Consider the following 69,229-nt stretch of genomic DNA (forward strand, 5'->3'; position numbering starts at 1 on the left):
TTGGATAATATGTGTTTGTTCAGCAGAACAGTGTCCAGTATGTTGGCTGATATACTTTATTTACATGATATACTTTGTTTATATCCAACTCATGTCAGCTGTGGTTTGTGAGCCAAGATGGCGCCGGTGTGCATGGCAAGCCGTCCACGGCTGTCAGATCCACTTTATCTTTTTTTTTTTTACTGGAAAGCACTTTCGTCAACCATGTTGCTTTTAAAGTGCTTTATAAATAAAGTTGGATTGGATTTTAAAATAAAAGTTGGGCTGATTTTAATGTATTACAAGGAGTGTTTTTCATTATTATTTTTTAAATAAACATACAGTGTTTATATTAAATGCTGTACTAGAAATAAGCTCAAGGACGATAAAAGGTCATGTGATTTAGTTACATTCAACTTGTATGCAGCAAAATTAAACATAAGTTACCACAAGTTGTTTTTTAATTTGGTAAATAATTGATAAAATGTTAAAAGTACTGGTTGTGTTTGAACTCATCACCAGGATGAGTTGGAAATACTTTAAATTCCCTCAGATGGCCTTTTGCTGGTTGGATTGCCACTACAGTCTGTAAACTGTAGAGGTAATTTTGTGAGCTCATTGGATGAACAGTTTCTGAAATACTCAGACCAGCCCATCTGGCACCAGCAACCACGCAATCTCTTTCCCCCATTCTGATACTTGGTTTGACCTTCAGCAGGTCATCATGAACATGTCTGTATGCTTAAATACTTTAATTTGCTGACGTCTGATTGGTTCACTAGATATTTGTGTTTAACGAGCAGGTGAACAGGTGTACCTGGCAAAGTGTGTGTAACCCTCAGTGTTACTGACATGTTCCACACTGATGCACAACAATACTCTGTGCCCCACACTGTTTTATTAAGTATGTCTAATCACTGTGGACATTACATGTACCTTCTTAGAGGAGAGGTCAAAGGTCAGTTACCTTTATAGGTTCCTGCTATATGTTATGACATATACACAGCACAGTTGTAGGAATGATAGTTTCTAAGTTATAAAGCTTTTTGTCAATTTTCAACCAATAAATCATAAAGTTGACCTTGAAGACCACAAGTTTTAATGGATTGTTAACATGACCCCACTCTACAGCCCTACAACATTTTAACACGAGTTACTTAAGACTTTTCAGCTATCCTGTTTACAGAAAAAGATTAATGAGCAGAAAAAAAAGAAACAAACTTTAATTGTTTCTGATTAAAAGCTGTACAATCCGGATTGACTTTAACAAATGTGCTATAGGCTCACCTGGAAAATAGTGAGCTTTACAAGACTGATTTTGTTCCAAAGGCTTGCACAGACCTCAACCAATCCTAAGGCTAATTAGCACGCTAGAATTTTAAAAACATTTGTTAAATGTTGTCATTGCTAACAAATACCTGTTTTAGAGCATGGTGAGTAGTGAGAATGCAAAGTTATTTTGACCTCTAAAAGAAAATGTGAAGATGTGATATTAGCATGTACGGAGCCCCTCTGATGACATGGTCCAAAAAATAAATAAATTGTGGCCACAAAATGGGTATAACGTGCGCACAAAATGCTAATTTGTGGGCACGAAACACTTGACCGATAACCGTGATCCTTCCCAGGACCTTGCAGTTGGTTGACAATAAAATCTATCCCAACGTCCGGGTCGTACTTACGTCTGCGAAGCAACTGGGCTCTCAATATCCTGTTTAAATGTCTCTCCATAATGATGGTTCCTTTCAGTGCCAGGCTTTTCAAAATGCATCTGTAGCTCATTCCCAGCCTAAAATTGTCAGGGATCTGGGTCTGAGGGACCTAGACCTATTATTGTATATTGTTTACTTCACTGTAAATAAACGCACTGCATTAATCGCACAGAGTTCCGCATTTTGGGTCCTCCTTCCCCACACACCCACGGTCTGCCACGCAGACCATGACAAAGATAAAACTCAATCATACTGTCTCTGGCCATGTTGTATAGGTTTAGCCTACTCTTATGCTTATGTCTCTACACAGCTGTCCAATGTATCAATATGATGTGCGCACGTCATCTATTTCGTTGCCACAAATGCGTAATTTGTTGCCACGTTATACCCAATTCGTGCCCACAAATTAGCATTTTCTGCGCACGTTATACCTATTTCGTGCCCTCGAAATAGTATTTCGTGTCACAAATAAGTATTTCGTGGGCACGTTATACTATTTCGAGGGCAGGAAGTAGTATTTTGTCGCCACAATTTATTTATTTTTTGGAGGATGTCATCAGAGGGGCCCGTAAGCATGAGCTATATAGTATATAGTATAGGTAAAAAATGACCCCATGTGTGCATCTAAGGGTTAAATAAATTCTAATAACAGCTGATCAAGCTCTAACTTGCTGCTGTTGTTTACCGTGACAACCGCTGGTTTCCTCTTTCTGGCTCGAAATGCCTGATAAACAAACAAGAGAGAAAAGCCGATCAGCTGATCTTTGATCAGTTTCATGATTTAGGTAGCAACAGGAGAGAGAGGGAGAGAGAATGGGAGAAGAAGAGGCAGCTGGCCGCGTAAAGACACAGAATAACTCCAGCTTTGTGTATTTTATTTTTTCATTCAAGCTGAAGTCCGGGACAAATCGGGTTCCTTTTCAACCCAATACGAAACGCGGCCGGTCCGGCGGCCACCACGGGTCTCTCCTCCTCCTTCCTCCCCTTTCCCTCATCCACCTGCTGGCCTCTGTGGAAGCTCCGCCACAGCCACCACGAAACATCAGAGTTATTTTACACAAATACCAGCGTCTGTCCACCACCTTTCATTTTTTATACAGCTACAAAATAACAACGACAACAACAACAAAAAAAAACCATCGGCCCATAAAAACGAAAAATCACCATCGGCCGACCAGGCAAATGCCCGGTATGCCTGATGGCCAGTCCAGCTATGACTGTAAATGACCATAAATTAACTGTAAATTACACTGCGGTGAGCTCCGTTATAGTTCTATCACGTGCACGTGTAGGGGAGACCGGGGATAGTTGTAACATTTTTGACATTTCTGTCTGTAGATTGGAGCTCTTTTAAGGTAGTGGATTCAAAATGTAATGCAAAGTATTTACATGTCTCGGCTATTAAATAGTGCAGCTATTTTCTCTGCAGCACAATTACCCATTGCATGGTATGGCCTCAAACACAAAGAGTGAAATGTTACAATTAACCCCATAGTCTGGGTTAGTTGTAACATATCCTGGGGTAAAATGTAACACAATGAAATAAGGGTACTGACAAAACATTAACATGTAATCTTTGTTTATTCAACACATGAATGCACTTAGAGCCATTTATGTAGCTATGTGTGTGTGTGACAGAATGCAGAAATCTAGCTTTTGAACATATGTCAACCCCCCAAAAAAGACAAATTATGGAATTTTCTGCAACTGAATATTTCATTAATTTTGGTTGGTCTTCCTTGAGTTTGGCCTCATTGGCTCAGTGGGCATTATAACCTACAACTCTTGCACCAATTTTGAACATAACAACGAAACTGAAAAAATGTAGTTGTTCACCAGCATTGCAATTCCATTACTTTTTATCATGGCTTACCTTGGTGTGGTTTGCAAAGTGCTTCAGAAAGATGAGGAAATCTGTTTCTTGCACCCATCCTGATTTATTTCCACTACCAATACTTCCTACTGGTCCATCTCTGACACAGTGGTCTGCATAATGTATGTGTGGGAACACAAACAGTGGAGGAATTGTGTTGCCAATGGCATTAATTGCATATACAAAAGCGACCAGTGAACCTCTCTCTGCTGATGTCGTTGCCCCAACTTGTTTAATATAAGTTAAAGTAATAGTGTGGTAAGTTTAACATCTGCATTATTGTTACAACTAACCCAGACTGTTGCTGTTACAACTGACCCAGACTCCTATAGCCATGAACTAGCTAACATTACAGCCAACGGCTAAAACATTAGCACTAAAGACCTACACAGAATATATCCCCATAGACATACAAATAACATAATTTAAGTTTGATGAGTTTAACTGCAAAGCAAATAATGCTATTAGAATTTGAAATAAAGTAGAAAAACTTACTTTTTGGCATACAAATTACTTTTTTTCGTGTTAAATTGTCTGTGTTTGACAAAATGTGCTGATTTTTCAGATGTGATAGCAGAACTGAGTTGGGCATGCACAGAATGAGTCACATCATTTGAAACTTAGCCCTAATTGGAGAAATTGGAAGTGTTACAACTGACCCACGTTACAACTATCCCCGGTCTCCCCTACTTCATCTGCGGATCGTTTGTACTTGTTTTTGTTTTTCAAGTTTGAAGATGGCTCGCCGTGGACCCCGACTCATTGACTGTCACCTGGACTTCGCTGCAGGTACCTTTGAAAATTTCTTTAAATTTAAATGACTGTAACAAGTTCCAGTGTGAATATCAAGTTTTAACGTGATCAAATATGTGTATTCCAAGATTGTTTCCCGTAAATTGTTTGTATGCTTTAAATTTTCCGGGAGAGGTGTAGAAATTATTAACGACTGGTGTACGAATATGAAAAAAAGGTCTTACTTTGATTTGAAGGCTTCAAATTTGACACTTTTCTTTAAAATGAAATGGTTAAAAATATCTTAATGGACTAAAATTTGTAAAATGCCCAAAAATCAGTTTCTGTGGTAACGGCATCTTCAAGATGTCATGGCGTCAGAACACGCAGGTGTAAACACACAGATCCAGGTCCCCTCCTAAGACCTATCTTCTGTTACGGTAATGCTTTTAACCTTATTAGATAGCAGAGAGAGAAATTGTACACAGGGATATTTACACAGGGATAGCATGTTTACCACAGATTAGATGTATCTGTCCTTATGGCAGATACAGTCCTTGTACACATTTCTAAAAATGTGGATTCTGAGTTAAGAGTTTCTGTTTGTTTGTTTGTTTGTTTTTCACTTGACCATCATTTTCAGACATACCTGCAGAGCTTTGTGTGTGTGCAATTTTTACTCTTGCCAAGGAGGTTGTGTTTTTATTTTAAATATATATATATATATATTTTTATATTTAGGACATGAGATTGGTACATGTGGTCTAAATGTTACATTATGGTTTGCTTCCACATATTTAACCTATGAGCTTTTTTAAAAATGTGTGACATCGTGAATTGTAAATAAAACAGGAGAATGAGCTGCATGGTTAGTTATAAATTTACTGTAGTATATTTATATAATAAGTTACTCATGTCCGGCTATTTACAAATCAATACCTATTATCCATTACCTATTCCAACATAGTGTTTGCATAAAGGCTTACAAGGAACAAATAAAACAAATCGAATGTACAAAAAATACAGTGTCATATATAGTGTCAATATAGTGTCACCTTAAAAGTACACAGAGTGAGCTGCCTTGGTGGAGGTTTGGTGGTCTTCTATTAAAAAACTTCACTTAAAGATTGAACAAGTAGAAGTGACTGACATAAAATGCTTTTCTCTCATCCTCTGCTCAAACTAGCAGATGTAGGTCTGTTGCTTTAACACTGGGTGTCTATTACATTCCTAATGTTATTTTAAAAATTGTTTCCTCACAGGGCGTCTTGACTATGTGGTTGAACGCCCTGCAGAAGAAGGCCTTCCTGAAGTCATCAGGATCCTGGACGACAGTCTCCAGAGCACCACCTCTTCTGATGAAGAACAGGACACTGATACCCAGCGTATCAGCGAAGGTGAGTATGGTGAGTATGCTCCCTCTGCTGCTCCTTCCTCACAAAAGAGAAGCAGAGAAGACACCTGCACCGAAGAGGTAAGTGCAAAGAGGTGCAAGGTAAGTGACCAGTTTGATGCCCCTTCAACATCCTCAGGTTGTTTTGGAGTCAGATGTTTCTGGGAGAGGCCTTTTGACCTTTCACTTGATGACAGTGACTCTGATTAGTTTATGTTAGAACGTGTTTTTAAACTTTGTAACACTTAAGTTATCCTTTGTGTTTTGCAGTGTTTGTAAATATCTTTTACTTTTTAATTAACTTTGTAATGTTTAAGTTAAGCCTGTTTGTAACACAGATATAAGAACATCTGACTCGCACATGTGAAATGTATTGTTTTTTTCTTGATATGTGACACTAATATTAATATTACATTGTGACTGAAAGCTAGTTTTTTAGTTGTTATTACTTCCATCTTTCTTAATATCACAGGTAACTTTTTAAATGAATAATATATGTTTTTCCCAAGCCCTAATTCACCATGCAGGACAAAGGTAAGTCTGTACTTAATGTCAACACAAATAAGTTGAAAAGGTTTAAAAATGATGCAGTGAACTGACTGTAGTCTCTTGTTTTTACATAAGGTATAGCCTGTGGCTAAGAATTCAACACTTCAGGCACTCAACGTCCAAGATGGAGCTAACACCCCACCCAGAAGACAGCCTTACCCCGACCAACCCGATGAGAAGGATGGATGACCAAGTGAAAAACTGGAGAGTGGTGCTGTGTTCCAACTATGTAAGTTATCACCTCACATTGACAACAAACTGTCTTGAAGACGAAATTCTTCCAATAGTTGGTATAAATCATCATCCTATGTCAGCAGCACTGTAGGTTTAAGTTTATTTATATTTTTCATGTGTATATGTTGAGTTTAAAATTGCTTTTTAACAACATGCTGCAGCTGCCAACAATGAAAATGCTGTTTTGTGTTAACATGACGTCTTTCTTGTGTTATTGCTTTGCAGGGAAGCTAAGAGTGGACAGAGCTGCACAGAGGACCAAAGAGCCACTCTCAGCACTTCATACCTGACTGGCCACAGCACCACCCCTCTTCACCCAGGGTGAGGAGGGTCCTGACCCCGCCTGCACAGAGGGAGTTGTGAACATGCACTTCTGTATCGGTGGGTTTAGGAGCCTCCTCACACACACACGGATGAAGACTGTCACTGGAAGATGTCTCCATTGCATCAGCAGGACGTAACCATTTGTAAAATATTACAGTTTGTGATGTTTTATACATATTTTTATTGCGTCATTTAAAACTATGAGATATAAAATAAACCAATTTTCATAACATTTTCTCTGTATTTAGTTGTTTTCTTAATAAGTTATTTGGAACATCATTGCAACCTGTCAGCTTTTTATTGAGGATTTAGAAAGTTGCTGGTGGCCCGAGTGTGTACAGTGGGGTGTTGTTTTTGTCACATGGTGAAAGTGACCTCATGGGGAGCAAAAAGAACAACTGAACAATTTGGGGATTCACAGACTTTGGTAATCGCTAAAAAAAATGAATAAAAATTGTTCTGTGTGAACTAAAAGCTCAAATATAAACCATCCTGACACACTGACACAAATGATCTGCTATCTATAAGCAGGAGATTGTTTTCATGAGCCTGGGTGAAGGTCATTTGGTCAGTTTAACCTCCTGGTCAAAAACTTGCATGACTCTGTTATCACTCTAACTTTCTTCTGTTTATTTATTCATTTTTGCTAATTGTAGTAGATTAATACGTTCACCAACTGATTCTTGGCCTGAATGTTTGAATGTTTGCAGTTTCAGGTCCTACTGATCAGTTTTAAGTATTGTAGAAAGTGAGCAGCAATTTAATCAAGTCCTGGGATGAAATGGGACAAAAGGGTAAAGTGACAGCCACATTAGTTCCCTTCCCTCGTTTAACAATGTGTAAGCAGACTGCTTTAACCTGCAATTTACTGCATGTTGTTAGGCTACATGGTTCAACCACAGTCTGCTAACCACCCGTGGTGATCGAAGGTTTTGAGGTCTTGCTTGAGCTACTGATGAAGTTTTATCAGTGCTTGTTAAGTTTCCCAACCGCATTTCATCCCGATGGTCCAAGGCTTACATCTTTATGCTCACAAACGTGCTTCTGTAATTAATGAGTGACCGATTTATTACTTTAAGTTACAGTGTGAGGGACATTAATGAACATAAATCAGATTTAACTGGATTATGTGTTTAGGTCAAGAGACACAGACCTTCATCTTTAAGAGGCTCTTCTTGAATGTCTAATCATGATGTTTGTGTTTGTCTGCAGCATCACTGCAGCAGTGAGGGTATAACACAAGGCCACAGTCATGTGGTATTCTTATTCTTATATATAAAAAGGGTTCACAACTGAAAGTAAAAAGTAATACAGTTAATGCACTGTTGCATCAATGGTTGTCATTTTAGTCACGAGAACTGCGATCTGTACAATACTAATCGGCTAGTTTCTGGGATCGATTGGTAGGCTTTTGCACAGTCTCCTCATTGCATTAAACTACTCTGTGAGATCACAACACAAAATCACTCTTGTGATTCTTTCCTTCCTGTTTTCAGGGCTGTAATAATGGCTGCATTCATTGAGGAACGTAGAGGAACAGTTAATATATGACAGCCTATATTTAGTAACATAGGGTCTAGGGCTGGGCGATATGACCCAAAATTCATATCTCGATATTTTTTACCTGGACGGCGATATAAGATATATATCTCGATATATATTTTTTAAAGCCATAAAGTAAGAACAAAAAGAGAGTTCTTAGTCAAAGCTGTGTCCCAGATGTCACACAGGCACTTTTATTAACATAGAGCATAGATGTACATAAAATTTACTCAAAAATAAATTGAGCATTTATTAAATAATAATGCTCCATAAATAAAAGAAAACAATGTTGTTTTTGTGCATAACAAAAAGCTCACAATTGTGCAGTCAGAATGTAAACTAAAAGACGCTGAGCATAGTAACAAAGACAGATTTCACAGCTGCTCTGTTCCCAACTTCTACTGTGTGACTGACAGCATTGAGTTTGAAATCCTCTTCGTAACCACGTCTCTTAACAGGTGCCATTTATGGTCCTTATACACAGTAGGGTAATATTACGTTGAAGCACAGTACGTATCACTCCCAGTGTTGCCAACTTAGCGACTTTGTCGCTATATTTAGCGAGTTTTCAGACCCCCTTAGCGACTTTTTTTCTAAAAAGCGACTAGCGACAAATCTGGCGACTTTTTCTGGTGTTATTGGAGACTTATTTATGACGACTTTTTGACGTGAAAGGGCGTGTTGCTCTTACTCTCAACAAGCAGCGGTGCTGCCGTGGGCACCTCACCCGTGCTAAAGCGCTCACGGGCGGAGGATAGTCCTCCCCCAGCTGCAGGAGACGTTCACACCTATGCTTCCAAACTGCAAATGAACCGCGCATGAGCGAAGCCGCTGCTCCTGCACTGACTGTAACACAGTCAGTTCTTCTTTTACTGTTATGTTGTTTTGTGGATCACAAGGTTTAAAACTACTTATAAACACACACACACACAAAGTAACTCCACCAGAGTGCCTATTTCGGGTCACTTTTGCCGGTCGAATAAAGGATCAGGGTTGGAATTGTGACATTAAAAAACAATAATTGCTAAAAGAAATTTAATTTGTAGTTCTAAATAAATTCTAAATGCATTTAGGACGTTTTTTGCTCACTTTATGTCTCTTCCATGATGTTATTTCTCTCTCCAACAGCGTAGGTTACAATTATATTAGCATGACCAATTATGCAAATTAGGTGATGACGTCATTTAGCGACTTCTAGCGACTTTTAGGACAGCCAATAGCGATTTTCCTTACTGAGGAGTTAGCAACACTGATCACTCCGCGAGGCTCCTCGGTAGCCGTAATGCTCTGACAATCCATCAAGCGGTGCAGCACCGTAGCTTACCAAAGTCGTACTAAAACATTTTTTGACAGATTGCTGAGCGCTGTGTACCACATAAAATCGGTTCGTGGCCATCAAGCACAACCAGAATTCATACATAAGGCGCGCTGTCAACTTTTGAGAAAATCAAAGGATTTCAGGCTGTGCAGCACCTCTGGGCTGCATGGCGTTAGCGTGGTTAGCTCGTTAGCTAGCTAACATGTTGACGCCGTCCAGCCCCACGCACGGGACAATGCGCAGTAACTCGTTAACGGAGATTTGCCGTGTCCATCTTGTCGCTTCCTGCAGGTGAAGCGATGGGGGAGGAGGGCAAGTTGTGTTCAGTGAAGGAGGGGCGAGGCCGAGTAATGTTGCGTAAAGACAAAAGTGAACGAAAGAGAGGCAAACTTGCGGCTCCACAAGTATAGTTATAACGTAACATAGACTATATCGATATAAAGGATATTGTCACATCTTATATCTGGTATAAAAATATATCGATATTTTTTAAAAACTCGATATATCTCCCAACTCTAATAGGGTCAGTGCAAAACAACCAGGCACTTTTACATCAATAGCTCAATTATGTCCAGCAATATTGTCAGAAACTTTTTGATACACAGACTTTGCTCATCTCATATAAATGATTGATATTAAATGCAGTCAAGGGGGAGCAGTTGGGCTTCAGAGGTGCAAACATAGTATGAAATTGATACATATAAAGTCTAAATGTGTTCAATGAAAAAGGGATCAATAAGGCGTAGAGATTCAGTATCTTCAGTGGACACTCCATTTCTGGCACAAAACACCTGTAAAAGATGGTTGATTTAGGAGGTGACCCAACAACTTCAGCCTGTTAAACATAGCAATGGAGTAGTATGTTTAAAAAAAACCTAATTAAGCATGCACTCAGTACCCTAAGAATTATTATGGTAGTTAAACACAGTGATAGTTGTATATCATATTATATCACTTCAAACTGAGGCGATCCAGTAATGCTGCACTAATGAATTAGACTAACTATTCACTTTAGCTAAAGTTATTAAGTTAGCTAAAGAGTTGGGATGCTGTGTAAGACATAAATAAAGCTAAAATACAAAGGTTTGGACACTGTTTTGCATGTTTCCCTACTGCAAGCATACAGGGCTCTGAGAGGGTACAAGATGACAACTTTGGAATTCTACTAGAAACAGTCGATCATATTTGTTTGTCAAAGCTGAATTCAGGGCAAACTACGCTAAATTAGCGTTTTTAGCTAACAGCTACAATAAGCATAAAAGTTACTGTACGGCTATCATTTGTTAACATGACGCTTGTTCTTATACATGTAAAACATTTATTACCAACCTGAGAGTTTATCCGCTGGTCATTCGACATGATGAATGACTTCTGAAGTCTTAATTCAGCTCAAGACGATGTAGATTCCCGTCAGTAACACTTTCGGTCTGCTAGTAAACGTAGTTCTATTAATCTGCGCTTGATTACTCTTGAACCGGAACCGGATGTAAGTCCCAAAAAACTGAATTTTGGAACTGAAATTGAATTGTAGAACTGAAACGGTGAGAAGTGAATCTGAAATTATTCGAGAGCTAAATTTTTAAAGGATAAAATACGGTTTCAAAGCAAATGAATTCATTTTCAAAATATAAAATTCAATTTCAATTTAGTGATGATCATTTTCAAACCAATAAATTGAATTTCAACTTAGGCTAATTCATATTCAGTTTGTAAAAGCATTTATTCAAGTTACAATTCAGATTCAATCCGAGCAATTCAAATTCGAATTTAACCTATTCAAATTCAGCTTCTGATGGCACAGATTTCTGCCTATAACAGACCTCGATCACTGAAGACAGACTGCATCAAGAGTGTGACCTCCAAAGTGCTTTATTTATTCACTTCAGCCAACCTCTTTTATGTCCCCATTTATTTAAAATCTGCTCTAAGAAATATTTCCTGTGATCAACTTATACAATTTGGAACATTTGTGTTTTTTAATATTTATTTAACCTTTATTTAACCAGGAATATTCCACTGAGATTAAAAACCTCTTTTTCAAAGGAGACCTGGCCAAGATAGGCAGCAGCAAGTGTCTTGAGAAATTACTCAATCAAACACAGGCAGCAACAACACACATGCAAAAATAAATGAAAAAAAAACAAAACATAAGATTCAGTAAAATTCAATAAAATTTAAATAAAAATAAAAAATCAGTTGAAATGACAATAATCTAATTGAAACAGTTGCATGTTATGGACTTGGCCTCAAGGATTCGTAGTTTAGATTTAAAAGCACTTAATGAAATGAATTCAGTCATTTCCCATTCATTCTGCAGTTTGTTCCAAGCCAAGGGTGCTAAATGGACAAAAGCTATTTTACCAAATTCAGTTCAGGCAAATGGAACAGAAAGCAAAAAGTAACCATACGGACGAAGAGAATACCGACCAGCATGTTTCATTGCAAGCAGGGAACATAATAAGAAGGCAACAACCGAAGTATTGCCTTATATATAAAACAGTATAAATGAGAGTTCCTCTGACTTACCAAAGCAGGCCATCCTACCTGAGAGTATAACTCACAGTGGTGAGTCTGAAATTTACGGTTAGTGATGAACCTCAGAGACACAGTATCAACCATTCAAAGACATTGAGCAGAAGCAGAATTTCTCCTTAATCCAGCACAGTCAAAAATGTTGCTTTGTATTAAAAGAGAAACACAACTTATTTTGAAAATAAAATCTGAGTTTTAACTTCAGATTTTTCACAAGATACTCTACATGTGGTTTGAAGGTGAGCAAGTCAGCAATTAAGATTCTCAGATATTTATAGGTGTGAACCAACTCTATTTTATTACTTTCAAGAGTGGTTACTGATGGGATTGTTTGGGCCCATTTCCTTGATTTAGAAAACAACATGAGCTTTGTTTTGTCTGCGTCGAGAACAAGTTTAAGCTGAAGTAATGAGTGCTGGACAGTAAAAAAGGCTTTCTGCAAGGAGTCAATGGCTTGGACGAGAGTTGAACCACAGCTGTAAATACCTGTATCATCAGCATTGTGTCTGATAACAACAGCAGCTAATTTGCAGTACAGCTGATTCTTTTGAGGGTTTTTTTTTTTTTAAATTACATAATTAACTTTTTAAATGTTTTGTATTGGAGTCCCCTTCAGGCGCAGTCTTGCTTTGAAACACCAATGCATAAATGAATGTGTATTTAAAATAAAATACTTATACAAGACATTTTTAATTGTTAATAGCTTAATTATTGTGCTTTGTATATGTTATATATATAAAGTAAATGCAGCATGACAGAAGTTTAGTGCCAGGCTTTACATAAATAGTCAAATATGTTATGATCCATGTTTATCATGTGTGATGTGTGTTTACATTTGACGGTGTGTGTGGGGGTGTGCAGATCTCTCACCTCTCTTCAAGGTGTGGTTGTGTTTTTGATGTTGAAACAGATGGAGACTGCTGATTGGCTTAAGTAGGGTACCTTAAATATTGTTGGTTGATGGTTTGGGCAGTGTTCACCTCCACATTAAAGAAACTGCTGCTCATGTGTGTTTGTAGGTTCTCAGTCATCCAGGTCATGGTTGTCTAAAGAGCCTGGAAAGTGACTTCACTTCTTTATGGTTCTGGGTGATGTTTCACTTCTGATTCAAGAAGCTTCTTCACTTCATGAGCTTCCTTTGCTCATGTTCCACCTCTGCGCAGTTTCATGTCATGACAATGCAGTGCAGATCTCCCAAACATACAACAGAGGGCGCTATGCACATTCACTGAAGTCAAGAAAAATACAAGTGGAGGAGAAAACAAACAGCAGCATCAAGAGAGAAAACGGAAGAGTTCAAAAAAAGTTAGTCTCTTATTGTAATTATAAACAACATTTAAATTTCATGTTGATGCTTCATGCTAGAAGTCTTTGAGCTCGGTGTGCTTTTACTGCTCAGTAAGATAATATTTGATTCAATTTAAAAGAAATTGTTTACTTTAGGATTTAGTGATATCTACTTTGAAATGTCGCCGTACTATTTCAAATTAAATTTGAAAGCACAGCCTCATATGAAAACTGAATCATGATGAAATCCTGAAACCTATTTTCAAATGATGAAAGTCAGCTCTTCTTCATATTAATTTTCTTCAGTTCTAAAAATAAAAATCTCCACAAGTGATAACAATAAATATATTTAAAAAACTAAATGTTTCAGAGCTTTGATGATGAGTAGTTAAAACAGCATTTACAAAAGAGAAACAGTAGAGTGAAATTGTTTTGTGTAGCAGCGACATCTGGTGCAGCAATAGTGTTTCTGAGCTTTGTGAGTATGAAACGTCTATTTTTCACTTTTTTCTTAGAAGTATAAAAATGCAGGACTGAAGATAAGATGGAAATGAATTTAGACGTTTTATGAGATATGAAATACATATGTCTCCATGTACTACAATTTAATTTAAATTATTTTAGTTTTTTTTTGTTTTGGGGTATTTTTTTAAACTGCTTTTAGTTTGAAAACTGGATTCAGTTTTTAGAGTTGGGACAAAACAATGGACAATTTCAAGAAATGTATTTTATCAACAAAACTTATTTTGATGTTTACTGTGTTTATTTTAATGCCCTCTATAGCTCAGTGATTAAAATATATGTTTATCTTCCACCAAAGAGCAAACAGCCTCCACGTAAACATTTTCAGCCTCAACAATCAGCTCAGATTTATGAAGTTTATCATGTTCAGGCCCTGCAGCTGATTGGTGGATCGTCTGATCAGAAAGCCTTTCTGCATCTTCACAGTGTGAGTCTGACAGTTTCTCAACAAAAGGATGAGCTGCTACACACCTGACACCACATTCAAACACAGACAAGGTGCAGGTCTAACACAATAATTTAGACCAAAGAAAAAGGTTCACAATTTGCAGTTAACATGAAGATGTTCTAGAGTAGAAACAACACACAGCACACAAGTTTCATGTAGAGATGATTGTTTATTCTGAATGTTATTTTCATTCAGTTATTTCCCATTATTTTGAGCAATTTTCTGGTTTATCCAGTTCATGTAAGGACAGACATTCACAGTAACAGCTGGTCTGGTACAGGCATGTACACCACCGCCCTTGATTACCCCATAAATCTTGTTGTTGTATATCAATCCACCACCAGAATCACCCTGAGAGAGAAAAATATAGTTTGTATTTAAGTTTCTTCCAAAAGATCTAAAACATACACAGATGATATACAGTAATGTTAGCAGTCAACTTACCCCACGTGTATCTACATTAGGTTCTTCCAGACACAGCCTGTTGTCATACGGCACATTTGAATAACATGGAGAGTATCTGGTAGGCTCACAGTCAACAACATGCATGTTTGCACACTGGAGATGAGGTGGTTGGCCAGGGACTAGAGAAAAAAAGAAAAGAACAAAAGTCATTCATAACCTTTCAAAAACTAAAATCTTAAGGAAAATTATATTTTCCTTTATTTCTACAAACAATTCAAATATTTTTCAAGCAAAATGTTTTCTTAAAAAAAACTGCATCTAAAAAGGTGGGAACCTGCCATATAATATATACACTGTAAAAAAAAACAACAACTTTTTTTTTAATACAAATTAAAAATAACTATAATAACACACAAACCAAAATGAGATTTTAAAATAAACTGAACTAATCAAGAAAAATTATTCTTACTGTCATTGTTGTTCTCATCTACCTGGTACTTCCCAAAGCCTGCCACCTGAACGACGTCATTTCTAGAAACAGAAAAAAAGGTCATAAATTAATTCCACATCCACCCGTGTCTTGTGAACACAGAATAAAATAATAAATCATAATGATGTACACTGCATGCTGGGTATTTCCAGTCCAGCTACAGCTACTAACTCTGAGTAACTGAGGGTTCAGATTTCACACATCACTGTTTGCCACACGTGTTTCATTGTCATTCACTGTGTGTCATGGATGTAACTCCTAAAATCAAAACAAGGAATCTTAACTCTTGAGGCTCAGTTATATTATCATTGATGTCAGTCAGGTGGAGATGCAGGTATAATGTCAGTCATGGGTTTGAAACTTCACAAGTATGATGTCATCTGTTGATGGACTACTGCCCTGACCTGCATGATAACCATCTTCTCCTGCTGCATTAACTTGTTTGAACCTTTCTAAGTCCCGTTCTGAAAACCGTCCCATGGTTGGATACATTTTTTGTTTCACTGAGCCTTGTGTTATCAGTTAGAGCAACAAACACTGTGAGTGGCTTTCATGGTTTCATTTATAATATTATATCAAATGATATTTTCTTATTACCCTGCTTATTAGTTGTGGGTAATGGATTCCATGACCTCCCTACAAGATGATCTTATATACAATCTCAAAGCTTATTCACTTTTTTTAAATTCATATTTGTTAAAGGACACCTCTATGAAGACAGATTAGAAGTTCAATATGTTGTATGATTTTCACTTTAGTCAAGCAGCCTTAACAGGAATCACATTTCTTTCAGTAATGACTTATTTACCCGTTACTCTCATAATACACTGTGTGACAGGCAGATCCAATATCCAGGACTAAACTCAAAAGCAGCTTTAAATATAGAGTACTTGGCGATACTAGCTCGGCTATTGCAACAGACAAACAGGACACAGCCAGAAAGAGATCCAGACAAACAAAAGTATGAAACAAAGGACTTAAATGCACACAAAGTAATCAGGCAGATGGGACACATGAGGTAACACAGGTGAACTAAATCAGGCAAACAACAGGGGGAGCAAAACTGAACACAACACACACTGAGACTACCAAAATAAGAAGAAATAAGAAGAGCCAGAGGTTAAACTCCAGACATACAAACTTGGGAAGGACAAAAACCTGCTGCCTGTTACAAACAGACTACAGAGTACAGAGTTATTCTTTAGAGGGAATGAATGAAAATGATAATCATTTATTTTAAACTGGTATTAGTATGTTTATTATTACTATATTATATTATTTTTGTTAAATGGTCCTACTTCATATTCATTCATGTTTCATATTACACTTGCTGAATGAAATTCACTGTCTAAGAGACACAGAAATACTATTTTTAATGTTGTTAATGATGTTAATGTGTACAGTAGAAAGTGTCACGGTTCTGGGTCATTTTGACCCAGCATTTCCAGTTTCTTATATTTTTATGTATTATGGTTTTTATGTATTCTGATTGTCTTGTTTTAATTCCATGTTTCAGTTTATTCTGGTTTAGGGTTTTGTTCTTAGGTTTTATGTCTTGTGCCCTCGTACTTTGTGTAGGTTTAGTTCAGTGTCAAATCTGCACCTTTGTGGATTGTTTCCTGTTTTACTTTGGAGGTCCATGTCTTATGTCAGTGTATTCAGTTTTGCTTCCCCCTGTCTTGTTACTAGGGATGGGTATCGAAAACCGGTTCTTGTTGAAAATCGGTTCCCACTGTTTCAATTCCTTGGAATTGTTTGCCATTTTTGCAAACGATTCCCTTATCGATTCCAGTCGCCCCGAATGACGTCACCACGCTGCGGAGCGTCATTTACCTGGCAGGAAACATGGCGGCTAGTTTGGTTATACTTTACGAGAACGGATGACAACAGGGCAACTTGCAATACTTGCAAAGTAGATATTTCATTTAAGGGAGGAAACACTACGAATATGGAAAAGCATTTGCTCACAAAACACACGATGACCTTAAATGAATGTCGTGTTTTTAATTCCGCTCCGGACTCGTGAATCTCAACCCAGCAGCAGCGGTGACGTTTGCACGTCCTCTCCCGTTAGTGCAGCAGGTAAATAATCAACTAACAGTGCATATTATGTTAGCGCGATCTGCCTTATTACAAAACCTGCCATTACTGTGCATTTAGGTGACCATGATGAGAGAGACAGACAGAGTCTGGCTCAGATGCTGGCAGTTCTCGCTGCAGTCTACCGTAGCGTCTCCTTTCAGGCCAGGATAGACGAATGTCACCGAGCAGTGACTAAGTTTGTGGTCAAAGGCTTGCACCCATTTGCCACAGCAGATGCCCCTGATTTTAGGTAAGTGAATGTGTTTAATTGTAGGCAGGGACATTACTGGATATTCTTGTGTAATTGCTACTGAATAATTTATGTTATACTTTGTTATTGCTACAGAAGAATATTTATTTTATTATTTTACATTTACAATTTTTTTTTCCTGGGGACCCTGTGACACCCCATTGAAGAGCCGTAGGCTGTGGATCTCTTAAGATCTCACTGTTGGGTTTGTAAGGCCATGTTACTCCTAAATTTCTATCTTGTTCAAAGAGAAGATATAAAACAAAGTTCTAAGCTATTCGACTTTAGTGTTCTCCTTTTTTAAAAAGAATCGATAAGAGAATCGATAAAGAATCGAATCGTTAAACAGAATCGAAAATGGAATCGGAATCGTGAAAATCTTATCAATACCCATCCCTACTCATTACCCCTAATTTCTCCCAGCTGCGTCTCCCTCCTGTTTCCCATTCCCTGATTACGCCTCTGTGTATATAAGCCCTGTGTTTTCCTTTGCTCGCTGTCGCGTTGTATCCTCAGAATTGCCTATGTGTTCTTGTCATAACATTCTCAGTTTGGTTTATGTTTTGTTTCATGCCAGCAATAAAGCTGAGATTCTTTGAGTTTGCCCTTCATTCTCTATGAGTCCTGTATTTTGGGTCCTCATCCCTGCCTGAGGCACCTCAGGCCTGCCACAGAGCCCTGACATAAAGAAAAGTTGGAAGGATTGTACTTGTTATTGAATAATGGTGCAATCCCTCAAAAACATTATACTTGCTGAGGGAGTTTGTCATTGCTGTTGTTTATGTTTAAACTCCTTCTTTAGTGTAATGTAAGTTTTACTGTGATATTGTGTTGATTGAGCTGCCCCATATGGAAAAGAAATAGAGAAAACTGGCAGATTTGGCCTACTTCATATAATGAATCATATAAGGCTTATATGATTTACTCATGAAAGTGGCCACTTTCATATATTGTTTTATTAAGTATCCAAAACATACAAGTTTTATTTATATGATTTTCAAGGGATCTTATATCTCTTGTTTTCACTCTTGTATGCTTTTCATACAAGTTTTACACAAGACAGATACAAACTTTATAAGATTTATATATATCTTTTCCATATGGGGTGGTTTGTTTATTTGTGTGTTCTTGGTTGCAGTAATTTCCAAAATAAAGCATTATTTTGGAAATTACTTATTTATCTATTTTATTTTTTATCTATTTTATTTACCATCAAAGTTTTGTTTTGATGATAAAGTCGTAATTTTATCATAAAGTATTAAATATCTCTTTATATGCTGCAGATATTGCAAGTGGTGAGGTATTTTGGGGATTTATTATATGATACTACCACTTGTGCTTTGAGAGGCGTACTATAGACAGAGCACATTATTATTTTATGGTTCTTTCTACTTTGATTTTTTTCTTTATGTTTGTCTTATATTCTGAACCATACAGCTCTATAAAAAGTGTGCGCCCCTGTTTTTCCCTTCATTGTTTTTATGAATGGAGTCACTGTGAGTATAATATGGCTTCTTGACAAAAACTTAAGGAAAATGCATAATGTAATGTTAATTAAATAATTTAATATATTTTGTAAATTAACATCATGACATACAAACATCCAAATATATGGTCAGGGTTCAGTAAGCAGGTGACTAATATTCAACATTGTGAATAAATAAATATCATAATGTAAATAAATGTCAATACAAATAAATAAAAATAAAAAAGTGGAACAGTCAGAAATGATTCAGACTTATTAGGTAAGCGCACAACTTACATTTTGGGAGGATTTGCACAGTCCGGTAAGGCAATGGTGGTCCTGCCCGGTTGTGAAGGAATTTCCAGTAGCATGATGTCCTCAATTGTATTTAAGTCCACAAAAAACTCTTCATTTGTGATTTCCACCTTTTTTTTTTTATCTTTAGATCTTGAGAATAATAATTTTATCCATGATTGATGTGGATGAACTCCTAAAAGTGCATACATATTCCTGCACAAGGGGAAATGGGTGTAAGCGACTCTAATTACAGAACACGAGCATTTGAAATACTGTCCTAACATTTAAATTCTATTAAAAACATTTATAAGTGAAACTGTTGTTTTCTCACCATCCAGGGTCATTTTTCCAGCAGTGGGCTGCAGTCAGAATCCACCGTTCATGGATCAGTGAGCCACCACAGAGACTTTCATGTGTTGCACTGGTTGCCTTTAGTTTCACGTGATACAGACGCTCAGTGTCTGGACACTTTTGGCCTCTATAGATCCTTTTGTGCAAATCTACTCCTGTGCTGACTGTGATGCCTGAAAAAGAAAATAATTTACTCACAACTGGTTGTTTCTTCCATCTGAAGAACAACATATTCTTTCTAGTTATTATACTTGCAGATATACTTGCAGAAATGTGTCTACAAGTTGATGAAAAGAAGAAAAAGTACAATCATACTGTAGAGACAGTGTTCCTGATACTGTAACATTCTGACAAATGTATAATAACTGATATCAAAGCAGAGACAAAGAAGAACAAAAACAGTATCTGGTGGTTTAGTGAAAACCTAAATAATCCTTTAGTAACACAGAATTTGTCGCAACCTGAGAAAAAAGTGCAATATTTCACTCACCAACACACAGAAGAAGAAGAAGAAGCTTCAGATGAGCCATTGCTGTCATTCAGCTTGCAGTGAATGCTGTGCTGGGACCTTTTTAAAGCCTGTTCTCACTGTGTTAGTGATGGATCCACCAATCAGAGAGCCTAATCTTATCAACAAAACCCCATTGGTTCGTTTGGACAGTTTTCATGCAAATGTTGAACATCTCTTCATCTTAACAAAAAAGTGTCCTCATTATTTGTAGTCTTTGTCATCCATATACTCCAGGAAATGATACTGCATTTGTTAAAATAAGTTGTTTTTAACAGAATAATTTCAAAGTTGAAGTTAATTTATACACACACAACTTTTTAGGGTGTTTGTATATCTTTTCTAAAAGTAGCATAAAGGAAAAACTATAAAACATCTGTTCTTCAATTAGCAAGATATTGACTGACTTAATTTAACAATGTATTTATTTTCTTTTTTGTTTGTATTTTGTATTGTACTTTCCTGTGTTTTAATAAGTGATGCTGCTGAACAACTACGTCTGGCTCACTGAGCACAAAACTCGGGGCCTTAGTATTTCATGTTCAGTTCGATACTTGCTTATGAGTAGCAAGAAGTAACGCATATCAGTTGTGGTAGCAGCCTTAAAACCTTTCTCTGTGCCTCTTTCAGTGGTCAGCTACTACTTTCTAAGTTTTTTAATATGTTGGTATTTCTTATTCTTTCAGTGCAGCTTAGTCATTCATGTTTGCATGGTTAAATAATAATAACTTATAATAATTATAACTTCCGGCGCCGCTCCGAGCTGGCAGCCAGTATCAGCAGCTCCGACCTGACCGAGTCCTTTTTTCTCTGTAATATATGTTTCTCTGTTGTTTTGTGTTTTTGTTTTTCTATTGTGGACTGCACAATGTTTCTTTACAAGTGAAACCACTAGATATGTGGTTCTAGTTTGGCTCTGTTGGCTCTGCTGCTGCTTTGTTTGCTTTACTTCCAAACTTTCTGCATTTAGCAAATAGCCTCTTTTGCTGTTAGCTTATCAAACAGAGGAGAGCAGAGACAGTCTGTCACCTTCCTAAACTTGATTAAATATTACCACAGTGTAATAGTGTACATATAGTTGAGGGCAGAGAGACAAAACAGGTGAGATGAGGAAGTGAACAGAGAGCGTTATGCAGTTTTCCCACTCCCACCTGATAAAACCGTCTGTTTTGTTTCTCATGACACTTCTTTCTCTCTGATTCTTTCACTGTCTGTGAAAACAGAAGACTTTATTCATAGAGTTGTTGTTTTTCAAGGTTTTATTTTGTTCTGTTCCATTTTGGCATTTTGGGATATTTTTTTTTGCACTGTATGAGTGCTGCACACTTTGGAGGAAGAATGAAATTGTTGCTAATAGTATTTTTGTCAGACGACAGTCTGACAAAAAGTCATGTTTACCGTTCTAAAAGTGCTCTACATGTACTATGGTCCGGTGGGTGCTGCACATTCTCCTGTTCTAACATTTAATCAGTCTCTTGGTGCTACATGACTCGTGCACATGAGCAACTAACAGATGATCACTCGAAACAGGAAGTATCTGTGCTCAATTTTCAGTGTCATGGCAAAAGCTGTGGAGTATATTTTGTGATCACTGACCATAATTTCAAAATACTTATTTGAGAAGTTGTTGTAATATTAACTTTGAGCCTTTTATTTTTGATGACAGATCATATTGACTGATTGTTCTGAGAGGCTGTGGCTGAGAATATTAAAAGATGGAATCAGACAAGGAAGATGAAAAAGGAATAGAGAAGGACACGGGGAAAAGAAAAGAAAAATATAAAGTGGGATGACGCAGAGTAGAGAGGGTAGATGTGAGATGAATCAGTAAAGTAAGAAAAGAGCAGCCTGCAATAGTCCACTGTTAGTATAACGTACAGTGGGATGCAAAAGTTTGGGCAACCTTGTTAATAGTCATTATTTTCCAGTATAAATTGTTGGTTGTTACAATAAAAAATGTCAGTTATATATATCGCATAGGAGACACACACAGTGATATTTGAGAAGTGAAATGAAGTTTATTGGATTTACAGAAAGTTTGCAATAATTGTTTAAACGACATTTAACTCACTAACAACCTTGGAAGAGATTTTTATTTGTTTATTCTGCATAGGCTATTAGTATTAGGGACCCACTAATCCAATAGTTTGATTAGATATCAGTCCCAAAAAAACCCTTGGTCAGATATTGGTGACAATGAGCTGATCTATTATTCACTTCTGGTTTTACTTCAGCATGCCACAGGAGGGGTAACGTAGCATGGAAGCAGCTAAGAGCACAGCAACAGTAGTGTGGGCGTGTTTTGCCCCACCCACAAGTTAATTATTGTTATTATTACTTGACTTTTGGGATTTACTTACCTGGATTTCAATTCAATTCAATTCAATTCAATTTTATTTATATAGCGCCAAATCACAACAAAAGTCGCCTCAAGGCGCTTCATAGATACAGAGAAAAACCCAACAATCATATGACCCCCTATGAGCAAGCACTTTGGCGACAGTGGGAAGGAAAAACTCCCTTTTAACAGGAAGAAACCTCCGGCAGAACCAGGCTCAGGGAGGGGCGGCCATCTGCTGCGACCGGTTGGGGTGAGAGAAGGAAGACAGGATGAAAGACATGCTCTGGAAGAGAGACAGAGATTAATAACAGATACGATTCAATGCAGAGAGGTCTGTTAACACATAGTGAGTGAGAAAGGTGACTGGAAAGGAAAAACTCAATGCATCATGGGAATCCCCGGCAGCCTACATCTATTGCAGCATAACTAAGGGAGGATTCAGGGTCACCTGGTCCAGCCCTAACTATATGCTTTAGCAAAAAGGAAAGTTTTAAGCCTAATCTTAAAAGTAGAGATAGTGTCTGTCTCCCGAATCCAAACTGGAAGCTGGTTCCACAGAAGAGGGGCCTGAAAACTGAAGGCTCTCCCTCCCATTCTACTTTTAAATACTCTAGGAACAACAAGTAGGCCTGCAGAGCGGGAGCGAAGTGCTCTAATAGGGTGATATGGTACTACAAGGTCATTAAGATAAGATGGGGCCTGATTATTTAAGACCTTGTATGTGAGGAGCAGGATTTTGAATTCAATTCTGGATTTAACAGGAAGCCAATGAAGGGAAGCCAAAACAGGAGAAATATGCTCTCTCTTTCTAGTCCCTGTCAGTACTCTTGCTGCAGCATTTTGGATTAACTGAAGGCTTTTCAGTGAGTTTTTTGGACATCCTGATAATAATGAATTGCAGTAGTCCAGCCTGGAAGTAATAAATGCATGAACTAGTTTTTCAGCGTCACTCTGAGACAGGATATTTCTAATTTTAGAGATGTTGCGCAAATGGAAGAACGCAGTCTTACATATTTGTTTAATATGTGCGTTGAAGGACATATCCTGGTCAAAAATGACTCCAAGGTTCCTCACAGTGTTACTGGAGGCCAAGGTAATGCCATCCAGAGTAAGAATCTGGTTAGATACCATATTTCTAAGCTTTTCAGCGCCGAGTACAATGACCTCAGTTTTATCTGAGTTAAGAAGCAGAAAGTTAGTGGCCATCCAAGTCTTTATGTCTTTAAGACATTCCTGCAGTTTAACTAATTGGTGTGTGTTATCTGGCTTCATGGACAGAGAGAGCTGGGTGTCATCTGCATAGCAGTGAAAATGTATGCTATGTCTTCTAATGATGCTGCCTAGGGGAAGCATGTATAATGTAAACAGAATTGGTCCTAGCACTGAACCCTGTGGAACTCCATACTTAACCTCAGTGTGTGAAGAGGACTCTCCATTTACATGCACAAATTGGAGTCTATTAGATAGATATGATACAAACCACTGCAGTGCAATACCTGTAATACCTACAGCATGTTCTAATCGCTCTAATAGGATATTATGGTCAACAGTATCGAATGCTGCACTAAGGTCAAGAAGGACAAGCACAGAGATGAGTCCACTGTCAGAGGCCATAAGAAGATCATTTGTAACCTTCACTAAAGCTGTTTCTGTGCTGTGATGAACTCTGAAACCTGACTGAAACTCTTCAAATAAACCATTCCTCTGCAGATGATCTGTTAGCTGTTTGACAACTACTCTTTCAAGGATTTTTGATATGAAAGGAAGGTTGGAGATTGGCCTATAATTAGCTAAGACTGCTGGGTCTAGAGATGGCTTTTTGAGTAAAGGTTTAACTGCAGCCACCTTGAAGGCCTGTGGTACATAGCCGATTATTAGAGATAGGTTGATCATATATAAGATCGAAGAATTAATCAATGGCAGGACTTCTTTGAGCAGTTTTGTAGGAATGGGGTCTAAAAGACACGTTGATGGTTTGGAGGAAGTAATTATTGAAGTTAACTCAGAAAGATCAATTGGAAAAAAAGAGTCTAACTTAACATCAATGGAACTAAGAGTAGCTGTAGATAATATTACATCTGTGGGATGATTATTGGTAATTTTTTCTCTAATGATAAAAATTTTATTTGTGAAGAAGTTCATGAAGTCATCACTAGTTAACGTTAAAGGGATGGTTGGCTCAAAAGAGCTCTGACTTTTTGTCAGCCTGGCTACAGTGCTGAAGAGAAACCTGGGGTTGTTCTTATTTTCTTCAATTAGTGATGAGTAGTAAGCTGTTCTGGCTTTGCGGAGGGCTTTCTTATAAAGCAACAAACTATTTCTCCAGGCTAAATGATGATCCTCTAAATTTGTGACACGCCATTTCCTCTCCAGATTACGAGTCATCTGCTTTAGGGTACGTGTTTGAGAATTATACCACGGGGTCAGGTACTTCTGATTAGAGACCTTAGTTTTCACCGGAGCTACAGTATCCAGAGTCGTACGTAGTGAGGAGGTGAAATTATTAACAAGATAATCGACCTCTGTTGGGGTAGCGTTCAGATAGCTGCTCTGCTCTGTGTTGGTACAGGGCATTGACGATGATAACAGTGGCTGGATTATATTCTTAAACTTAGTTACAGCGCTTTCAGAAAGACATCTACTTTGATAAAGTCCACTCTCCACTGCTGCGTAATCAATTATTGTAAATGTAAATGTTATCAAGAAATGATCAGACAGGAGAGGGTTTTCAGGAAACACTGTTAAATGTTTAGTTTCTATGCCATATGTTAAAACAAGATCTAGAGTGTGATTAAAGTGGTGGGTGGGTTCTTTTACATTTTGAGAGAAACCAATTGAGTCTAACAACAGATTAAATGCCATGTTGAGGCTGTCATTTTTAGCATCAACATGGATGTTAAAATCACCCACAATAATTATTTTATCTGAGCTCAGAACTAAATTAGATATAAAGTCTGAGAAATCAGACAGAAACTCTGTGTAAGGCCCAGGTGGACGATAGATGATAACAAGTAAGACTGGTTTCTGAGTTTCACAGCTGGGGTGGACAATGCTAAGCATCAGGCTTTCAAATGAATTAAAAGTCTGTCTTGGTCTTTCATTAATTAATAGACTGGTGTGAAAAATTGCAGCCACACCGCCCCCTCGACCTGTGCTTCGAGATTTCTGGTAGTTAGAATGACTCGGGGGTGTTGATTCATTTAAACTAACATAATCATCCTGCTGCAACCAGGTTTCTGTAAGGCAGAGTAAATCAATTTGTTGATCAATTATTAAGTCATGTACTAACAGAGACTTGGAGGAGAGAGACCTAATATTTAATAATCCACATTTCACTGTTTTACTCTTTGGTTCAGATGTGGATACTGTATTGTTCTTTCTTTGTAAATGTTTAAGTTGTTTGTTGCTGGTATTTAGTTTGTTTTTTGTCTTTTTGGAAGCAGACACAGTCTCTATGGAGATGGGTTTTTGGGGGGGTAGCAGGAGGAGAGAAGCTGCAGAGAGGCGTGTAAGACTGCAACTCTGCTTCCTGGTCACAACTCTGGATAGTCATGTTTTGAGGGGTTTAATAAATTTGTCGATATTTCTAGAAATGAGAGCTGCTCCATCCAAAGTGGGATGGATGCCATCTCTCCTAACAAGACCAGGTTTCCTCCAGAAGGTTTGCCAATTATCTATGAAGCCCACATCGTTTCTGGGACACCACTCAGACAGCCAGCAATTTAAGGAGAACATGCGGCTAAACATGTCACTCCTGGTCTGATTGGGGAGGGGACCAGAGAAAACTACAGAGTCCGACATTGTTTTGGCAAAGTTGCACACCGATTCAATATTGATTTTAGTGACCTCCGATTGGCGTAACCGGGTGTCATTACTGCCGACGTGAATTATGATTTTATTGAATTTACGTTTACCCTTAGCCAGCAGTTTTAAATTTCCTTCAATGTCGCCTGCTCTGGCCCCTGGAAGACAACTGACTATGGTTGCCGGTGTCTCTAGCTTCACATGTCTGAGAACAGAATCACCAATTACCAGAGTTTGACCCCCGGCGGGTGTGTCACCGAGTGGGGAAAAACGGTTAGACACATGAACGGGTTGGTGGTGTACCTGGGGCTTCTGTTTAGGACTACGCTTCCTCCTCACCGTTACCCAGCCGTCTTTCCCCAGCTGCTTGGGATTTGCCGGGGAACAGCTAGTGGGGCCTACGCTATCTTCGGCTGCACCAGCTACAGGGGCCTGGCTAGCTAAGGGTGAGAGCAGGGTGCAAAGCCGAGTCTCCAGATCAGTAATCCTGGCCTCCAGAGCTGCAAATATGCTACATTTGTTACAGATATCATTACTGCTAAAGGAGGCCGAGGAGTAACTAAACATCTGACACAATGAGCAAGAAAGTGCAGAAGGGACAGGTGAAGTAGCCATGGTGCTAACGGGTCGGCTACGAGCTAAGCTAGCGAAACAGTACAGAGACAGTGAGTGAATACTTTGGCTATAAATTAGGTAGTGAGTACACAGAAAGTGTGCTTCGGATGAAGCACGTGAAGATTATACTGTGAAAAAAGAATGTATTTAAAAGTTGTTAATTAAACTGCTAAGCAAATAAGCTACTCAGAAACACCACTGTGTTTGAGCAGGAACAGAAAGCGATACTATACCACAGAGCGAGCGAACACCAAGTGACAGCGCCATGACTGAGCATGCGGATGACTGAGCATGCATCATCTGGACGTAGCGTTTTCAGTGAGAGAATCGTTTTGTCGCTCATCCAAGTGACTTCTTCAGTCTCAGCTGACTGCAGGTTTCCCCAGTCTTATAAACAGTACATTTGCAAAATGACTGAAACTAGCACCACTGATCCCATTGATCAATGGCCTTTGATCAGTAGTTGTTCATCAATGGTCATGAGAATTTGTATATTAATGACCAAGGAACTGACCTCCCAGACCATTGTTCATTCAGTGGTGCTAGTTCAAATTCAAAGGTTCCTTGTTGATTGATATGACTTTAATTTCACGTGAATGATCAGTAATTACTTATCAAAAGCACTATGTCCAGGTGATTCACTGTCATACAGGTTCTGCTGTGTTGATATATATTGGGCAGCCAGATGTGCCTTCTTCACCTCCAGAAGTGTTTTTAATTTTGAGATGTTGCTTAACTGGTTAAAATTGGGAGCTGAATTGGAAAAATGTGTTTCTTTAAAAGATCAAAGCTCAACCAGTAACAGCACAAGGTGGAGGAGAAGTGAGAGACAGACTTCTTTTCTTTGGCAGTTAATGTTGCTGTGCCCACAGTTCCTGATAGTGGTGAAACATAAGTAAGCACTGAAGCGGCTGCTATTTAGACAGAACTCCGTAATGCCATTTGCAAGTCAAATTCACCTTTTAGGCTGGTAAGAGGACAAAGGATATTGAAGGTTATATTGCTGATGTGCTCTTGGAAATATCAGTATCAGTTCCACAGTAAAAAATTTGCTTCTTATCAATGCAAACATGGTCATTTGTACTCAATGCAAACTACAGCCAAGGAAGGCAAATCAGAGACATCAATGGTTATTCATACACTTCCTCTCATAATACCCATTGTGTTGTCTATTATCTATTCTCTGCTCTGCTGACTATATACAGGGCTGGACTGGGACAAAAAATCAGCCCGGGCATTTTGGCTAGTGACCGGCCCACCAGGTATTATAGGAAAAGCCATAAAGCCTTTATAATAAACTTAAACCTACACCACCCTCCCTATTCTGGTATTCTAAACGGTCTTTAGCAAAAATATAAAACAACCTAATTTATAATTACATATACCTAACTAATAGAAAACAAATGCACAGAAATCTATTATTTTTCTCCTGTAATCAAATAGATTCAACATCTTTCTTCAACAGCAGACTGCACAGATGGTACCTTCCCAAAGGAAAGAATACAAGAACTTACTAGGGTATATACTAGACCTAATATTTACTGAATACAATAATGTATTTCTATACATTTTACATCAGATGAAAACTTTGGTTGTAAGATTCAGATAAATATTTATTAAAAGCTAGACATTTTAAATGAGAATATGAAACAAAAGTATGGATCCTGGTGTTATTTGTCTCTTAGAAACAGTTCATAACTTCCCTTCAACTCATCCATGTTACCTAAAAGGTAAACCTGTTTCTCCATCACAGCTCTGATGATTCAGTAAGGACATCTCCTGGTTTCATCTTCATGTTTCCCTCTCACCACATAACCAAACGATATCATGACCAGCAGCTTTACAGCCGTGGCTCCAACAAACATCAGCTGATACTAGAAATTAACATTAAATAAATTCTACCGACAGCTGATCAAGCTTAAACTTGCTGCTGTTGTTTAGCGCGACATCTGCTGGTTCCCTCTTTCTGGCGCAGAGAGAAAAGCCGATCAGCTGATCATTGATCAGTTTCATGATTGAATAAGCATCTTTCTAGCTGAAGTAGTTATGAAATCGAGTTCCTTTTCACCTCAACTTTAAAGTTTGACCTCCTCTGCTGTAACTGGTCAAGCCCAGAGTCAATCATGACCAACTGGCCAATCCACCACCATTCATTTATACCGTTAAAAAAAATAAAATAAAACCCCATTGGCCCATAAAAACGAAAAATCACGAGCGGCCCACCGGGCAAATGCCCGGTATGCCCGATATCCAGTCCAGCCCTGACTATATACAATATTTTGAAAGAGAAGACACATCCATGCATTTCACAATCACTACTGGAGCTACTGCAAAGTTGGCTCCCAATTCCAGATGTAAGTCAGAGCTGTGGTCAAGACATGACAACAGGACATGACAATTCATGTCAAGCACGTTTATTAATGCAGCAGAAAGAAAAAAGTGTGCACAGAGTGTTTTGGGGTTTGAGGGTACTCACTGTTTCTGCACTCAAAGCTCACAGACTAACAAAAACAACAGTTTACAAGTGAAATTAAATTTAGTCTCTTTACATTTTTGTGCCACTTATATAAAAAGGTAAAACAGTGGCAAGTTTTGGGTTTTCAGGAGTTTTACCTCCAGTCAGCCTGCAGATGTTTAGCAGCTGCTTACGTTTATCTCTGTTAGTAAAATGTCTTCTCCTGCCGTTGGCTTATCAAACAGAGGCAAGGTGGTGTTGTTCATTAACTTATACTCCCTCAGAGTGCGTTTGATTCAATTTGCATTATTATAACAGTGAACACGTTATTATAAGCTGCTCTTTTTACGACTGGGATTTTGCACACAAACACAATAATTTACTTTGACTACAAACATGTGGCCACATAATTTTATTTAACCCATTTTTAAAATCTTGTCTCTGATCCCTGGATTGTCTTGCAAAATACTACACAAGATATTTTGTAAGTTCTTCTCATATAAACTTTCAGGATTTTATTGGTGATGACAGATTATATTGACTGATTGTTCAGGAAGGACAGACAAATAAAAACTGGAGGATGCTGAGTAGAGAGGGTGGATGTGAGATGAGGCAGAAAGAAAGTAGGTGGATAATAGAAACTAATAATAAGATCATCAAGAGTTAATTCATTTGATTAGTTTCATTATTTTTATCTTACTGTTTTGTTTTTGGTGAAGGGATGATAAAAAATTACACTTTCAGCAGTGATTAGTGAAGTGAAGAAAATGAGAAGCTGTTGTGTTTCAGTGTGACCACACGGGGGCAGTGCTGCATAAATGTTGTGTTATCTTACCAGGCATGGTCTCTTTATAAATGCCCAACAGAGCAACAAAATGACTTTAATTATATGCTCTGTGGTCAGTTGTCAGTTTGGTTTACTTGATACAAACCGTCTCCTCTCAGATCTCAGAGGACTGATGTCACATAATGGGTCCCTGCATTAGTGTGATGGTGTGTCTGTAGTCGAAATCAACTGATTGATTTTTTTTTCTTCAAAAGAAGAAAACTGACTGATGGCTGATCTTCTCTGTTCCCCAAAGATTTGCCAACTACTCAGCTAATGTGATGGTGGACAGGAAACCTGGGCTCTAATGTCAATTATTTGTTTTCAAATCATATAATATATTCAAAGCACTTGAGTTATTCCTAAGAGATCGAACTTAGAGATAGATGCACCTTTTTCCTCATCACCACATCATAAACTTCATGTGAAACACTGACTATAGCTGACACATATTCTCAGCACAGTCAGACATTTAAGACTAAACAGCACAAGGTGGAGGAGAAGTGAGAGTAAAACATTTGAGTAAAAGTATCTTATATTTGAAATTTCCACCAACTCTATTTCTGTGTTTGCAGTGCTGTGTTTACTCAGTGGATCTAGATCAGGGGTGTCCAACTCGAATCCTCGAGGGCCGGTGTTCTGAAACTTTTACATGTGTCCCTGCTGCAACACATCTGAATAAAATTAGAAGGTCATTAGCAAGACTGTATAGATTCTATACAGTCTTGCTAATGACCGTCTAATTTTCAGGTTCTATACTACAGAACCAGACCTGAACACCTCAGCATGCAGTCAAGTTCTATAGTCTTGCTAATGACCTACATCACTTCCCTCCCTCTTTTTAAGTCCAGACTCAAAAATCACCTATTCACATTAGCCTGTTCCACATCAATCTTTCCATCCTGCTACTTTAATTTATTTTATTTATTTGCTCAACTTTTTATGTTTGTTGTTGTTATTGCTTGTGTGCAGTGTCCTTGAGTGTTTTGAAAGGCGCTTTCTTAAATAAAATGTATTATTATTATTAGTAGTAGTAGTAGTTTTAGTAGTATTAGTATTATGTTATTTCAGGACACCAGCCTTCAAGTTTTGATGCCTTTTTTTGTCACCTGTATTCCAGATGGTCAAATTCTGTGTTTTCTAATATGTAGAGTGTCTCTGCTCTCTGTCACACTCTGGGATGAATCACAGCTTCCATTATTAGTTTACAGTTTGTGTTTCTCATTAAACTTTGCATTATTTAGCACCTTTTTCTATTTCTAAGCTATATCACAATATCTGTTCATTTAACCATCTTTGCACTAAAATGCTGTTATACAAGAATCCATTTCAAGCCTGGGAGACCTTAGAGACTATGACAAACATTGTTGTGTTTTTGTCTGCATCTTTTTGGAGCATCTCAAGATTTTGTGATCTTTTCCGATGCCATAATACTTGAAAGATGGTGTGCATGTTTCTTTAGGGGAAAAAAAGCTTTGAGCTAAATGTGCTGATGTTAGAGTGATGATGTGTCTTCAGTCATATTGTTCAACAATGTCTCCCTCAGCTGGACTGGTGAAAATTAGCAGACAGGAAATAAGTGTCCCCTTCAGTCTGGGCAGAATGAAGTGTTTAAATGAACTGGTGAAATATTGATGTTGAATTTCTTATTGACTTTTCGTAGTGGTGTATCCATTTATCTTTTTATCTCTGATTGTTCTGTTTAGGATGATAAGAATAAATCATTTTGACCAATGATGATGTGTGACATTGTGAGCTAAAAAGTTAAGCACTTTTTTTAAAGCACTCTTACTATTTTGTTAGTTATACTCCAAAACATTGTTTGAATTTATGACCTAATGATGTTTTCAGTGCTTTGGATCAGGTCAGCTGAGAAAAGTTCAGACAAGTCGATGACGATGTGAAATCATGTTTGAGATTTCAAATCAATATTTCAGATCATGTATCAAGTAAAAAGTCACTAAAGGCAGTTCAAGTCTGTTTGGTGCTTCATCCCCAAGATTTCATCTTCAGTTATTTTCTTGAACTGAAACTCTTATTGTTGTAAACTGCTGTGTTGGTCTCTACTTTATGTTGCAGGTTTAGAATCTGATCGCAACTAGTCTGAAGTTTACTCTGTTCTCTGTTGTGATTAATGCCAATAAAAAGTAACAATTACAAGCCTGTGTTCACTAACAGTGTGTTCAATACTTCTAGAAGATATCATCTTTCATTTCCTCACTGAGGAAAATGAATGAAGAGAGAATAAAACAGGTTTGGTTGAGAGAGCAAGTGGATGAAGTTATACCTCTGCACAGTTTAATTTAATGACCATGCAGTGCAGTGCTCTCAAACATACAACAGAGGGCGCTATGCACATTTCCTGACGTCAAGAAAAATACAAGTGGAGGAGGAAACAAACAGCAGCACTGAAAGAGAAAACTGAAGAGTTCAAAACGAATTAATTTAGTCTCTTATTGTAATAATAAACAATATTTAAACATCAGTTTGCTGCTTCACGTTAAAAGAATTCTGTGTGCTTTTACTGCTCAGTAGGAAAATATTGATGCAATTTAATCGACGTTGTTTTAATTAGCATTTAATGATATCTACTTTGAAATGTTTTCACTACTTCAAAGGAAATTTGAATGTACTGCCTAATATGAAAATTGAATCATGATGAAATCCTGAAATCTATTCTCATATTAATTTTCTTTTAATGTTCTACAGGTCTAAAAGTAAAAAACCTCCAGTGATAATAAGCAATATATATATTTTTTAAACTATATGTTATAGAGCTTTGATGAGGTGAAACACATTCTCAGTTTATTGGTTATGAGAATAGTTATGACAGTATTTACATGAGAAGCATCTGAGTAATAGTGTCCATGAGCTTTGTGAATATTAAACGATTAGTTTTCACTTTGGTCTTAGAAGTATAAAAATGCAGGAATGAACATAAGATGGAAACAATGTATTATGAGATATAAAATACATATGTTCATATGCAGTGTTGGGAAGGTTACTTTTAAAATGTATTCCATTACAGATTACAGAATACATGCCCCAAAATGTATTCTGTAACGTATTCCGTTACGTTACTCAATGAGAGTAACGTATTCTGAATACTTTGGATTACTTAATATATTATCATGCTGTTTACAACTACATGAATGTACTATTGCTGTGATTTATTACTGTTACTGAAGGTCCGCGGCTCCGAACCGTAGTAAAGGGACCTCTGGTTAATACGGTGGGTTCTGTGTCAGGCTCGTAGCCGAAAACTAGCTTTACTTTGTTGTCTGGGTCAACTTTGCTAGCGAGAGACAGAGAGAGGCGTTGAAAGGCTGCTCCAAAGGAACTTATTTTTTTTGGAGGAAAACACGAACACGGTGTACAGTCGAGTCTTAATAGCTTACTTACAACTGGGCTCGTCAGGCACTCTTCTTGGCTGCAGTGGTTATTATTATATTTACATGCTTCCAGCTCCCGTTTTTGCTCGATGACAGCTCGTACTTTTCCTTTTTCTCCCTCCCTCGCTCACAGACACATAACGTGTATGGCAGTCCATTCTCCCTGCAGCACGGACTACACTGCCTATGATGCTACATTCTTTAGAGCTATACCTGTAGCATTCTGCCTGTTAGCTTAGCACAACAACAACAAAAAGGCCTCTCTCACCCAGGAAACACAGAGAGAGAGCGTCACCCTGTCACCATGGCAACCGTAACGCTGCCACCTGGAACAACAGAACGTAGCTGTCAAACAAAACCCAAACAGTCCTGACCCGCGACAATATGAAACAGGGAAGTAACGCCGTGTAATCCATTTATTTCAACAAAGTAACTGTATTCTAAATACCACCTTTTTAAACGGTAACTGTAACGGAATACAGTTACTCATATTTTGTATTTTAAATACGTAACGGCGGTACATGTATTCCGTTACTCCCCAACACTGTTCATATGTACTATAATTTTATTTTATTTATTTTCTGTTTTTGGGGGGTGGGGGTTGTGTGATTAGAGTTGGGACAAAACAATGGACAGTTTCAAAAAATGCATTTTATCAACAAAACCTATTTGGATAGTAACTGTATTTATTTTAATGCCCTCTATAGCTCAGTGATTAAAAGAACAGGTTATCTGCCACCAATGAGCAAACAGCCTCCATGTAAACATTTTCAGCCTCAACAATCAGCTCAGATATCATGTTCAGGCCCTGCAGCTGATTGGTGGCATTTCTGATCAGAAATCCTTTCTGCATCTTCACAGTGTGAGTCTGAGAGTTTCTGAACAACAGGATGAGCTGCTACACACCTGACACCACATTCAAACACACACAAGCTACAAATCTAACACAATATTTTTCACCAAAGAAAAAGGTTCACAATTTGCAGTTAACATGAAGATGTTCTAGAGCAGAAACAACACACAGTTTCATGTAGAGATGATTGTTTATTCTGAATGTTATTTTCATTCAGTTATTTTCCATTATTTTGAGCAATTTTCTGATTTATCCAGTTCATGTCAGAACAAACATTCACAGTAACAGCTGGTCCAGTAGAGACACGTTCAAAACCAGAACTGATTACACCATAAATCATGTTGTTGTAAATCACTCCACCACCAGAATCACCCTGAGAGAAGAGAAATGTAGTTTGTGCCAATTTTTTTCCCCAAAATATCTAAAACATACACAGATGATATACAGTAATATTAGCAGTCAACTAACCCCACGTGCATCTACTTGATGTTCTTCCAGACACAGCCTGTTGTTATATGGCACATATGCAGTACACTGAGAGCATCTGGTAGGCTCACAGTCAGCAACACACATGTTTGCACACTGAAGATTAGGTGGTTCATCATGGACTACAGAAAAAGGAAAAGAACAAAGGTTATTCATAATCTTTCAAAAGCTAAAATTTTGAGTGAAATTATGTTTTCGTCTTTTTTTATGTTTCCAAATGTTTTTTAAACAAGGAACTTGGCACACAGTATATCTACTCCAAAATTTACAAAAAGAAAAAAACTTGTTTTTCATACAGTATTAAACAAAAAACATAAATGTAAGTATAAAACAGTCACAGAAACCGAAATCAGACTCTAGCATTAACTGTGAAATAATCAAACAAAATATGGTCTTACATGTGTGGCCGGTGGCATTTACTCTATAACCACCAAGTCCTGCAACCTGAACGACGTCTCCTCTAGAAACAGATAAAAAAACAAAACAATCATAAATTAATTTCACATCCATCCATGTGACATGAACACAAAATAAATCAATAAATCATATGATGTACTCTGCAGGCTGGGTATTTCCAGGTGGTTGAAGTGTTTCCAGGCTCCTTAGACAACCATGAGCTGGATGACTGAGAACCTACAAACACACACGAGCAGCAGTTTATTTAATGTAGAGGTGAGCACTGCCCAAACCAAAAACCAAAAATATATATTGTACCCTACTTCAGCCAATCAGCAGTCTTCATCTGTTTCAGTATCAAACACACAACCACAATTTGGAGAGAGGTGAGAGATCCACACACCTTCATGAGAGGACCCACTGATGTAAACTAACACCACACATGATAATCATGGATCCTAACATAGTTTATACTTTTTATGTGAAGTCTGGCACTAAACCTCTGTGTTCCTGTCATACTGCATGTACTATATATACATGTAGCATATACAAAGCACAATATTAATAATTAACAATGTCTTCTAGTATTTCATTTTAAAATACACATCCATTCATGCATTAATGTTTAATGTGTGAAACATTTAAAAAGTTAGTTAAATAAATAATAATAATAATAATAATAATAATGATAAAAACCCTCTGTAAAGGACTTTTGGATTTGATGCTTTATGTCTGGATCTTGCGCTTTTGCACCATCTGGTGATGAACAGTGGAATGTAGAGTTGGTCTCCACCCAACCCCTTTTTTGCTAGCACACATGGGTAGCTCCACACATGGAAAAAGTAATGTTCAAAATTAAATAAGTGCAAGAAATAAGTTAGAAAAAGATAGTAAGGCCATAAAGGACTATTTAGCCCAGGGGTGTAGATTTGGTTTTGGCATTGGTGGGGACGGATGATTCAACCACCGAACCCTGCCCTGTTTCTTTTTTTTTTCTTCCTTTTTGTGTTTGCTTCTTGATAAAAAAAAAAAAAAAAGGAGAAATATACTTGCCTACATATGGTATTCTACGTGCTTTTAAATCATTTAAAATTACAATTCATAGTTTTATATGTGAATTATATAATGTTACTATAAAAAAATGACTAAGTATTTTAGGCTTTAGTTTACTTCAGCCATATTCCATATAAATCAGGTATCATACAAAAATAAAAATAGCTTCATATAGAGTCATGACAATAAAAGAATATGACTTTAAGGACTTAACAACATTACTTCAGTTATAGTACACCAACATCTCTTATACATTAGCACTAAGGGAACACTGGATGACTTGGTGGTTTTTTTGTCCATAAAACTGCTCATCTAAGATTACCACAAAGTAAAAGATCTCTCAGCAAAATTATGCAACATTTTAGGCACACTATACACACATTGCTGATGAGTCACACATCAGTAATGTTTGTAGGGTGAGTGCATTTTTAAAACAAGTTGTGCAAACTGCACTACAAGGTGGAATATTTGCAAAATCATGACTACCTCATGATATTTTGTCTCAAAAATTAACCCTATGAATATGTCAGTGCCATTAGGATGAAATTATTGTGTCACCAACATTTAACGTTAGACATATAATGTTAACAGCCTCTGTAAACTAATATCCTGGCTTGCTCAAAGCTGCCGTTTTCTCTGACAGTTTCAATCAAAATTAGAAATGCTACTGTGGGAGACTGAAATAACCAATAGTGGGCCATAGCCTAGCATAGCCTGTAACGTTATTATGACGGATACATTTTATGAGTGAACTTGACCTTAAGTGACTTACAGGTTTCTTTGAAACACTCTCTTATATCCAGCTTCTTCCTCTTTGCTGCCGTCCTCCTCTCCTCCTCGCAGCGCAGGCTTGCCGCTGATAAAAATAAACAGAGCTCCCTGAAAGGCTCAGCCAATCACATTGGTCATATTTGTCATGTGAGGTAGGACCCCAGTAGAGAACGTAATTTAACTCTTTCTGCACCGCTGGGTGAACGAGACGTTAACAGATCGTTTTTCTTTTCTTTCTGTCGGTTTTGTTTTTCTTTACTCGAAGAGATCAAATTATTGGGGACGATTCAATAATCGCTGGATATTGGTGGGGACGTGTCCCTTCTGTCCTTGCCAAATCTACGCCCTTGATTTAGCCCCTCCTGGAGGTCAGCTTACTTTGTTTGTGTTCTTTAAATGTTTTATTTTCTGTGATTAATTACGTTGCGATTGATTTACACAAAGTAGAAGAATGCATTTTGATGTGATGTTTAAAAAAAAAAAACGTTTTCTTCTTTGAGCAGTTCTCCCGGGTCGTCGAGACCAGAATAAACCCCGTTTTATAACTCTACATGGTGCCTACGTCAACCTTTGAAGGCGCTACACCCTCAAAAGAATCAGCTGTACAGCACATTAACTGCTGTTGTTATCAGACGCAAATATAAATGTGCCAAATTTTAGATCACAGGAAATATTTCTTAGAGCAGATTTTAAATAAATGGGGACATAAAAGAGGCTGGCTGAAGTGAATAAATAAAGCACTTTGGAGGTCACACTCTTGATGCGGTCTGTCTTCAGTGATCGAGGCCTGTGCCTTGTTAAACCTCTGTGCACATCTGTCTGTGGAGGCGGGATCAGGGAAAAGAAGTTGCTTCATGAAATTAGGGTCTTCAGCTGGACTAATGTTGAGTGTAGCTGGATGTATGGGCATCTTTCAGGACTGCACAAATCCACAAATGTGGATTATTTATAAACAGCTTAGTGTTTATACAGGTAATAATAAAGGAACCAAAAGTTCACATCTATAACTTTAAATTTGGACAAATCTGTCAACACAACCATCATGAATAGAATAAAATACAAACAAACACTGAAACTAATGAAAAATTACACATGATATATGAACTGTGGAACCTAACTGAAAAATAAAATTCAGAATAAACAAACTCACAAATTATATGAAAGTTATAAACAGATTTGCAGGCTCACTATGCTGCACTGCCCCCGTGTGGTCACATCGAAACACAACAGCTTCTCATTTTCTTCGCCTCACTAGGCGCTGCTGAAAATGTAATTTGAATTATCCCTTCACCAAAAACAAAAAAACTAAAATACAAATAATCGAATTTAATCATTCTTAATGATCTCATTATCAGTTTCTATTATCCATCTACATTCTTACTGACTCGTCTCACATCCACCCTCTCTACTCAGCATCCTCCAGTTTTTATTTTTCTTTCCTTCCAGAAGAATCAGTCAATATAATCTGTCATCACCAATAAAATCCTGAAAGTTTATGTAAGAAGAACTTAGAAAATATCTTGTGCAGTATTTTGCAAGACAATCCAGGGATCAGAGACAAGATTTTAAAAATATAAAAAGAAAAAAATGGGCTAAATACAATTATGTGGCCAAATATTTGTCAAAGTAAATTATTGTGTTTGTGTGTAAAATTCCAATCATAAGAAGAGCAGCTTATAATTATGTGTTTAATACTATAATAATGTAAATTTAACCAAACGCACATTGAGGGAGTATAAGTTAATGCACAACACCACCTTGCTTCTGTTTGAATAGCCAACGGCAGGAGAAGACATTTTACTAACAGAGATAAACGTAAGCAGCTGCTAACCATCTGCAGGCTGACTGGAAGTAAAACTCCTGAACACCCAAAACTTCCCACTGTTTTACCTTTTTATACAAGTGGTACAAAAATTTAAAGAGACTAAATGTAAACTGTTGTTTTCGTCAGCCAGTGAGCTTTGAGTGCAGAAACAGTGAGTACCCTCAAAGCCCAAAACACTCTGTGCACACTTTTCTTTCTGCTGCATTAATACACACGCTTATCTTGACCACAGCTCTGACTTACATCTGGAATTGGGAGCCAACTTTGCAGTAGCTCCAGTAGTTATTGTGAAATGCATGGTTGTGTCTTCTGTTTCAAAATATTGTATATAGTCAGCAGAGCAAAGAATAGACAGCACACAAAGGGTATTATGAGAGGAAGTGTATGAATACACATTGATGTCTTTGATTTGCCTTCCTATCTTACTGCTGTGGTTTACACTGAATACAAATGACCACGTTTGCATTGATAAAATAATGACAGGAGTAAATCTTTTACTGTGGAACTGATACTGATGTTTCCAAGAGCACGTCAGCAATATAACATCCTGAAGACGAAAATGCTCCTTTGTCCTCTTACCAGACTAAAAGGTGAATTTGACTTGCAAATGGCATTAAGGAGTTCTGTGTAAGTAGCAGCTGCTTCAGTGCTTACTTATCTTTCACCACTATCAGGAACTGTGGGCACAGCAACATTAACTGCTAAAGGAAAGACGACTCTCTCACTTCTCCTCCACCTCGTGCTGTTACTGGTTGAACTTTGATCTTTTAAAGAAACACCTTTTTCTTCTTTTTTTTTTCTTCACTTCACTAGTCGCTGCTGAAAGTGTAATTTTAATCATCCCTTCACCAAAAACAAAACATTAAAATAAAAATAATGAAACTAATCAAATGAATTAACTCTTGATGATCTTATTATTAGTTTCTATTATCCACCTACTTTCTTTCTGACTCATCTCACATCCACCCTCTCTACTCAGCATCCTCCAGTTTTTATTTGTCTGTCCTTCCTGAACAATCAGTCAATATAATCTGTCATCACCAATAAAATCCTGAAAGTTTATATAAGAAGAACTTAGAAAATATCTTGTGTGGTATTTTGCAAGACAATCCAGGGATCAGAGACAAGATTTTAAAAATATAAAAAGAAAAAAAATGGGCTAAATACAATTATGTGGCCAAATATTTGTCAAAGTAAATTATTGTGTTTGTGTGTAAAATTCCAATCATAAGAAGAGCAGCTTATAATTATGTGTTTAATACTATAATAATGTAAATTTAACCAAACACACATTGAGGGAGTATAAGTTAATGCACAACACCACCTTGCTTCTGTTTGATAAGCCAACGGCAGGAGAAGACATTTTACTAACAGAGATACACGTAAGCAGCTGCTAACCATCTGCAGGCTGACTGGAAGTAAAACTCCTGAAAACCCAAAACTTCCCACTGTTTTACCTTTTTATATAAGTGGTACAAAAATTTAAAGAGACTAAATGTAAACTGTTGTTTTTGTCAGTCTGTGAGCTTTGAGTGCAGAAACAGTGAGTACCCTCAACCCCAAAACACTCTGTGCACACTTTTCTTTCTGCTGCATTAATAAACACGCTTAACATGAATTGTCCTGTTGTCATGTCTTGACCACAGCTCTGACTTACATCTGGAATTGGGAGCCAACTTTGCAGTAGCTCCAGTAGTTATTGTGAAATGCATGGTTGTGTCTTCTGTTTCAAAATATTGTATATAGTCAGCAGAGCAAAGAATAGACAGCACACAAAGAGTATTATGAGAGGAAGTGTATGAATACACATTGATGTCTCATTTGCCTTCCTGTCTTACTGTCTTACTAACTGATTGTCAGGCGTTGTGGAGTGGAGGCGAGGAAGAAGGAACCCAAACGCAGGACTCGCAGGTAGGTGAAGCTGGGTGATTTATTGATGATGGAGTGACCACACAGAACAGAGGAAGGACATGGCTGGCTGGACGACTGACTGAATGAATGAACGAAGGACGGACTGACTGACTGCTGACCGAACACTGGCGGAAACAACAACATAACCTAAACATCAATGACACGACAAAGAACGAGTAGAAACAGAAGACTTAAATACACAGACTGATGAGGATGATAATGAGAGACCGGTGAGTACACAGCTGAACATAATCTTGCTAATGCCACGAGACGAGGTGACACAGGAACAAACAGGAAATGAAACAGGAAGTGGCAAAATAAACTGAACATGAACAAAACGGAAAGCACTGGGTCACCGACCCAGGAACCCTGACACTGATACTGATGTTTCCAAGAGCACGTCAGCAATATAACATCATGAAGACGAAAATGCTCCTTTGTCCTCTTACCAGCCTATCAGGTCAATTTGACTTGCAAATGGCATTAAGGAGTTCTGTCTAAGTAGCAGCTGCTTCAGTACTTACTTATGTTTCACCACTATCAGGAACTGTGGGCACAGCAACGTTAACTGCTAAAGAAAAGAAGACTGTCTGTCTTTTCTCCTCCACCTCGTGCTGTTACTGGAACAGAGAATAACAAGTTATAAGAGCTAAAAAGGCCAATTAAAAAAATAAATTAATACATGTTAAAAAAAAATCTATTTTCACAGAGAGTGTAGAAGTCATTTGACCTCTTACCAGCCATATAAAAATTAAGGAGTCCCATTTGGCCGCTGAGTGTATATTAACATGCCAGAACCTTATTGATAGTGAATGATCTGGACATAATGCTTATAATATATAACTACTGATTAGTCATTCTAAATAAATTTGAAATGAACCAAACTGAATTAATATAAGTAAAGTATAAGGTCTCTCAGTCATTTTACTGAACTGTGCCTGACAGGGCCACACTGGTCTCCAGCTCTTAAACAAAGCCAAATCTCCTTTTTTTAGGGTGAAGAGGGAGCACAGCATGTTTTTATGTTGAAATGCGTGGGAGTTACGTCAAAGTGGGAAAGTCAACATCCACAGCATGCATTTTCTTAGAAGACATTAATGCCAACTTTGAGACTAACAGGCCACACCTCTGCAGGAGGACAAAGTATTCATTTTGTGTATAAACTTTTTATCAAGCCAATAAATAAAAGTATCGTAACAGTAATAAAAAAATATCAAACACTTTATTAAAAAGTATTAATAATTTCAATCAAGAGTATAAGATGGACTAAACATTAGTTAAATTTCCAGGGAATCTGCTTCCTTTAAATAAAGGATTTGGATCCAGTTAGCATCCCAGCCACACTGCTGCCTTTATCCACATTTCTTATTATAAAACCACAGCACTTACACATCACCACATATCACGTTAGTGGTCTATACCTTCAGCTCATCCTTGAACCAAGAGATTTATAGCTTTGTTTTTTCTCTAACAAAGTCAGGCTCATAGAGGTATACCTTCTGAGGCCTCCAGTAGTGAGGGCTGGAAGGGCTCCAAGCTCATTGTTCCTTCACTGAGCTGGTTTCAGTCATGTACTGTTTATAAGATTGGGGAAACCTGCAGTCAGCTGAGACTGAAGAATCAACTTTTGAAAATTATCAAATAATTTCCTTTTAAGCATCACAAATACTTGACATTTATTAAAAGATCACAGTTTGTACAATGGAATGATCAATAATTTAATCAAACTCTTTACAGGTTGCCCAGTGTGATCTCCTCTGAGAGGAGTATATCAAAACATACAAAGTTAAAGAATGACATATGCTACTAGTTAAAATACATGAATTTCAGATTTCTTCTGATCGTCACACAACATAATATATGTGTGGATTGTACTTGTTTCACGTTTTGTAAGCCTGTAGATGCAATGCTGTGAGCTAATTTTTTAAACACTGTATTTCCATCGATCTTTTTAAATTTCTTAAGCTAATATAAAGGTACCGTGTGTAAGAAAGTACACTTTTTTCCCCAGTAAGAAAGGTCCAAGTATTTTTTTTTTTTTAAATAATAGTTAAAAAACTGTTTAACAGTGTCATTCAGGATGATACTTGCAGTACAGGGGAGGGGCCTACACAGCAAATGTTCATCTGATTTGATTAGTAATCAAATGTATGCAAGTTCAGTGTTTGTGGCCAATGGGTTAGTGTTGATAAAATTTTAGAAGGGTATTGGTGGATTGTGGGCCAATAGGAGAACATGTACAAATTTAAAAAGGCCCACTTTCACACTGGTTCAGTCACTGAAGTAGAAGGTGGTAGTAAGGTCAGCAACAATGATGACTCATCTCACTTTTCTTCTTCTTCTTGTGCTGTGGGTTGGTGAGTATGTATTTCTTCAAATTTGTTACATATTTATATTAAAAACATGTTTTGGGCATGAGTCAATTACATATTTGTAATTACATAACTAATAGAATGCAGTTTCTGAGCTTCTTTGAATTTCTCTCTGTGCTGCTCAAATAGCACAGAGTGTCTTTTCAAACAGGTGTGTGCATTCAGACAGGTCTAGGCTGCATGAATAAGAATAATAATGCTGAATATGCATTTGTTTTGTTTCACTAACAAGTAACAGTTTGTCACTGCAGGTAACTCGCCTGTTTTCATCTCTTAAGAGCAAACGTGCTGCTTATTAAACAACTGTTGTAACACAGTCCCTTGATGCCGGACCCTCTGTTTCAGGTGTCTCAGTGAGCACAGCGGTGAATCTGCAAAAGAGAATTTATAATGGAAAGGTCTGTGACAAAAGTGAGCGACTCTACCATGTCAGCCTGTCAGATATATCTGATGGAAAACCCGGTCACTGTGGTGGCTCTCTGATCAGTGACCAATGGGTTCTAACTGCAGCTCACTGCAAGGAGGATCCAATGTGAGAAAAAAAACCTGTTTTCACTGAAAATGTTACCATGATATTTATATATAATTCTGCAAACCTTTAATTTGAAAACTGTGCTGTAGTTGACATGTCATTATTGACAAATGTTTTCCTATAAATTAGTGCTTTTAGGTGTTGCTTCACCTCTGTGATTATGAGCCAGCAAGTCCATGCAATTATCTATACAGATAAACAAATTATGTTAAACTTGCAGGTGAATGTTGTTATCATTCCTTACAGGTATGCAGTTCTAGGTGTGCATCCAGGTCCAGGAATCGCAGTGGAAATTCACAAAAATGACATAATTCCACATCCACATGATGACATCATGCTCCTGAAGTTACCAAAACCTGTTACTGATATTAAAGCTGTTGCTCATATTAAACATGTTGATCTTCCTACATGCAAGGATAACAACAATAACCTTAACAAAAAGCCTCAAGAGTGAGTTAAGGTTCTTTTAATCCTTTTAAATCTTAGAAGTTACATCTATGATATATGGTGAATGTTAGAAAAAATATAACTATGGTATACAGACTGAGGCAGTAAAAGGAAATTGATAATGTAATTTTTGAACCCTAAAATGAAAATTACTGAGTAAATGTGAATGGACAATACTAACCTTCAGACTCCACTTTTTCATTTATTTTGTCCTCAGTACACATGGATAGATATGGAATTACTTCACGTTTTTTTCTTTGTCTTTTTCTAGAGCGGATGAAGTTCAACTTGCAGGCCATGGTTGTCATAGAATAAATAAAGTGACAAAGGAGAAACGTATGGCCAATGTTGTTTGATTACTTTACAGTTTCACACCTTATGTTAGAATTTGACTTTAACATTTTTATTTAGAAACTGTGATGACATATGGCATTTTTTTTAACTATGAATTGAATGAATTTATGATAGTTTCCCTTGATTTCACATCTCTCAGCTTCTTTTGAAGAATACATTTTGTTTGAATACCAGTTGAAATAAGGCAAAATGTCATTCTTTAAGGATTTGATTTCATGAGTGTATCATGAAATGCTATTAACTACTTTTTTCCTTTTCCCTAGTTCCCATTTACCCAAAGGATCTTCAGTGTGCACTTATGTATGTTGTTCCCTGTAATGACATCACAATTGATAGGTGTTATTCAAAGCTGCCATATGAAGCTCCAATAGACAAAAGAGTGTGTTATGAAGAAGCTGATGTGGATACATGTGGGGTGAGTTGGAATGACTTCTAACGTTACTTTATGTCTGCTGTGTAGTATTGAGTTATGTTTTAGAATAAAATTGTAACATAAACTATATTTTTCTCTCTCAGGGTGATTCTGGTGGTGGAGTGATATATGACAAAAAGATATATGCTGTACATGTTGGTTCTGGTAAATATGCTTGTAAATTTCCAGCTGTTTCCTTGAGGGTCTGTTCTTACATTGACTGGATAAACCAGACAATTCATACAAAAAATAATGGAAAATAACTGAATGAAAATAACATTCAGAATAAACAATCATCTCTACATGAAACTTGTGTGCTGTGTGTGGTTTCTACTCTAGAACATCTACAAACTACAAAAACATAAAATAAAAACCTTGTACTAATATCTACTTCCCCACCTTCTGTCACATAAACGTAAAGTTTATTGTGGCAACAGAAGATCTGCTGAGATTGGATTCTTCACTTTGTCCTACTTCCTCCAATCACATAAAAATACAAATGAAATAAAATGTATAGTACATGATCACATATTTATATCTCATAATACGTTTAATTTAATTTCCAACTTATTTTCAGTCCTTCATTTTTATATTTCTAAGATCGAAATGAAAAGTAAACATTTCATATTGACAAAGCTCAGAAACACTATTGCTCCACCAGGTGTCGCTGTTACACAAAACTATTTCATTGTGACGCCTCTCTTGTGTAAACACTGTTTTAACAAATGTTTAATCCTGCCATAACTACTCTAATGAACAATAAACAGAGCGTTTTACACCCCATCAAAGCTCTGTAATATATTGTTTTCTGTGTATTGCTTTTTTTTATCACTTGTTATTTTTAGCCCTGAGAACATTAAAAGAAATTTAACATGAGAAAGAGCAGACATTCACTATTTGAGAATAGATTTTAGGATTTCATTATGATTCATTTTCACTATGAGGCAGTGCTTTCAAATTTCTTTTGAAGTAGTACAGAGATGTTTTATTAAATCCTAAATAAAACAATTTCTTTTAATTTGCATTAATATTTTCCTACTGAGCAGTAAAAGCACGCCGAGCTCCAAGACTTTTAACATGAAGTATCAACATGATGTTTAAATGTTGTTTAGTATTAAAATAAGAGACTAGAGTGACTTATTTTGAACACTTCAGTTTTCTCTCTTGATGCTGCTGTTTGTTTCCTCCTCCACTTGTATTTTTCTTGACGTCAGTGAATGTGCATAGCGCCCTCTGTTGTATGTTTGAGAGAACTGCACTGCATTGTCATCAAATGCAACTGTGCAGAGGTGGAACATGTGCAAAGTAAGCTCATGAAGTGAAGAAGCTTCTTGGATCAGAAGTTAAACATTATCAAGAAACTAAAAGAAGTGAAGTCACTTTCTTTCCAGGTTCTTTAGACGACCATGACGTGGATGACTGAGAACCTACAAACACAAATGAGCAGCAGTTTATTTAATGTGAACCCTACTTCAGCCAATCAGCAGTCTTCATTTGTTTCAGCATTAAACACACAACCACACCTTAGAGAGAGGTGAGAGATCCGCACACAGTCACACATGAGAAGAGCCACAAATGTAAACTAACATCACACATGATCAGTGTTGGGTAAGTTACTTTAAAAAAGTAATTAATTACTAATTACTTAGTCAATATTGTATTTAAAATACTTATCTAATTACTGTGTCAGAAAAGTAACTTAAATACTAAATATGTAATTTAACTAAATACTTCTTAAAATCCCTATTAGCCTTGAGTGGGCAAACAATAGAAATTAAACTCTTTAAATAATAAATACATTTTTTTTTAAAGACAGAGACTCTACAGTACGCAGCGGTAGCATCTCTTCTACAACGTAGCCTGCAATCGTTTTTTTAAGCTCACCTTCAGACGCTTTCTGTGCTGCTGAAGTAAAATCAGGTTTTGCCTGCTTAGCAGGAGTTGCCGCGGTGTTATCCATAGATGATGAACAAGGATCACTCAGAAGTGTTCGTCTATGCTCTGGTGTCAGGCGCTTCAGTAGATTACTCATGCTATTAACAGCAGCCAATAGTTTTTACATATTACTGTAATATTCTTGTCTGCTTGTTTCAGAAAAGTGAAGAGACGGGAATATGTCCATTTCATAAAACAGCCACTCGCTTCAGCCGAGTCCGACAGCTTCCGCTTTAGAATACGACTATGCAGCAAACTGGTGCGAAATGACGCGCAGCTGCACTACAGCGATGTTAAAGCAGCAGAGTTTACTTCTATGTTTAGAAGACAAATTATTGAAATTAAATAATGATATTCAGCGAGTTTAATTATTTTACAATGTAACGCAAGTACATTGTAAGTAACTGTAATTAATATACCTAAAAATAGTTACTCTAATTAGTTAATCTACTTTTTCAGTGGAAAAGTAATTTAATTACAGTAACTTTACTTAGTAACGCATTACAGCCAACACTGCACATGATAAACATGGATCATAACATATTTGATACTTTTTATGTGACGCATGGTACTAAACCTCTGTGACCTCTCATACTGCATGTACTGTATATACATATAATATATACCTTAAAACACACTGAAGATGGCAGAATACCATGTATTTAACAAAGGCAACACAATGTCTTGTATTATGTATTTTATTTTAAAATGCATTTTCATCTATGCATTAATGTTTCACAGCAGGATTGTGACTGAAGGGGACTCCAATACAAAACATTAAACAAATAAATAAATAAAAACCCTCAAAAGAATCAGCTGTACTGCACATTAGCTGCAAGGCAGAGTCTGCGTTTGTTATTAGGCACAAATATAAATGTGCCAAATTCTAAATGTTGCACACAGGAAATATTTCTAAACCCACAGGACATTAGGAAAGAAAATGGGGGCTTTCAACAGGCTGGCTGGGGTAAATAAATAAAGTTGAAGTCTTTAGAAGTTCAAGGAGCTTGGAAAGAAAAGCAACTGGACTTCTTTAAGTTTCTTGAAGACATTTCACGTCTCATCTGAGAAACTTCTTCAGTTCTAGACAGTGTTGGGTAAGTTACTTTAAATTAGTAAATTAGTTACATTACTAGTTACTTCTATGAAAAGTAACTCAGTTACTTGAAGTTACTCGTTACTTTCAAAGTAACTAGTTACTAGGGAAAGTAACGTTGGTTTTACTCAGAATTTGCTCATTAATGTGTTGATTTCCTAACTGGATACCAGCAAGGATGCCAGTCTTCTAGCTTGCTTACATGTTAGCACTATCCTGCCACAGTGCACTGTGTCACCTACCAACAGAAAGGAAAAAATAATGTGCATATTTCCACGAGAGAAATCCCACGCCTGGACCGCTGTCGACTGCCGCCATGATTCTAGCCTACGTCACAGCATCATGTGCGCTTTTTACGTCCAACACAGAAACTGCAGTCGTGGTGCTTTCGATTGTACTCGGAAGTCGGAAATTTTGCCTTCCAAGTAGGAAGATGTAGATGACTGCAGATGAGCCGCATACAGGGCTGGGCTGGGATAAAAATCGGCCCGGGCATTTTGACTAGAGACCGGCCCACCATTATAGGAAAAACCATAAAGCCTTTGAATGAAAATAAACGCTGTTGTGACAGTGATGTACACTGTCTTGTTGGTATATATATAACAATCTAATAAACTTAAACCTACACCATCCTCCCTATGCTGGCATTCTAAACAGGACTTAGCCGAAACCCAAAGACTGCTTGGTTGAGTTAACCTCCTGAACTATCTACAACACATGGTGGAAACCTGAAATTAAGACAGAGAAGACTAAAGGTGAGACATGATCATTACTGAATATTAAAAATAATAAATGACAGATTTAGTGATATTTTCATAAACTATTCATTTACCACATCAATAAACAGCATGACAGGGCAAAATATTTTTTTCTAACATGGCAACCTTTAAAAAGTGAAAGGAGACAGAAAGACAGGTGAGAAAGAATAAAACTTAATTGACTTTTTTGATGGAATTTTACACACAGTACTGGTACAGAATCTGGAAAATGTGGGAAAATACTGGCATCATATACAGTACTTATTTCTGAAGAAATTATGTTGGGACCCTGAAAAAAAAACACTATATACAATAGTGGATTTCTATACATTTTACATCAGATGAAAACGTTTGTTGTAAGATTCAGATAATTATTTGTTAAAAGCGAGACATTTTAAATGAGAATAAGAAAGTAAAGTACTTTTTGTTCTCCCTTTTCCCTGTTAATGCCCTACCTGGCCCCCTGGCAAAACTTTGCTAGACCCGCCCCTGCACAATTACCAGCTGTCAGCTACATAGAAAAGGATCCTGGTGTTATTTGTCTCTCAGAAACAGTTCATAACTTCCCTTCAACTCATTCATGTCACCTAAAAGGTAAACCTGTTTCTCCATCACCTGTTCAGGTCTGATGATTCAATAAGGACATCTCCTGGTTTCATCTTCATGTTTCCCTCTCGACACATATCCAAACCGATATCATGACCAGCAGCTTTTACAGCTACAGCTATTAAATCAATTCTAACAACAGCTTATCAAGCTTAAATGTGCTGCTGTTGTTTAATGCGACCTCCGCTGGTTTCTTCTTTCTGGCGCAAAGTGGGCGATAAACAAACAAGAGAGACGGGACATGCGTCAGAAATACCGATCAGCTGATCATTGATCGGTTTCATGATTGAAGTAGCAACAGGAGAGGGAGGGGAGAGAATGAGAGAAGAAGAGGCAGCTGTGCAGCAAAGACAGAATAACTCCAGCTTTGTGTCTTCTTTTCATTGTAGCTGAAGTACGGGAAAAACTCCTTTTCACCTTAATACGAAAAGCGTAATATTTTTTCTGAATACGAGACAATTCAGTTTTTTAGGGGACGGTTGGCAACTCTAATAACTAACCTTATAAATAAAAAAAAATTCAACATCAGTAACATCATAGCACCCACCCAGCAGTATAGAAACTCTGTCATGCTAGCTAGTACGTAGTACGAGTTATTGTAACTGACTGTAAAAAGTTAGCACAACGAAAATAAACTCCACCTAAACTTGGTTTATGTGACCCAGATAGACTGCAGGTCATAACTTCTTACCTGAAGTTCAGTTCACCTGACACTCGGCTGCCTCGGGTCTCTGCTCCTCCTGCCTCCCCTTTCCCTCATCCACCTGCTGGCCTCCACCACTTGCTAATGTTACCGAAACTGTGGAAGCTCTGCCATAGCCACCACCAAACAGTTGAGTTATTTTTACACATCTGCCAGCATCTGGCCAATCCACCACCTCTCACTGTTTATACCATTACGGAAAAAAAACAAACATCTGCCCATCAAAACGAAAAATCACCATCGGCCGACCGAGTCCAGCTATGGCTGCAAATGTGTTTAGTAGTAATTCGTTTTTGTAGAGGGCTAGCAAAACAACCGTTTTTGAGGGCATTGCCATATTGGAATCCCGACTTCTCTAATGAGGCTAACCAGAACGCCATTTACTCAAGTGTGACATCATTCCCAGGTCCGTGTTCCAATTTCAGAGGTAAGTCGAACGCGACACATGAAGTAACAAATAACGACCCTATCTAAATCCCAGTAACAATTAACGCGTTCCTGATTTTGGCATAATAACTAGTTACCGTGCTCGTTACCACAATAATAATGTAGTTACTGTAACGCGTTACTTAATAACGCGTTAGTCCCAACACTGGTTCTAGACCAGATTGTCATGATCTGAGTGAGTGGTGGGTGTGCCTTCAAGGCCGGCTGTGTTTTCCCAGGATCCACCTGGAGGCAGATCCCTAGACGATCTCTTTCACCTGTGTCTCATCAGCTGCAATCAAAAGGCTGCAAACCCGGTGTTGTCTTCTCTCCTTTGCCAGTCTGTCAAATACCTATGGTGATAACAGGCCACATACCTCAGGTGTTTCCTTTGGGTTAATGTGCACTTGTCTTAACTCATCTCCTTGTGTCCTGGTTTTACCACTCACCCCGACAGTAGTCTGCTGCCTCCAGCACAACACCACATCAACCGTCTAGCCTCGCTGTCTGAGTTTAGGATTCTCTTCACCTCAACTGCGTGCCCTCCTGCTCTCCAGTCAGCTCTGGAAGTTCTCAACCTCAGGATGGACAAACTCACTGCACAGCCAGCTACTCACTCGGTTTGCAACTCCCTCCCCTAGCCAGAGAGCATCCTCCCCTGCAAATAAGTAACCTCTTACTCTCAGTCATTTCCCAGACTCCCAGACTTTGTCTCCACCATTAATCCAATTTTTCCTGTGTTCTAGTGACTCTCTGCTCCAGCTCCGTGACGAGTCAGTCACCCGTGCTCCTCTCAAGACCCAGTGTTCAGTCTACCTCACCCCATTCATTTCCCACACTTTCTTAGTGCTGTAAATAGTGTGTTCAATAAAGATTTGTGAATCTGATTGCTTTTCCTGCACTGGTGTCTGCACTTGGGTCCTTTTCTCATGGTGGCCCTCGGGCCGTGTGACAAAAATGGTGGCGATTCCCAGATTTTAAGTTCTAGTAGGAATGTCGCTTAAGAGGGTTGTTGACCTACTATTGATCATGTGCTTCATCACATGAGCCAAGGTGTGAAAAATGGTGTGGGTCATTATCAACAGAGGTTCTGGATGAAACCATTATGAGACCTTGCCTCACCCTATCATGTGACCTGTTGAAGTCAATTAACAAAAGAAGTTAGTGGGTTTTAAGGTGCCTGGGTAGGATCTCGAAACTGGATAATAAGTGACAGGCTTCTTTCGCTCCTCTTTCTAACCATCTGCCTTCTCAGTCCAAAATGTGAACACTGGCATCCTTGAAAGAGTGACCTTTGTTCTATGACAAATTCTTAAAATAATCTGAAAAATGCAGAAGAAAAACACATTAATGTGTGTCATATTCTCTAAGGTTTCTAAGGCTTGAAATAGATTCTTGTTTAAAAATATTTTAGTGGAAAAGTGGTTGACAGATTTTGTGACACTGAGATATTGTATTGCTGAAAGTTTCCCCTGAAGCATAGACGAGTTTAGACTGTTTTGGGGCTCTTACATCTGTGGAGTGGTGTAGAAGAACAAGATTTATGGTGTACACACAGCTCGCAATAAATCTGCCTAATAATGAAATAATGCATAATGAAATTACCAAGTAAATGAAAAAAATAAACATTAACAATAAACAATCAGTTTACACAAACAAGAAACAAGAAACCTGCATAATATGTATTGTTGTAATAATACATCCATATAGTGTGTTTGTATTTCGACTTATCATGTTTATTATGTTGAAGATATTTTTAGGGATGTTGTGATGAAATTTGGGAGGTGCTTGAGCACTTCAAAAAAAGGTGTACACACGTACAGTTACAGCCAGAGACTTAAGTGCTGGGCCTTATTTGCTCAGGAATACAAACTTCACATCAGACATAAGGAAGGTATAGACAATAGAGTTGCTAATGCATTGTCCACAGTATAACTCGTAGCACTTTGATAAGCAGGTGTGAGTTATACTCTACATATGTCATGGTAACATTATATTTTTACAAGATACATTTTTAGACCTGAACAGCATTTTGCTCCTTATTAAACTGCACATAAAGCTTCAGCAGCAAGTGCAACTTCTATTACTCTCTGAGATGTGTGCTTGCTGGATCAGAGCTATTCAGTGTTACTTAAAGTGATCCTGCTCGGTTCTATTGTGTTTGGTTAAATTTGCATGTATGTTTGTAGAAGCATGGCAGAGGTTTTCACCAGTTGTATTAATTCCTCCTGTTTTATGACCAACCAGGCACATTAGTCATTGTATTTTCTTTGCAACCTATGACTTAGTGCGTCTTTTCTTTTTATTAACAGTAACAGTGGAACAAATAAGTTCTGTACGAGAGCTCTGCTGCTGACAAACACCATGTACACTAACTGCATGTTAGCTCCATGCTGTATACTTTTGGTGCCCATAACAACCACTGTGGATTTCTTGTTGTCCCTGCTAGCATATGTTGGAGCTTAAACTAATAACGCTCATTCAGTCGTTTCATTTTATGTTGATACACAGCTGGACTTCAAATGGAACAGTCTCTGAAAAATGTTGACACCTCACATTGGTGAACCATCGTCCTCTCAAAGTTCTCATAGTTTGGTTTCATGGGAGCCTAAGTCAGCCTCTGATTGTTGCTGTTTGGTGTTAGTGAAAACACAAGGCTGAAGATTTTAACAAACTCCTTTAACAAATTTCCTGATGTATTTATTTTCCTCTGGATATCTTCAGACATCAGCTCCTCTTTACTGTTCTGACATTCTTTTAGTGGTAAATTAGACATCTGTCCATTTTATGTAAATGACCTCTGAATAACTACAGAATATTTCCTCTTTCTAAAAACGTCTTCTTACTTCTGTGTAATGTGTCTGTATTTTAGTTCTTGGTATTCTTTCTCCCCTGATATCACCTTCTTCAATCTGCAAGTCAAACAGCACATGTTCTCAAGCTCACTGCAAACAAAATGGCCCAGAGCAGATTCAATGCCAAGCTTCTGCAATAGCAATAGCTTTACAGCATACGGATCACATGCTGAACCTGGTGATCTATACTAGTGTCCACTCTGGTTTAGTTATAAAATGGCTGTGGAAGTTATCAATACAATTGGTGAACTTACTGACAACCTTTTATTGCATTTCTCATTATTTGTTGGCATGTGTAAATATTTGAGTACATTTGGGTGATGACTCAGCAAAACCTTCTGCAATGAGAACAAACATCTGCTCAATGCCAACTTCTTCTGTGAGAGTGACTCTTTGTTCTTTGTTCTTCTTTTTCTTCATGTGAAATCTGTTTGTTCGATCTGCAAGTCAGGATGACGAGTCAAAACAGCACATTCTCTGTAAATCATCTTCATTGAAATAAAACAAAGGTTATTGTGATTCACTGTGACACAGAAATACCTTGTTACTCATTAGGAGCAGCGGCAAAAAACAGCGTGAACGACCATTTTAGCTAACGGTAACAGTGCTTGCTAACTAGCTAGTGATTCACGTGAGGGATTCTGGTGGTCAGGGAGAAATGCAATCGCATAGCAGGATGCTATACACGGGACAAACTTCAGTCAGGAGAACAACTGAGATTATTCATCCACAATACGAGGTTAGTTATTAATATACTGCAACAACAGGGGAATAGAACAGCTGCAAGAGAATTCAACATTAATGAATCACTGTTACGGCAGTGTAGGAAGCGCAGTTTTTGGTTTTAACCATATTTCAAAAGTGCTTCGTCTCTTTGCTATGACTGTCACCCGGCATAATTTGCAGATGATAATGGTTTTAGCCACTGCGATGCTTTCGACCAAAACAGGCACCGCTTGATGACATCATCAACATGCGCTATCGCAATAGAGCGGTATAGCCAAAATCTCTATCGTATATCGTTTATATCGCCCACCCCTAGTTCTAGGGCATGAGGTGAAACGTTTTTAAGCAGCTTAAAGAAGTCCAGACGCTTTTCTTTCCGAGCTCTTTAGACTTTTAATATATTAAGTAAATGAAAGTATTCAGAATACGTTACTCACATTGAGTAACTTAATGGAATACGTTACTCACATAACCTAATGGAATACGTTACAAACTACATTTTGGGGCATGTATTCTGTCATTTGTAGTGGAATACATTTTAAAGGTAACTTTCCCAACACTGACTGAGTGATTACTGACACTTGCTGACTTTTTATAGTCGCTCTATAGATGCTGTCCATTTAAATCATCTCACTTGTAAACACTACCGTATCCACCGGAGATCAGTGAGAAAGGATTCTGGAGTCTTCCCATCCTCCTGTTAGTGATCCTCCATCTGAATGGATGATAACAACCTTCTGAACTGACTAGCAGGTGTAGAAGGCCCTTACATTTGGAGTTGGGCCACAGCTCTGCACAGTGGCTGCCAAATGGTCGTCTTCTATTGTGAAATTCAGCACAGCAGAGAAGAAATAGCACATTATGACACAGTATGATGGAAAGGCAAATAAGAAAAGTGTGTAAATTAATGGATTCAACTCATGTTTTACTTTGCATTTTGACAGCATGACTGCTCTTTCCTTCCATCAAGTACATTTTTCCATTTCTAGAATCCCTAGAAGCTAGAAACACAAAACAAGGTTACATCCACACGTACACGGGTATTTTTGAAAACTGAGATTTTCCGTTTTCGTTTTTTTTAAAAATCCCGTCCACACATAGAAGCCAAAAACGAAGGAAAACGCTGCTAGGAACATGCCAAAGCAGCAGATGGCGCTATATTCCTATCCGTGTAGAAATGTTGGCCAATCAGAAGTCAGCCTGGGTGGGCAAGCGTAAACAAAGATGGCGCATAGAAGCAGAACTGAGTCCTATGTGTGGAGGGACAGTAACTGTGTAAGAGAGTAAAATTAACAGTAATGGTATTTTGTGTAAGTCCGCCATTGTAGAAATTCATTTCACCGAAACAATAACGTGGCGCACAGTGTGACATCAAAAAATGCGCACACCTTTGACGCTGCGTTTTCTCCGTTTTTCTCGTCCACACATAAACGCAAAAACTGAGTTTTCAAAAATATCCACCCTGGCTGGAGTTTTTAAAAATCTCTGTTTTCAGTGACCGAAAACGCCATTTACGTGTGGACAAAAGGTGCAAACGCATTGAAAAATCTGCGTTTTCAAAAATACCCAGGTACGTGTGGACGTAACCCAAGACACTACTGTTATTATTAAATAGTTTCAATTTGTTTCTTAGTTTATTTGTGATTTAAATTGTCACCTTTCATCTTTATGCTTAGTTTGTTCTGGTTACTTTGAATTTTGTAGCTTCGGGCTTATTTCTGAGTTTATTTTCCTCCATTGTCCTGCATTCTGTGTCACGTCTATGTTTCTGTTCTTGCACACCAAGTTGCTTATTGTGTTAGTCTGTTGTCTCTTGTGGTTTTTATTTTGTTTTACGTCGCTTGTCTCGTTTTCTTATTTAGGTTCAGCTGTCCTCCCAGGTGTCTCCTGTTTGTCCTGAGCTTCTTGTGTATTTACTCCTTCAGTTTGTCTTAATTGGTTGCTGTGTCCTCCCTCTCTGTATTGTTTCCTTCCTCAATGTTTCCCTGGTTTTGCTAGTATCCAGTTTCCCTCCTGCTGCCCTGTCACTGTGTTTTTGTATTTTTTGCTACTGCATTGAGTTCATCCTTTGTCTCCTGAGTTCTGCATTTGGGTCCATATTTTAAATATATTTTAAAAAAAACAAACTCTGTAGGTGCTCACACGCCACTGCATGCTCATGCATGTGTGAGAAAGAAAGAGAAAGAGAGAAATACTGCTACAAGCTAGTTGTGATAAATGGTATTTTAAATTTTCTCCAGGTAATGAACCATTAAATCTCCTCTTGCACCATCTGAATCTCTTTGGAATCACATCACATAGTATGCATATTTTAATTTATACAGCCAAATATCACAAATCCGACCTTAAGGTCTTTGCCACCTGGACACATCACCAACCGCTCTGAAGAAGCTTAGAGTGGATTTGGAAATAGACACCTGAGGTGAAAGAATTCAATTGATTAAAGTTGTGCTATTATTAAAAAGGTAACAATATCAAGATATGATCCAGGAGAATATGAAACAACTTCTTAGGTTATGTACTTATTGATTTTCAATAATTAACAATGAATATTTTTATTTTACAACCATGCAAACATGACTGATTAACCTGCATGGGTAAAAACTGAATATTGAGTATTAACAACCAAGAGTGCAATAAGTGACCACTGAAAGAGGCCCACACAAAAAGTTTTAAGGCTGTAAGATGTATGTCTTATGATGTATGTATGTCACAGAACAATGAACTTCATTTTGAGCTTACTCATAATCAAATAGCATTTCATATAAGGCAGGAAAACAGCCTCAAGGTTTTGTACTGAGTGAATGCGACATTGTGGATTAGTTTCTGTCAAACATCGGTGTTCAATGTTGTCACTTATGGAAGTGCAATAACAATATGTACAAGACAAATACAATAAAATAAATTGTTATATCAAGTGAGCCAATATCACACTAACTGAACAACTGATGTTTCATGCTTTTTTTATACTGCTTTTATAAAAAGTTTGAGACAGACCCTAATGAGCTACTGAAGCAAATAAATAACTGTCACTGAGCTTTGCATCTATATCACTGAAAAAGGCAAAGAGTTTGTGGAACAGAACAATTTGGACTGCGAATGTAGTTGCTGCACATGAGCAAACATTCAAAAGCCCAACTTAGTAATAATTCTATGAAAAGATAACTTCTGTTTGCACTGCAGTGTCATTTCCTGCAGTATGTGGATGACAGAGACTACAGTAACACTTTTCTTTTTAATAGGATGAGACGTTTAACTTTAGCATGAAGACCGTCCCAACCAATGGCATTTTATTGATAAAACTGGGCTGTGTGATTGGTGGATCTATTCTCACCAACACAGTCAGAAGAGGTTTAAAAAGTGTCCCAGCACAGCATTCACTGCAAGCTGAATGACAGCAATGGCTCACCTGAAGTTCCTCCTGCTCCTCCTGTGGGTTGGTGAGTGAACTACTGCACTCGTTTCTTCTGCTTTTATTTTTAAACTTTGTGTATTTGAACCATACCTTAGGTTATGACATATCTGTGTTTATAAAGACTTGTTTAACTTGGCTTGATTAAGTCGTGCTTTTTTATTTCTAATTCTTTGTCTCTCCATTACATTAATTTTTGTAAATTTTTCAGAATGTCTCATTAAGTGTGAATTTTGTCAGTACATTTTTCTAGCCATGTTGCTGGTTACAACCATAATAGCTGGCTCCTGGCTGATAGAATACGTTATTCGGATGGTAAGCCAACCATTTGTAAGTATATTACTCTTCTCTCAGGTTTCACAGTGTGCACAGAGGTGGATTTGCACAAGAGAATCTTTCACGACCATAGGTGTGAGAAAAATGATCATCTGTATTACGTTATAATTCGGACCAATGGAACACATTACCATCATCTATGTGGCGGCTCTCTGATCCACAGCGAGTGGGTTCTAACTGCAGCTCACTGTTGGATAAATTTAACTGGATGGTGAGAAATGATTGTTTCACTTTAAAAACAAACAAAAAAAATACCCCAACAAAAAACAGTCCAAAGACAAAAATCATTACTGGTATTTTGTTCTTTTACCATTTCCATTGTTTAGGAATGTGTCTGCATATGTAGGAATTCATCCAGGTCCAGGAAGAATGGCGACAATTACTGATCACAAAATCTTTGAGGACCAAACAGGAAAACATGACATCATGCTTCTGAAAATCGACCCACCAGAGAATATGATTAAGCCTGTTGACTTACCTCAATGTAAACGTCGCAAAAAGTGAGTTTTGAGTAACCTTTTGAGTGTAAAGTTTGAATTCTGGAAGTTCTTAATATGTTGACATAATATGCATTTTTCTTGTTTAGTTGGTTGGTTTTTTAAACATCCAGGAAGAGCAAAAAAATGTAGCAACATCTGTAGTCTATGAAAAAAATGACATCATGCTTTTGAAGTTACAAACCCCCATTAGTGACTGCAACGCTTCTTTATTAACAATAATGTAACTAAGACTTCAATATTGACCAAAAGGTTCTGGTTTTGATTTTAGGTACCTGCTTAGGAGGTACATCCATGATCTATAATAACTGACAATAAAACATGAGCATGAGGAAATGTAATGTTTTAATAAAATGTTTGAATCTGCAAAGTTAGATTAGCTGACTTAGAGTGAACTGGAAAAACTCAACCTGCAGACTCCGTTCAGATGACCTCTTCATTTATTTTTAGCTCACAAGACATGGTTATGAAATTCTTATTTTTTTTAATTTGTAGGATGGATGTCATTCAGATTGCAGGCTTTGGTGGTTATACAGTCAATGCAACCTACCACAAACGTAAGACCAGTATTGTTTTGATTATTTCACAATTTTCTAGTTTATATAATATTTTAATTTTTCTTGTGTGCCTGTTATAGTTACATTTTCATTTTATTTGAAAACTGTGATGACATAAAGTATTAATTTCATTTTATGTTGGATATACTGTCAATTTCCCTCCTTTTTAAATGCTGCTCAGCTTATTTTAAAGAACACATTTTGTTCCAGAAATGAGGCAAAGCATGTTTCTTTTCAATGTCTGATTTCCGTGCATGAAACACAGGGTAGCATTTGTTATTTTCCTTTTTTCTGTAGTCCCTGGTACACCGCCTCATCTCCAGTGTGCAAAGATGCATGTTGTTGAGTGTGGGCTTAACCTCCATCCATGTGATTCAACATTCTTATGGCCAAATGGAAACACGATGTGTTATAAAGAACCTCGAGTGGACATATGTAAGGTGAGTTGCCATGCTGCCAACATTTTATCTGTATCATAGATGTTTTAGTACAAACAATTTATGTTTTCTCTCTCAGGGTGATTCTGGTGGTGGAGTGATAGCCAAAAACAAAAAGATTCATGGTGTGCTTGTTGGTAGTTGTGCACGTGCCTGTACCAGACCAGCTATTTCTCTGAAGGTCTGCTCATACATTCATTGGATAAAGCCGATCATTACATCAAATAATGGAAAATAATAAAATGAAAATAACATTCAAAATAAACAGTCCGCTCTGCAAGAAACTGCTTCGGTGTGAAGTGTTTCTACATGTGAACTTTTGATTGTTAAAATATAAATATGTCATGTGTGTTTTCAATGTAGTTTCAGGCATCAAGTAGATCATTCAGTTGTTCAGAAACTGTGATGTTTGCATTGAGGTTGTTGGGTCATTTTTGCCAGATGATATTAAGTACAATTACTACAGTACAGCATTTAAGTACAAATGTGAGGAATTTGTACTTTACATTGGTCTTTCCATCACATTTGTGGCTTCTTCTCCGCTGCTTCTAAGTTGAAATTGGTACATTTAACTTCACTACAAATATCTGACATCTTTAGTTACTTGTTATTTTACAGATGAAGATTTGTGCTCATGAAACACATGAAATATAATTTTGTTTCTGTAATTGATTAATCAATTATTTGACTTGCATAAATTTAGCAACTATTATTGTATATTAAATCTTTAAAAGTACTTACTGTTGATATAAATCATAAATGTGTGAGAAGCACTCAATCAGGGGCGACTCCAGCATCAAACCTTTAGGAGGGCTCAGCTCAGTCATGCTTATGGTGCCTTGTAATTAATACAATGTCATATGCTGTTTGCAAATGTAGTCAACCCTTTTCACATTTGCAAACCTCAGTTCAGTTGGATACACATGGATGACCTACAGCAGTGTCTAAGAATAACAGATTTTAATATAATACATCAGCTTTACGGTGGTCACTTTAGTTTAAAACCTGATGCAATGGCACAGTCATGTTGACCAGTACATTTCAAAAGCAGTTATGAAAAAGCAGATCAGAGGAGAAACCTGCACGGCATTGTTTCAGTCTCTTAACCACATAGAGGCCAGTCCACCAAATCATCAAGTATTTAAAGTACCATTTTACAATACAGACAGTTAAAAATCCCCCTGCGACTCCACAAATCTGCACAAGAAGCAAACTGGTAATAGAGCTGATTTTAAATGACAGCTTTTGAATTCATACAAACCCAAACACTTTGTTGTGCAGACTCAGCACAGAGACTCGTGTACTCCAATTCAGAGAGTGGAGAACAGATTTGTTGTCTGTCACATCAGTATAGTGGCATTCATCCTGTTCAAGTTTACAGTGATGTGAATGCTGCTAAATGATATTATTCACATTATTATTCACATTAATAGCAGAGTGCTACTGAAAAGCACACAACGCATCCATTTAATGCATGTAGATTTTGTGAAAAATCCACCTGATCTCTGTTAGTTCCAGTCTCTCTGTCTGCGCTTCCTCTTTGTACTGACACTCACACACAAACATTTTATATTCAACAAAAAAAATAACAAAAAAAATATGTATATATTCTTGTAATAATTATTTTAAGAGCATCGTCTGGTAAGAGCATAGCACACTGCTTAGTTATGAGCGATCATCATAGATGAATGTGGGCAAAACAGAAGTGACATATATGTAGCCAGGTGGAAGGTCTTTATTATCGGACATGTCCCCGACTTTGACTTCATGTCCACTCTTACCTGTTTCTTATATGTGCTGTGTTCCTCCATCTTTCTCTCTCTCTGTCGTCCCCTCTCAGTCTTTGTGCAGTCACCCAAAGGTTAATTATAAAAGTATATCAGAGTTTACAACCGAATAAAAGGCATAAACTGGACCATATCAATTTGCTGCCGTTGGCGAGGGCGTCGCTTGGATCTTGAAGCATACAGGGCTTACAACAGCCCTGAAATCTTTTGAATTGTCACTCAATAACAGCACCTTTTAAAGTTATTTGTTTTTATTTATTTAAACGTATAGTAAAATTAATATAAAGTGGTAAATGTTATGCACTACCTAAAGTGTGAAGTCACAGAATGATACTATTTAGTGCAGTTTTTAATCATTACCAGTCTTCATCTTAGAGCTTGTGCTCTTATTGTGCCATGATGTCTCCTTTTAAACTGTGTGGATGTTCACCTCTTCTTCATCCTTCCTGTTCCTTTCACCAAACTGCTCACTCTTGTTCTCCTCTGATCTCACTTCCTGTTCTGGTTATAAGAAGAATGCAGTCAGCATGTGTCAAAGACACTCCCTTCAAATATATGATTTTTGATATGATGATTAGATATTTAACATTTTATTTATCAACTGTTTTATGCACTAAATCAATCAATTATTAAACAAATATCATATTGTAGAAAAGCAGTTTTATGCCACAAGCGCTAAATGGTCACTTCACTGTATTTATTTCCCACAAACTACTATACCTAGGATCTTCATGTTTCCACTATATTTCATTAATCTGCAGCGACTGTAGAACATAAAGTATATTAACCTCTATTGTTTTCTTTATGACTTGGCCTGAATACACACACATACACATCTTTGAATAGCACAACAAATGAGGTAATTTCCCATGTGTTTTAATTAGGTTTTAGTGATTTATGTGTTTTATGTATGTGTGTATTTTGGTCTTTAGTTTAGTCTGTGATCTGAATGCCAAATTTAACCAACTTGAAAGCAAAGGTTATAGCTGGGATATTCCACACGTTTGAAAGACTCATTGTGTAACTCAGATGTTTATGAGCTTTGATCACTCCAGCATAATAATTATCATGTAACTGCAAGAAGACTTAATGAAACTGAAACAATGCACCCTAACACAGGCATTTGAACTGTGCGCTAATGAGTACATGAAGTGTACCTCTACAGCTGAAAAGAGTTTGCCTCTATAATTTCTGGATCTACTGATTTGTTTCTGATGTAGCACTTCTTTTATTTAGCCTGTATTTGTATAGCGCTTTACACAACCAGTCATCCACCCATTCACACACTGGTGATGGCAGCTACATTGTAGCCACAGCCACCCTGGGGTGCACTGACAGAGGCGAGGCTGCCGGACACTGGCGCCACCAGTAGGCAACGGGTGAAGTATCTTCCCCAATGACACAACCACCGAGACTGTACAAGCCGGGGCTCAAACTGGCAACCTTCCGGTTACAAGGCGAACTCCCAACTCTTGAGCCACGATCGCCCCATTATGAACAGAAAGATGATGAAATCCTGTTTATTTGAGAAAGTGTCCTTAAACTATTTTTCCTCCTTCTTACTGAGTTTCCAAGCTACCTCTTTGTTAAGTGAATAAACTATTTGAAGAAGAAAGATATCATGGCATTCATGATGATACAGTGTGTGTGTGTGTGTGTGTGTGTGTGTGCGCACGCTCAGCAGAGGGGAGGTCAAGACAGGAGCTCGCTGATTTGACCTGGTACATCAAGTTTGGATTTCCCCAGTTGTTAGTAAACAAAAAAGATTTGAACTCAAAAGATTTTGAGTTCATGCACACTGGAAAAAAAATTCTCTTTATCACAATCATTTGTTTAGAAATATGGCTATTTTACTGATCTATGGTTATTATTAAAGAGGAAGGAAAGAAGAAGAGGAAGCCTGAGCCCAGGTTCTGTCCATTTTCATAACAAGTGACAGCACAGACATCTGAGATGTGATGTGAAGCATCAGCAGGTAAAGTTTTGTTAAAGTGTCACTTCAATAATGCTGCTGGGAGAAAGAAGTGTTGACACATACTAGTTTTGAATAAAAAGCACAAAAAACACAAACACTCTAATACTGGGTGTTGCTTTTAAGCTTAAAGAATATAATAAGTTCTAAGACTATTCAGTTTACTTCTTACTGTCCATGTTGTGTTGTGGTATTTACTTTATCATGAATGTTTGCTACTTTGTTCTAGCGACTGTAAAAAAAAATTGTATTCATGAAATAAACTAGACTTTCACAGTCTGCATCTTCCACAATTTTTATGCTTTTGTTCACTCAAAATTTAACACAAACCCACAGACAACCAGAGTTAACTAACTATGTGAAGCAATCACAGACACTGTAATGGCTGATTTTTCTAATAAACACAATCAGGTTAACATTAAGGTTTAACATTGAAGGAGATTTGTTCCATAGTCACAGTTATACTTGTATTTCCTTTACTTACATCCAACACTACTATGTCCTATTTCAATCCAGGTGCTGGCAGTTTATCCTTTGTTGTTTGGACAAATAAGCTTAAAGCTAAACCTTCATGTTTCTGATGGGAAATTTTGTTAAACCATTGCTCAACTTATGTCTGCACAGAGCAGATAATTATGATGTACTTGTAAAAAGACTTGATAAACAGGTCACAGCTGAATCAAGAGGTAATAAAAATAAGACCACGCAGTCTCAGCACACATCGCACACATTTGAAAGACTCATTGTGTAACTCAGGATGTGACCCCTTATAAAGGAGACAGAGAAGTTCTGTTGTTCAGTCAAGTAAAACCTGGTGAAAGCGCAATTCTAAGACTCTGGTCGTTGCTTAAGTGTATAGATAAAAAATCTTTTTTTCATACATTCTTTTCTTACTAAATTAGTATAATCGCCCTAGTATTGTATAATCCCTAGAAATGTGTTTCCAGAGTCCCAGGTTTAGTGACTTCCTGTCCACCATCACATTAGCTGAGTAGTTGTCAAATTTGAGGGGAGCAGAGAAGATCAGACACCAGTCAGCAGGTCAGAGGCCATCTCTCATTTCACAAATCAATCACTTGATTTATAAATGGAACAAACACCCCATCAGACCAGGTAATGACCCATTATGAGACAACAGCCGTCTGAGAGGAGATGTTCTGTATCACAAAACATGGGAAACAAACAAACTCTAGGCATTCTGAAATATATAAAGCTCAAAGTTGTTTTTATTAGTCATTTAAAAAGAGCTCTAGAAAAAGTGTCCAGGAAGAGATTCTACTATTTATGCAGCACTGCCCCCGTGTGGCCACAAAGACACACAACAGCTTCATTTCTCAGCCTGTTGCCTTCTTTTTCCTTCATGATGTAAACAGTGAATGAACTGAAAGAAGTCAACCCATAAACTGTTAAACTGATAAAACAATCATGATGATTATGTAACAAGTTGTAGTTGACTTTCTGGTGGTCGTTTTGGTATACAATTTAAAAGCCATTTTCTTTTATAAATACACCATACACTTTGTTCTTGACCATTTCTTTTCCTCATATCCTTAACGGACAGTGGAGGAACACTACATCTAGCTTCTGTTTAACATTTATCCAGGCGCCCCCACGCTGTACCTCTACAGAAACCAAGGGAGAGAGACAGACACACAAAGATTTCCACTTGAATCTTGATCTCAAAATAGAAAAAGTTTTATCACAAAATAATTACAAGAGCACAAATAAAAACTCAAAACCAAAGACAAATGAAATAAAAAGGCAAGGCCCTGCGATTGAACACAGCACATCTTGCACACCTTTAAAATTCACAAATTTCAGTTTTCTTTGTCAGTCTGTGGTATTAAAAAAATCTCAACATGATGACCAATGTTTGACCTTTCACCTCTAGCATAGTTTTCTCTGGATTTCAATCTGGCCACTCCTGAAATGACATTTATCAGTGTATGTATAGCATCCATTTTTGGTTTAGACAGTCTGACACAGACGGTCTCCATGGCAACCTCCGAGACTCTTCTTTTCCTAAAAAAAAAAGTCTCTATATGACCACCAACAAACCTGTTACACCATATTTTTTTCACCAGCTCACCTTTGCTGAAGGTTCTCATACAAATCTAAGCATCTTTTGAGAAAGTCCACATCACTCTGATCTGTAATGAAAACAGAAAAACAATGACAACACCAGCAGAGGCCTCCAACATAAACCTGGCAACATAAATCTAGATAACTTTGTTTATTTATCTCTTAAAACAGTCAACAAAGATTAAATTTCTAACAAATGTACCAATATAAATATATATTCCAAAAACAGGACATTCCAGTTAGATCCTCTTCGAACTCACACACCGGCTCACTCCTTGGTGGCTGCTCGCTCGGGCCACTTCGGGGGTGGGGTGCCCTCGGCCTCTCGGCCTGGGCCTCGGTCACTCTGGCACAGCTGGCTGCCGGCGGAGCTCACGGGCACGTCACTGCAACCCCCCCTGGCTTCTGCTCCGCGGCTGCTGAGTGACCCCTCATCTGGGACTCTCCTCAGCTCTTTCTGGGACAGTGGCTCAGCTGCCCCTCTGTTGGTCTTCCTTGGTCTCTTGTGTTCTGGGGGCCTCTGGATGTCTGGAGTCTTGATCTCCTCCATACCTGCTTCATGCCCTGGAGGACGGGGCTGTGGCCCCCCCACACCCTCTAGCAGATCATTACATGAAGGAACCTTTTAAAAACAAATGCGGCCATGCTCACAGGTGTACACATGGGTGCTCATACACACGAACTACACCCTTTTTGGCTCCTACCTCAAAGCACACTGTGCGCTGTTGATCCTACATGCTGCACAATAATATTCAATATTCAGTGTTACTGTTATATTCACATATATCATCGTGATGTTGTTTATTGTATTGCTCTCGTTTTCTTCTGCTTGTTTTCTTTTTTCTTTCTCAACAGGTGATCCAGGTGATTGATATATTGTATTTTTTGTCTGCTTATTTTGTTGGTTTTTGGTTTTTGCCCTTTATCCCCGTCCCTCTTCTCCGCTGATTTTCCACCCTCTACCTTTCTCCCTTTTCTTTTCCTCATTCAAGTCTGTCCCGTATCTAGCAAGTGAAAATAAAAAATAAATAAAATAAACAATAAAAGATGAATCAAATAGACCATTACGGCAAGGTTGCGATGGAAAGTTTGGTAAAGTAAATTCGTTGGGCATCTTTCTTCGCCTTTAGACAATAATTCTGATGGCAAAAGAACCAAACGGGACAGGCAAAAAAAAAAGATCGTCTCCAAACTTATGCTGGGCAGCTCAGCCCATCATCCACTTTTACAAAACAGAAAGCCGCCTGATACAACAGCCCCAAAAGTGACAAAAACATGGTTGACACTTTTGTCAACCATGTTGCTTTTAAAGTGCTTTATAAATAAAGTTGGATTGGATTTTAAAATAAAAGTTGGGCTGATTTTAATGTATTACAAGGAGTGTTTTTAATAATTATTTTTTAAATAAACATACAGTGTTTATATTAAATGCTGTACTAGAAATAAGTTCAAGGATGATAAAAGGTCATGTGATTTAGTTACATTCAACTTGTATGCAGCAAAATTAAAAATAAGTTACCACAAGTTGTTTTTTAATTTGGTAAATAATTGATAAAATGTTAAAAGTACTGGTTGTGTTTGACCTCATCACCAGGATGAGTTGGAAATACCTCAGATTCCCTCATGTGGCCTTTTGCTGGTTGGATTGCCACTACAGTCTGTAAACTGTAGAGGTAATTTTGTGAGCTCATTGGATGAGCAGTTTCTGAAATACTCAGACCAGCCCATCTGGCACCAGCAACCACGCAATCTCTTTCCCCCATTCTGATGCTTGGTTTGACCTTCAGCAGGTCATCATGAACATGTCTGTATGCTTAAATACTTTAATTTGCTGACGTCTGATTGGTTCACTAGATATTTGTGTTTAACGAGCAGGTGAACAGGTGTACCTGACAAAGTGTGTGTAACCCTCAGTGTTACTGACATGTTCCACACTGATGCACAACAATACTCTGTGCCCCACACTGTTTTATTAAGTATGTCTAATCACTGTAGACATTACATGTACCTTCTTAGAGGAGAGGTCAAAGGTCAGTTACCTTTATAGGTTCCTGCTATATGTTGTGACATATACACAGCACAGTTGTAGGAATGATAGTTTCTAAGTTCTAAAGCTTTTTGTCAATTTTCAACCAATAAATCATAAAGTTGACCTTGAAGACCACAAGTTTTAATGGATTGTTAACATGACCCCACTCTACAGCCCTACAACATTTTAACATGAGTTACTTAAGACTTTTCAGCTATCCTGTTTACAGAAAAAGATTAATGAGCAGAAAATAAGAAACAAACTTTAATTGTTTCTGATTAGAAGCTGTACAATCTGGACTGACTTTAACGAATGTGCTATAGGCTCACCTGGAAAATAGTGAGCTTTACAAGACTGATTTTGTTCCAAAGGCTTGCACAGACCTCAACCAATCCTAAGGCTAATTAGCACAGCTAGAATTTTAAAAACATTTGTTAAATGTTGTCATTGCTAACAAATACCTGTTTTAGAGCATGGTGAGTAGCGAGAATGCAAAGTTATTTTGACCTCTAAAATAATGTGAAGATCTGATATTAGCATGTACGGAGCCCCTCTGATGACATGGTCCAAAAATAAATAAATTGTGGCCACAAAATACTACTTCGTGGCCACGAAATGCTCATTTGTGGGCACGAAACACTTGACCGATAACCGTGATCCTTCCCAGGACCTTGCAGTTGGTTGACAATAAAATCTATCCCAACGTCCGGGTCGTACTTACGTCTGCAAAGCAACTGGGCTCTCAATATCCTGTTTAAATGTCTCTCCATAATAATGGTTCCTTTCAGTGCCAGGCTTTTCAGAATGCATCTGTAGCTCATTCCCAGCCTAAAATTGTCAGGGATCTGGGTCTGAGGGACCTAGACCTATTATTGTGTATTGTTTACTTCACTGTAAATAAACGCACTGCATTAATCGCACAGAGTTCCGCATTTTGGGTCCTCCTTCCCCACATACCCACGGTCTGCCACGCAGACCATGACAAAGATAAAACTCAATCATACTGTCTCTGGCCACGTTGTATAGGTTTAGCCTACTCTTATGCTTATGTCTCTACACAGCTGTCCAATGTATCAATATGATGTGCGCACGTCATCTATTTCATTGCCACAAATGCGCAATTCGTTGCCACGTTATACCCAATTCGTGCCCACAAATTAGCATTTCGTGCACACGTTATACTATTTCGAGGGCAGGAAGTAGTATTTTGTCGCCACAATTTATTTATTTTTTGGAGGATGTCATCAGAGGGACTCCGTAATCATGAGCTATATAGTATCTCCAAAAGCTGATTCTGTTCATCTGGACTTGACATTTTGTGGGAAAAACGTTTCGTCACTCATCCAATTGACTTCTTCAGTCTCAGCTGACTGCAGGTTTCCCCAATCTTATAAACAGTGCATGTATATGGTTACCTGCCCCCTTGCAAAACTTTGCTAGACCCTCCCTGCACAGTTACCAGCTGTCAGCTAAAAAAGGATCCTGATGTTATTTGTCTCTTAGAAACAGTTCATAACTTCCCTTCAACTCATCCGTGTTACCTAAAAGGTAAACCTGTTTCTCCATCACAGCTCTGATGATTCAGTACGAACATCTCCTGGTTTCATCTTAATTAGTAATAATAATAATAATAATACATTTTATTTAAAAATAGCACCTTTCAAAGCACCCAAGGACACTGTACAACAGATAAAAACACAAAAACTGAAAATATACACAATAATAAAAATAACAGATAAAAGTTCTTCACGTTTCCCTCTCACCACATATCCAAACCGTTATCATGACCAGCAGCTTTTATAGCTGTGGCTCCAGCAAACATCAGCTGATACTAGAAAGTAATATTAAATAAATTCTAATAACAGCTGATCAAGCTC

At 37.6% G+C, this 69,229-nt stretch overlaps 3 protein-coding genes and 1 long non-coding RNA gene across 4 annotated transcripts; 2 read left to right on the top strand and 2 right to left on the bottom strand.

The window, feature by feature from the left end:
* Nucleotides 1–14,640: 14,640 nt before the first annotated feature.
* Nucleotides 14,641–20,016, bottom strand: LOC102785925 (thrombin-like enzyme elegaxobin-2). Its single transcript, XM_087842463.1, has 5 exons — nucleotides 19,766–20,016; nucleotides 19,435–19,647; nucleotides 15,320–15,381; nucleotides 14,890–15,029; nucleotides 14,641–14,796 (listed from the first exon to the last, which is right to left on the bottom strand). Exons 1-5 carry the CDS (start codon nucleotides 20,014–20,016, stop codon nucleotides 14,641–14,643), a joined length of 822 nt encoding a protein of 273 aa, XP_087698589.1.
* A 15,476-nt stretch (nucleotides 20,017–35,492) lies between these two features.
* On the bottom strand, nucleotides 35,493–37,353 carry LOC148102433 (uncharacterized). Its single transcript, XR_015719174.1, has 3 exons — nucleotides 37,287–37,353; nucleotides 35,622–35,698; nucleotides 35,493–35,525 (listed from the first exon to the last, which is right to left on the bottom strand). It is a non-coding gene; the product is annotated as an uncharacterized LOC148102433 (long non-coding RNA).
* Nucleotides 37,354–43,317: 5,964 nt separating this feature from the next.
* LOC148102434 (putative trypsin-6) lies at nucleotides 43,318–45,401 on the top strand. Its single transcript, XM_087842464.1, has 6 exons — nucleotides 43,318–43,378; nucleotides 43,739–43,925; nucleotides 44,172–44,375; nucleotides 44,644–44,708; nucleotides 44,990–45,141; nucleotides 45,243–45,401. The coding sequence occupies exons 1-6, from the start codon at nucleotides 43,333–43,335 to the stop codon at nucleotides 45,399–45,401; spliced, it is 813 nt and encodes a 270-aa protein (XP_087698590.1). The 5' UTR covers nucleotides 43,318–43,332.
* Nucleotides 45,402–57,634: 12,233 nt separating this feature from the next.
* LOC148102435 (serine protease 1-like) lies at nucleotides 57,635–59,720 on the top strand. Its single transcript, XM_087842465.1, has 6 exons — nucleotides 57,635–57,683; nucleotides 58,010–58,202; nucleotides 58,318–58,491; nucleotides 58,984–59,045; nucleotides 59,343–59,485; nucleotides 59,562–59,720. Exons 1-6 carry the CDS (start codon nucleotides 57,635–57,637, stop codon nucleotides 59,718–59,720), a joined length of 780 nt encoding a protein of 259 aa, XP_087698591.1.
* The last annotated feature ends 9,509 nt before the right edge of the window (nucleotides 59,721–69,229 follow it).

The sequence above is a fragment of the Neolamprologus brichardi genome, chromosome 6, assembly GCF_056152115.1.
Source record: "Neolamprologus brichardi isolate AB-2024 chromosome 6, ASM5615211v1, whole genome shotgun sequence".
NCBI lineage: Eukaryota > Metazoa > Chordata > Actinopteri > Cichliformes > Cichlidae > Neolamprologus > Neolamprologus brichardi.

Bases quoted from the DNA above. Each gene is read 5' to 3' on its own strand.
- LOC102785925 (XM_087842463.1), bottom strand. From the start codon at position 20,016: ATGTTGTTCTTCAGATGGAAGAAACAACCAGTTGTGAGTAAATTATTT. The intron at 15,030-15,319 runs GTAAGAATAATT...TTTTTTCTCTAG, and splicing joins AGATGAGAACAACAATGACA to TCCCTGGCCAACCACCTCAT. The intron at 14,797-14,889 runs GTAAGTTGACTG...TTTCTCTCTCAG, and splicing joins CTAATGTAGATACACGTGGG to GGTGATTCTGGTGGTGGATT.
- LOC148102434 (XM_087842464.1), top strand. From the start codon at position 43,333: ATGATGACTCATCTCACTTTTCTTCTTCTTCTTGTGCTGTGGGTTG. The intron at 43,926-44,171 runs GTGAGAAAAAAA...CATTCCTTACAG, and splicing joins CACTGCAAGGAGGATCCAAT to GTATGCAGTTCTAGGTGTGC. The intron at 45,142-45,242 runs GTGAGTTGGAAT...TTTCTCTCTCAG, and splicing joins CTGATGTGGATACATGTGGG to GGTGATTCTGGTGGTGGAGT.
- LOC148102435 (XM_087842465.1), top strand. From the start codon at position 57,635: ATGACAGCAATGGCTCACCTGAAGTTCCTCCTGCTCCTCCTGTGGGTT. The intron at 58,492-58,983 runs GTGAGTTTTGAG...TTTAATTTGTAG, and splicing joins CAATGTAAACGTCGCAAAAA to GATGGATGTCATTCAGATTG. The intron at 59,046-59,342 runs GTAAGACCAGTA...TTTTTTCTGTAG, and splicing joins CAATGCAACCTACCACAAAC to TCCCTGGTACACCGCCTCAT.